The sequence below is a fragment of the Spermophilus citellus genome (genome assembly GCF_964194105.1).
Source record: "Spermophilus citellus genome assembly, chromosome: 2".
NCBI classification, from domain to species: Eukaryota; Metazoa; Chordata; class Mammalia; order Rodentia; family Sciuridae; genus Spermophilus; species Spermophilus citellus.
In genome coordinates, this window is record NC_138183.1 from 242,213,775 (window position 1) to 242,285,863 (window position 72,089).

At 37.9% G+C, this 72,089-nt stretch overlaps 1 protein-coding gene across 1 annotated transcript; it reads left to right on the forward strand.

The window, feature by feature from the left end:
- Positions 1-12,009: 12,009 nt before the first annotated feature.
- LOC308638588 (fatty acid desaturase 2-like protein FADS2B) lies at positions 12,010-43,167 on the forward strand (the record flags this gene model as incomplete). The annotated part of the gene is made up of 12 exons (XM_081276204.1): positions 12,010-12,330; positions 20,601-20,711; positions 23,635-23,832; positions 25,449-25,550; positions 30,955-31,080; positions 34,010-34,070; positions 36,383-36,459; positions 36,655-36,752; positions 37,690-37,786; positions 40,378-40,457; positions 41,692-41,817; positions 43,119-43,167. 12 exons carry the CDS (start codon positions 12,010-12,012, stop codon positions 43,165-43,167), a joined length of 1,446 nt encoding a protein of 481 aa, XP_081132330.1.
- Between the last annotated feature and the right edge of the window lie 28,922 nt (positions 43,168-72,089).

Below are 72,089 nucleotides of genomic sequence, written 5' to 3' on the forward strand. Positions count from 1 at the left end.
CTAGATCCCTGAACATCCCTTTTGCGGTTTTCAGGCTTATAAGGAGCACCCTTGCAATTGTTCGGGGCTGACCAGGGGAACAGCTTTATGTTCTGGTCAGCTGCCAATGATGTGCTTCAATAAAGGCTTGATTCGATTACACATGAGTGGTCTGGAAGTCAGTTTATGAAACCCCGGGACGAAGCTTTAACTATAACACTTCATTCCATATTTCTTCCTCCTTCTTTTCCTTCCTTCCTCCCTCTCACTCATTTTCTAGTTCACTGGTCTTCCCTATATCTTTATAATATCTGATCCCTTCCCCACCTTCTTTCCCATATTTTTCCCTAGCTTCCACATATAAGAGAAAACATTTGATCCTTGATTTTCTGAGTCTGGCTTATTTCACTGAGCATGATTTTTTTTCTGCATTTTCATCTATTAATTACCAAATGCCATTATCACATTATTCTTTATGACTGAGGAAAACTACATTTTCTTAATCCCTTCATCTGTTGACAGGCATCTGAGTCGATTCCATAATTTGGCCATTGTGAATTGTGTGGTTATAAGCACTGAAGTGGCTGTATCGTTATATAAGCTGATTTTAGATACTTTGGATAAATACCCAGGAGTGGGATAGCTAGATCACCTGGTGGTTTAATTCCTAGTTTTTTGAGGAATCTCCATACTGCTTTCCAGACTGGTTGTACTAATTTCCAGCCCCACCAACCATGTAGGAGTGTACCTTTTCCCACACATCCTTAACAGCATTTATTATTATTCACCTACACACATATTTTTAAACAATATGTCTAATTGTAGCCCTGAGAAAACCAGGGTGTTTCTTGAGGTCTGCAACATGGATGGATCTCAGAATAAATATGTTGATTGAAAGAAACCAGACATCCCTCCCCCCAAAAAGCCATGATTTCACATACTTGACATCTAGAAAAATGACAGAAAGCTATTCAACTGTTGCCAGGGGATGAAGACAGGCCAAGAAGAAGGGTAAAAGATTGGATTTTTTTTTAACTCTATACCAATAGTTCTCTAAAACACACTTAATCTTTCTTGATCCAACCTCTTCCAGGTCTCTCAGCTGCTCTCACACATCTTTATTCTAAATTTTCTTTAAAAAAAAAAAGAGGAAAGGAAAAGCCAGACATGGTGGCACACACCTATAATCTCAGCAACTTGGGAGGCTGAGGCAGGAGGATTGTAAATTCAAAGCCAGACTCAGCAGATTAGCAAGGCACCTAGCAACTCAGTATGATCCTGTCTCTAAATAAAAAAAATATATAAAAAATAGGGCTGGGGATGTGTTTCAGTGGCTAAGCATCCCTGGGTTCAATCCCCTGTACAGGAAAAAAAAAAAAAGGAAAATGGAAAAATCCATACCATAATTGGAGCTCATTATAATGCACTGTCCTTATGTGAACATTTAATTTTAAATCCCCTGAAAATGTGTCCTTCTTCTATCAGCCTAAGTGGGTACATTCTCCATTTTTCTAAATCATATTCAATCTAGCTCAGACCCCAAATGTTGACATGAATGTCTCAGACAGGTGTTTTGATGCTCTGCCTTTCCTTGTGAGCTTCAGAACCTTGGAGTACCAGGAAAATTAAATGATGGAACGTGCCTCAGCCTCATTCTGTCATTCTGTGGTTGATCATTCGACTGCGAAACACTCTTTTTAGCCGCTAACATTGATTGATTTCTTCCACCGTGTCAGGTATTATGTTAAACACACCTTTTTGCTTGTCACAGTAACTCTGTAAAAAAAGGTGCTCAATAATCCCATTTCCTCCTCACTAACTGTGTGACATAAGGCTTGTCATTTGTTTCTCTGATCACCAGTTTTCTCTTATAAAGCAAGATGGTAAAACTAAGTGGCTCTTCCTACTCTTCTCCCTCCTCCTAAATTCGTATTTGGGAGAATTGGGATTTTGGATTTTTAGGTCAGGAATGTTTTATTTATTTGTTTGTTTTTTCTGTGTTAATTTCTCTAGTCTTACAACTTTCTTATAGGTTTGAATTTTTTAAAAATAGGGAAGTGATAAAAGTAAATCTAATCACTTGGTTCTTAAATGACTGTAACACATGGATTCTTAAAACTCTCTAGAAATACAAAAGTTCATCTCTCTTTAAAATGAAGAGGTGCAATGACCATTGATTAATAAAGATCTCACCCTGGTCATCCGCAGTGTTTTTTTTTTAATTTAATGAACTCTTATATGCTCCCATTTTATCAGAATTTTATTATCTATCATTCCTACAAAAGGTAAATTGTTTTCATATAACTATAGGATGCATAGTATGTAAATCAACTCTGCTAAAAATAAGGTTAAATATACTCATATTCAAGATAGAAAATAAATATACTCCAATGTTTACTTTAAAACAGATTCCACAACCTCGATACTCTCAAACCATATGAATCAAAAAAGTGGATTTCTACCTTCACACACAAACATCTGCCTCGATTTTGCCTAAAGATCAGATTACCCAGGCCAGGGCAACTGTCCCTTGTACACCAAGAAGTGTGTGTGTGTGTGTGTGTGTGTGTGTGTGTGTGTGTATGCACTCAAGGGAGCATGTACACATTTGTATGCATGAGCTCAAGGGAAAAAAAATCAAGATCTTAATGGGCTGGTGTTGTGGTTCAGTGGTAGAGCGCTTGCCTAGCACTTGTGAGGTACTGGGTTCGATCCTCAGCACCATATAAAAAATAAATAGAATAAAGGTATTGTGTCCAACTACAACTAGAAAAATTTTTAAAAATCTTAAGATGTGTAGTGCTTATTTTCTATTCTTTTAAGAGACATAGAGAAAAGAAAGATATCATTATCCTATCAAAGTTTCCCAGAAAGGACAAAGAAGGAGGACAAGTGTGAGATGGCAAAAGGAAAAGGTTAGGAGAGGTGAAGAAGGAGGGAAGGGGAAGGGAGAAGGAGGAGCTAGCACCTGCTGTGGGGCCTGTTGCAGTGAGTCAGGTTACACTCTTATTTTCCCACAAGCTCCACCTTACGCATCTACATAGGTGGGTAGGGAAGGTAGGTAAATATCTCTAACCTAACTGTGACCCCTGAATTCTGGAGGATAAACGATATCACATAAATATTATCAAATCAAGACTGCAGGCCAAAGGCCTCATAAAACCACAGGATAAACCTACAGCACCTCCCAAAATCAAGGTGAGCCGGAAGTAAAACCGCCATAAAGTTTGCAAGTAAAATCTCGCTAACCAATCACTTGAAGCCATCTGAAGCATAACCCTTAGGACATGCATTTATTTTTCTTTTTTTAATATTTATTTTTTTAGTTGTAGTTGTCAATACCTTTATTTTAATTATTTATTGTTATGTGGTGCTGAGGATTGAAACCAGGGCCTCGCACATGCTAGGCGAGCGCTCTACCGCTGAGCCAAAACCCCAGCCCTGCATTTACTTTTCTCAAATATAAGAGAGTCTTTAAATATTAAGTATGAGAGAATCATCCCTCCTGCTTTTAACCTATCTAGCCTCTAGCATATTTAATCTCTTTGGGCTTGATTTTTTCTTTCCTTTAGGAGAAATAGTGCTAACACTTCTCACACACCACTATTTTGAGAATTAAGTAAAATGAAATAAGTAAATATGAGGGATGCCAGCAAATGCTTGTCAAATACCTCCTCTTTCTCACTGAGAGACCAGCTACAGGTCACTGTCAATCCTGAAATTAGGTATGAACCCCTACTCATTTGTTGGTGTATTATTTTCTAACTTAACAAATACTTGGTGAGGACCTAATCCTATTCTAGATTCTACAAATTGAGTAATGAATGGAAAAAAAAAAACTAAATAAAAACCTTCCTTTTCTTCTAGGGTTTAATCCCTCCCTTTCTTCTGGCTTTCTTTTTTCTTAATTTTTATTGTTGGTTGTTCAAAACATTACATAGTTCTTGACATATTGTTAGACCAGGACACAAGAAAAGACCACTAACTCCAATTAAAATCAAATTAAAGCAAGCTTATTATTTCGACCGGCCAGGCTGCCTTTCCCTCCCAAAACAGCAGGAACAAGACAGCAACCCCACCTTTCCTACAGCCCAGCTTTATAGCCCAGAAAGTTAGACAAAAGGGGGGTTACAGATAGCAGAACTCTGACAAGCATCACACTAATGGTAGTTTACTTTTTTTTTTTTTTTTTTTTTTTGCTGGCCCCAACATCAGAATTTATGAGGACCATTAGAGCCTCAGAGAGGGTCGTTGTCTGGCCAGGGAAGGCCAATATTTATGAGGTGTCACTAAAGTTTCAGAGAGGGCTGCTATCTGGTCAGAGAGCCAGGCATGGGTGAGTTCAAGGCCCGGGCAGGCATTCCAAGCAGGTTCAGAATTTGCAGTAATTTATAGGAAAGCCGAAATTAGCTTTTCATGGCTTTGTGGCAAGATGGCTCCCAATTTTAATAAAAGATCAGGTTGGGTCTATCAATATCATATTTCACACTTTGATTCAAGTGGGTTATGAACTCCCATTTTTACCCTGTATACAGATTGCAGAATCACATCGGTTACACATCCATTGATTTACCTATTGCCATACTAGTGTCTGTTGTATTCTGGCTTCCTTCATCTCTTCTTTGACCGGTTAAGCAGTCTCGGGTGTCCCAGGAAATAGACCTCCATTTGTATTTTCTCTGCCTGAGATAAAGTCGCAGCTGAGACCAGGACAGGAAAGGGTAGTATTGAGTCTCTGAGAAAACCAAGCGGAGATGCCCCATTTGAATCTTGCCCATGGCAGTGCCCAGGCCAGCCAGTCACAGGCTGATAGGGGACCAGCTGAAGCAGTCCTTCCAGAATGTCTGCCTCAAAACAATGAGACTCTTTTGGCCCAAGGCACCAACAGCTAATTGCAGTGTTTTACAAACAAATTTTGTTGAAATGATAAAGCAGTGCTTCAGAACAATTGCCCTGAGAAAAATGGGTGTGCAGTTTGCACAGTGGCTCATACACACAAAGCCAGGGTGTGCCCAAGTTAAAAGAACGCGTTTAGAAAGCAGATTGGCCAGTTATCATGATGACTGTGCTCACACCCGTACATAATGTCAGACCTCAGGAGCTCTGAGCACTTTTTAAACAGACATGTGAGTAGGTAGGGAATCAACAGAAGAACTGAATCCCCTTTTTCTCAAGCCAATTTTCTACATGGTTCTCTGGTTAGGAAGAATGGTTATATTCTTCTGTCTGCAACATAGTACATCCAGTTGAAACAGTTCCCATGGAGAACATGGAATATCTTGCCTTCATTTTAAAATTACAATTATCATAATAATAGGTTTCTTACATTAAAACCATTTTCCACCTTCATTATTTCTTCTAAGTCTCAACAGCCCTTTAGAGATAGGCAGAGTGGGTATTATACTCAATTTGATGGAAAATAAAACTGAGGTTCTCAGAATGTGATATATATATATATATATATATATATATATATATATATATATATATATAATGATATATATGATGATGTACAGCTTTTAAGAAGGAAGTATGGATGAGGCTTGAACAACTCTATTAGTGCTAAGACCAGCCTCAAAGATCTTCTTCTCCATTAGCTATAGTGTTTGAATCTTTAGGACCCAAAAGTGGCATAGACTAGTAACTGAGCCAGCCACAGATCATCCTTTTAAATGGTTTTCATTTTTACCTAAAGGAGGAATACTCTAGTTTTAAGGACATTGCTTCAGGATTATGCATAAGTTTGACTTGTTTTGTTTGGGTGTGACATTACACTGCTGGAGAATGATCACTTATTGATTTAGAAAACAATGAGCCTAGAAAACAGCTCCAAAGTGGTACTGTAAGGATGGCCTTAGCTTAAGTAACTCCATTTTAAATAAACCTACAGTCCCACCAGGCTCCAGCCTACAAAGCCCTCCAATATGTCAATCATAGTCTGATAAAGACAAGTCACTTTCTACAACCCTGATAAGAGTCAGGGTAAAGTCACATGTTATTTGCCTTTGGCCTGATAAGAGTCAGAGGTGTGAGATCAGGACAGAAATCACCAAATCATGTGTCCTGACTCTATAATGTAAGATGTCACTAAGAACCCTGGTAACAGCTGATAGGGGCTTAAAGGGTGAGCAGAAGCCCCGAAAATTTAGTATAAATTATGGTACAAATGAACTGACATTAGGATCAGCTGACACTGATGCATACGCCAGAGAGCCTGATGACATCCCAACTCTTCTCATCATCTGCCTGATCCTCTGCATTGTCCTCACCACTCTCACACTCTACAGCAGCCTCCTGACCCTGGTGAGAAAAGCAACTTCTCCTTATGACCGTCTCCTCAACTCCACACCAGGAGATTCCTCCATGGGTTCCTGATCTGATCACTGTGGTCTGAGTGAGTGTGCATCTGCTGGACTTAAGGCCCTAAGACTTGAGACTCTAGATCTGGTACTTGAGCTCAGCATGTAGAGGGAATGTCTATAATAAGTCTCTCATGATTAAGTGTGTTTGCAGGGCTTAGAGTTAACTTAGAATTGTGTCCTTTGAACTGATGATGTCTATTGCATTAGTGCCCAGCATTTTCTTGATTAAGAACCTATTGAGTGAACTGTATTAATCTGAGTGAATAAACATTGAAAAAGGCAGACATTTTTTATGGACTTTCTATATTTCTCTCCCTTGACTGCATAAGATGCACCTTTTGCCCATCGCAACAGGTATGTGTGAAGTTCAGAAAGTCAGGCCCTGGTGAATGGGAGGATAAAAATCAGCCTGCTTCTACAATCTGTGATTTGTGCCTGATACTTTTTTCTCTGATGTACGTCTGTCACTTTTCCTACCATCTAAATGCTGATCTTCTCATTTCCTCTAGGAAAAGAGTAATATTGTAAGGATTCAGTACCCATCATCAGCAGTTGCTCATGAAATGTTACTGTCTTTGAATGCTATAAAGACTCAGAGATAACACATGCTGCTAAGGACAAGGGAGCAAGGGGAACTCTCACACTGCTAGTGGGAGTATAAAGTAGTACAGCCAATATGGAAAACAGTATGGGGGTCCTCAAAGACTAGAAATACAGCTACCCTATGATCCAACAATCTTACTGACACTGCCAGTTAATGATGATGAGCTCTGCTCCCCCACAAATTGAAGTGTAGCATTAGAGAAGCATGCCGAGGCAAGCATACAAAGCAGGGTTTATTTAAAAGGGGTAACATAGACTTCTCCCTGGAGGGAGAAGGGGGCCATAGCTGGTATCCTGGCATCCCAAGAAGTGAGGGTGTCCTACCTTTTCATATGTCTTAGGCTTCCTTTGTTCTCCTGCTCTCTTCCTTTATCTCTCTTTCTCCTATCTACGTGACGAGGACCGAGAGATGCTCGGTGGGATGGCCAAAATATGGGAAGCAGATGGGCCAAAGGGCCAAGGTGGTGTGACCTGGGCAGGAAGGGGGTGTAATTAACAACTCCCTGTAGGGAGGGACAATCCTGGGTGCAGGTTATCTTAGCAACAGGTTGGAGCAGGGACAGGTTATTTTGATAAGGGTGGCAGAAGAGCTCTGAAGGAATTAGCATTTCAATCCCTCTCCAGATTTCTGGACTCACCCAAATTAGCTTCCTTGATCTGACCTGACTCCATTTACCTATCTAAACTGACAGCCTGCCTAATTCTGGCTTCACTACTACTGGTTAGTAGTGGAAAGGGAAATGAAAACAAGTATGTTAAAGAGACATTTGAACATTCATGTTCACTGTAGCACCATTCCTGATAACCCCAAAGTGGCATTAACCAAAGTACCCATCAACAGAAAAAATGGATTTTAAATGTGCTATCTGTACACAATGGAGGATTATTCAGCCATAAAAAAAGAATATAATCCTGTCACTTGTGGCTTCATAGATGAAACTGGAGGATATTGTGTTGTCTCAAGCACAGATGGAAAATACCACACATCCTCAATTCTATGCAGAAACTAAAACATGCATCTAATTAAAGTAAAGAGTAGCATAGTGGTTACAGGGGCTGGGAGAGTCACGGAGAGGAAGGGTGCAGAGAAGATGGTTAATAGGCACAAGGGTACAGTTAGGTAAGAGGAATAACCTTTTAATGTTTCATTGCACAGTAGGATAACTATAGTTGACATCAATTAGTTGAGTATCTCAAAATAGATACTTGAGACAATTTTTAATGGTGGCGCACACACACACACACACACACAAATAAGTTTGATGAATATACCAATTATCCTGATTTGATCATTCTATATTGTATGCATGTAGTGAAATATTACACCATACCCTATAAATAAGTACAATTATATGAATATTAAAATATTTTTTTAAAAAGAATAATATCAGCAGCTAACATTTATAAAAAACTTTCAGGTATTTTCTGAAGCACTGTACATAAATCAACATATTTACTTGTCACAAAGAAAAATACATGAAGCACCATATTTACTTGTTACAAAGGAAAATCTATGAGGCACAAGTATTATTAGCTTTATCATGTTTTTAAAATGAGACCTCAGAAGAACATAGAGGTTGAGGTGCTTGTCCAAGTTCCTAACATGGGAATTATTGGTCCTTATTTTGAATTCTAGCTATGTAGCTCTCTATAAAAAAACTGAATGCATGGAGATGGGGGTGCATTTTCTTTATTCATTTTGTTTCTTGCCTGCAGCTTTCCATACAAAGAAAAGAAAGTTTTGTCCATCTTTCATCTCTATGTTATCTAGCATGGAAAATAGAAAATACTAAGTTATTGGTAAATCTTGACTAAATTAATGGAAAAGAAGGCCTTCAATGGCAGATCAACTTCCATAATGTCTCCAACCATTGCCAGGCTGAGCAGTGGGCACACCAGTATTCTGAAGGTTGAACTGGTCTGATGCAGAGATTCTGCTTGGAATCTCCTAAATAATTGGCATGGTAGAGTCGGAGTAACTCCCATTCTGATTTCCTGTTGAGTGACAGGTCAAAAAGACTCAATTGTTTTTAAGATAGTAAAAGGGCCTGGAGTCACAGTGCCAGCCCACAGAAGTCCCTGCCCTTAGAAGCTGCTCAATACAGGTTAAAAGAATGGATTTGTAAATAAATGACTGGATGGCTCACCTTGCACTGGAAAAAATATGCCACCTTTTCATAAAACTCTTTGTGGGATTAATATCTCAGAATCTTATCTTTAAAAGAAGTTTTAGGTTAAACATATCTTTTGTAATCTTAACAATCTTGAGCATTACATCTAAAGAAAGGTGTTAACTTTTAAACCTCCATATTGGAGCATTATGAGGAAGACAGGAGGTAGACTTAGCTCTCAGTGTCAGAGACAGACCCCTCCATGTTTTGGGAAGATCTGAACAGTCCACATATACCCAGACACATTCTGACAGACTCACATGCATTCTGAAAAGGAGATTTAACAGGGGCCAAGGATACTGAGGACTTTAGCTAGGAAAACCTCATGACCAGTACTTTCTGAGCATTTTGGACATTTTGCACATGAAGAGGGAGACAAAGCTGCCCTCACTATACTCAAAAATTAGAGAAATAAAGGTCTCTAGCTCCTCCCCACACATACACAGACCTCTCCCACCAGTGTTTCTGCATGGTATGACACAGTAAAACCACATTATCTCAAGTTTACAGGAAATTCTAGAAAACTGCCCCAGCCAAGCCTCTGAGATGCCCCCATCAAAGTGCCAAACATGTTGCTGTTCTCAAACTTCTATGAATTTATACATATAACTTACCTATACTGAATGGATGCATACTGGATTTAGATAATCCCAATTCAGAAATCATGAAAACTACTGAGATTTTCTGAAAATATTATGGAATTTATTTTAATTCATTGCAATCTTGAAAATGGTGCTTATTCATTCACCTTACAGATGGGACACAAAAGTGCAAAGAAGTAATTTCATTCATGTTCTATAGCTAATAATTGATAGAGCTAAAATACAATTCCAGGGTCTGGGATTGTAGCTCAGTAGTAGAACGCTCCCCTACCACGTGCAAGGCGCTGGGTTCGAGCCTCAGCACCACATAAAAATAAATAAAATAAAGTTTTAAAAAACAAAATATAATTCCAGATCCATCTAGCTTCAAAATCTATGATTTATCTTTCTTTCTTTCTTTGGTTCCCTACCATGAAGAGATGAATGCTTAAAGGAAATGTGAGATATATATGTATGTGTGTGTGTGTGTGTATATATATATATATATATATATATATACACATACATACATACATATTTGGACTTTTATTCCATCAAAGCAAAGAACAAAGTTATACCATTTGCAGAAAAAATGGATGGAACTAGAGAGCATCACATTAAGCAAAATATGCCAGACTGAGAAAGTCAAGGGTCATATGTTTTCTCTCATATATGGAATCTAGAAAGAAAAGGAAAAAGAGAGATCCCATGAAAATAGAAGGGAGAAGAATAGAGTAGAGAAAAGAGACCAGGGGAAGGAAAGGGGCAGTAGTTCTGGAGAATTCAACTGATCAAATTATGTTAAGTTCATGTATGAATATATCAAATTAATCCTACCTTTATGTATTATTACTATGCACCAATTAAAAAAACTATTTTCTAAATTATAAACATAACATACTTATTTGAATAAAATTTTGGCAGTACCACAAGAAATACAAAAGAACAAAATCTTCAATAGCACTATAATACAAAGAAAACTAATGACAACATTTGGGAACATTTTCTTCCAATCACATCCCATTGGGTAAAAGTTCATTGACTAGTTTTTCCTTTGTTGTACTGCAAGCATGAATCTGTTCCATTAAAAATTCTGTACAAACTTATTTTTAATATGTGTATAATATTCATTCTATATACATAACTAATATAGTTCTTCTTCCTCATTGATGAACATTAAGGCCACTTCTGATTATTCAGAATTATAAATAATACTGAAATAAGTCCTCTGTCCCTTATTATTAGAATAAATCACTCTGTACCCTGGAATTGCTTCTGTCTTATTTCTAAACCACCAGGTCAAGTCAGTTTTACAAGTACAAAAACCCTTAAGTATGAGAACAAGATGAAACAGCTTGGAATGTGCAATCAGAATACCTGAATTCACTCACTAGTTTAGCCCTCATTCACAGGGTGATTCTAGCATGATACCTGAGACTTCCAGAACCTTGTTTTCTTGTTTGAAAATGGGACACTAACACCACCTCCCTCAAGAGATTGATGTGGGATTAAAAGAGCTAAAACATGTGACAGGGACTTTGTAAACCATCATGTGCTTTAGCAAACATCCCTTGCTATTACCTTCAAATGGGTTGAAAGATTTAGGCAATTTTCAAAGGGAAATGAAAAGGAAGGAAAAAACTGGCTTATGTAAATTGGGTGTTTTAGTGGTTGGGGTTTTTTTGCTATTTTAAATATGTATGTATTATAAAATAAAACTTAAAAAAAAAGTTTTACATTATTTAAAAGTCCTTAGTTGAAATGACAGCTGTCAAAAGAACATTTCCCAAGTCCACCAAACATTGTGTCACCCTGGAGATTTTGAAAGCTTTTGCTCACATGTCGAGTTAACAAACCTAAATAAATGTCTGCATCCACAGGCACGTCAGAGAGCAGGAAAATCCAACCCACCCGGATACAGTGCGGGAGAATCACTGCTTAGAGCTTAGCCCCACCCCCTGGGGCGGGACTCAACATTCTGCCCGTCTGCCATTGGCTAAGGCTCTTTGCCCAGGGACATTTAAGGATGAATGAGGATGCTGCTCAGAGGCCAGCCAGCAGGGAGAAATGTGAAGAGAGAAAGGTAGCCTAGCCTCCCGCAGAGCAGAAAAGATTCAAAACAGACAAGAGTAAGGACCGGCTGGGAAGGGGCGCACTATCAGATTTGTGAAGAGCCAACTAGGCTGTGAAGTTTTCCGTGTAGGCATCATACCTCAGGGGAATGAAAGGGAAGAAAAGCAGTCATTCTGTGGTCCAAGCAGAGGATTAGAGGGTTTAGGAGTATACCCAGATAATCCCAAAGATCTAAAGACCATGAAGTTTGAAGAAAAGCTTGAGGACAAAGGGAGCCTGGCAGGAAGGAGTCGGATGCACCTAGACGGGATGCACCAGGCCAATGGGAAACCAATAGCCAATGGGAAAACGGATGGCTGTGGAAAGCAGGAAGCCAACGGCAAGAGCAACGGGCTCAGGGAAAGTCTCAACAGGTACACCTGGCAAGAGATCCAGAGGCACAATCAGGAGAACGACCAGTGGCTGGTAATCCATCGAAAAGTTTATAATGTTACTGACTGGGCCAAAAGGCATCCTGGTGGGCACCGGGTCCTCAACCACTATGCTGGGGAAGACGCCACGGTAAGAAACTCCAAGACTCCAAAGTCTCTCTCCCTCTCTCCCTCTCTCTGTCTATCTCCCTCCAAGTTGCTGGGTGATTGAGATCTTGGCTCTCTTCCTAAAAGCATTCAATTACGTGTTCAGGCTCTGCCACCGATCATCTCCTCCCAAACCAATTTTTCAGGATTCCTCGCTGACAAGAAATTGGAAGCAAATTAGGAATCAAGGTCTACCTGTCATCTGCTTCCAGTTTGGGATGAACTCATATGTACATACTGGATACTGTACTTGTGTATTCTGGATTTCATTTTGTCCTTAGGGTCGTGTTTTATTTTGTTTTTGTTGCTATTTGGTTGGTTTTTGTTGTTGTTGTTGTTGTTGTTTTTGCTTCATTTTGAAGTGGAATCACTATCTTATAAGAAGTTACAAATAAATGAGTGAAATCTAGAAAAAAATATCTTCACCTAAGTAGATACTTCTAAGACTCCTATAATTGGAGTGTCTAAAAGAAAGAAAGCAGTTCATTTAGTGAGCATCAAAACATTGATATTGAACAATTAATTTAAAAAATTTTAAAAAAAAACTTAATAATGGTGAAAAACATCAGTTACCCAGACTTCTAGGTTTTGCAAAGCTCTACTGCATCCAGGAACTCATTTACTATGACAAAAATGATGCAATATACTTTATGGATGCATTAAAATGCACCAACTCACTTAAACCTCCCCATAAGGAAGGTGAATATTATTCCCATGTTACAGATGGGAAAGTTGATGTTCAAAGAGGTAAAAATGTGTCGCACAGCCAGCAACTGATAGTGCCAAATTTTGGAATGAGATAAGCTTAACCACAAAGTCTTGTATACTTGGTTCTTTAAAAAACAAATTTTCCCTTTATTGATAAGGAGGTCTTCCAAACTCTTAAGTGCATTTAAGAATCCCTTTTAAAATATTCTATAAGGTTGTTTGTTTTCTCTCAACTGGGAATCTTATTTTCCACCATTTTACAGATGAAGAAACAGAAGATTAGAGGGGAAAACCACTAATTCCAGGTCAGAAAACTGATATGACAGAACAGAAATTTAAACCTAGGATTTTTAATTTTATTACAACTGTTGATGTCACTAATTAGCATATAACTTCTCCAACTGGTTTCTAAACACACAACTGGAGATATCATTTTGCTAATCACTAGTCTGTACATGATATGTGCTACCTGGCAACTTTGTAAAATATAGAAGATCTCCATTTTTATACTACCAATCTCTATTTTCTTCAAATCTCAATTTTTCTCCAATTTCTCAACTCTGCTCTGCTCAGGTCTTGTTCTAATAATCAAATATCTACAGTCAGATGGATGTCTTTCTGAACTTATCTTGCCATTCTACTCTTGTCAGATCTGATGACTTTTTAAACAAGGTTCAAACTTCTCCTTAAGAAAATGAGTATAAGCTTGTGACAAAGAAAGGAGTATCATGTCCTTTGGGAAGATACACACTGTATAGACATCTAGAGTAGAGAATTGAAAAAAGTGAGATGGAAAAAAAAAGTGAGAATAACAGGAGAAAGATTAACAAATAAGTAATGAAACAAAGGCCACATACCCTTTAATAGCCCATCCCACTGCCCACAATTCAGAGAAAATATGGACGAAGGTTTGCTAACACAAGTCACAGAATTAACTCAAAGGATGCGTTGGCAAGGACATGGGTTTCCAACCATGTTTAAAGAATGGACACCTTCACTGAGTTTGAAGCAGCCCATGATGCATTTGTAATTTGCTAATGATTTTTATTCCCTTGGAGTCAGCAAATCATGATGCCTCTGCATCCAAGTCCAGCCAAAGAAGAAGAATTGATTAACATAAAGGTAACCACCAGAACCTTAGAGACAAATACCCATAGCCCATTAGGATTTAAATATGCCAAGGAAGAAAATCATATGGTCAGTCAGCCATGTACCTTAGTCTTTAGGAAAATAAATCTAAAAATGTTCAGAGAAAAGATTTTCCAAGGGAAAATGGCTCCAGAATAGTTAATGATGCCAGCAGAGTCCCAACAATTTCAGTTCTCGCCGGCTATTCAGAGGGAAACCGAGTGTTGGAATTAGTTATGTGAACCTGGGAAAGTTACTGAGCCTCAGTTTCATGATCTGCAAAGTAAGAATGGCGCTCTCTATGTGGTTATAGTAAATGAATGTATGTTCAGTGTGTGGCATGATATCAGACATTAGGTAAAAGTTGAGTAAACCATAGCTATGATTATATTGTTATAATACCCAGCATCCATATTCTGAAATGGGATGATTATGTTTGTTTGCCATCAACTTGGTCTGCTGATTATGTTGTGTTCAAATTAACTTGGGAACAGAAAGGTATATGATGGAGAAGCATCAAGACAGAGGTACCTGTGGTCAGAAGTTCACTCTGTTACATATGAGGTGTCTGCAGGTTGTGCCTTGGCTGACAAGCGGGGCCCAATGTGTGCCAGTCTTGGACCTATGGCTGCACTTCCCCAGATGGGGTATCTTTCTCTTATTTATACAGGAGATTTCCCTGGATAATGATACCTAAGTGTATCCTTGGACAAGAGCTACATATGAATAATGGGGCAGCCATAAATTTTATATAAGACAACAATACACACCAACCTCCATGAAAAACGTAAACACAATCTTGTATCATTATCCAAGTGGTCTGTCCCATGGATCATTAATCCATTCATTCATGCAGTCAGTTGTTCTAAAGTCCTTGTTAGGGGTCCAGCCTAATAGTTGAGAGCATAGGTTTGGAAAGAAATCAGGACTTGTTTGCATCTAAACTCCACGATTACTTGGAAGATCCTAAGGAGGTTGCTTAAGACCTTGGAGATTTGGTTTCTTTAATTAGAAAATGGGAATGATAATACATTTATCTTTGTTTGTTCATTTGTTTATTTATTTATTTATTTTCTGTGGTGCTGGGGATTGAACTCAGGGCCTTGTGCATGTGAAGCAAGCACTCTTCCAACTAAGCTGTATCTGCAGCCCTGTCTTATTTATTTTAAAGTCAGTGGAGAAAAAATAAAGTGCTTCTTAGGGTTCTCAGATTAAATACTCAATAAATGGAAATTCCTTTATTTAATAATTACTTCATTCTTCCAAGAGGGATTCTAATATTCTCCAAGGAATGTTGCCAAAAAAAGTCTATGAAACAAAATTGACACATAAGCTCCAATTATTGCACATAAGTTATCTGATTCCAGTTATATGATTTTAAATCAATGCCACAGCGCTAGAGTTTAGGCCCAGTTCTTTTCACTTACATAAGCCTACCCAGGGATATCCAGAAACCTTCTCTAAGTCCAACAAGGAGAATTTATTATAAGTATTACATATAACTGCAACATGGTGAGCTATTTTGCAATCAGTAAAATGAAGATTACAAAGCATTTTGATGACAGGACCTACATATGAATAATGGGACAGCCATAAATTTTATATAAGACAACAGTGCACACCAACCTCCATGAAAAACGTAAACGCAATCTTGTAATGGGTGCGGAGGCAGCTGGTTTGGAACAAAGAGAGTAGGTTTATTATCCTGCATTCTGGTCATCCCACTCCTCATCTCTGGACATCTCACTCTAGAAGGGACACTGAGAAACTCCAGTTCTTTCTTGTGGGAGTTAAAGGTGAACTCAACAAGGAAAGGATGACCGAAGCTTAAAAAATATAAGGAAAAAGTTTGTTTCAATAATCTGGGTGACTCTTAAGTTGAAAAACGTAGAGTTGCGTGCAATTCCAAGGGAGAGAATTCCATGGGGTTTGGTATGAGTGGAGCTCATGGAAACGAGGCTGAGGCATGAGGGAAGTAAAGGTGAGCCCAGGGGAAGCGTGCAGACACAATTCATGTCGTGAGCAAGCACCCAAACAGCAGGGGCATGCCACACCAGCCACTTCCTTTCCTTAGAACAATTTTAGCCAAAAGTATGTGCTCAGTTAATGTCAGTGAACTGTCCTTATGTGATGATGAGAAGAGGAGAAGATGGAGAGAAGATGAAGCTAGAAGAGAGGTAGGGAAGAAAGAAACAGAAGGAGGGAGACAGAGGACCTTGACTGCTGACCTAAGGAGTTCTCGTGTTCCCCTCACTGCTTGGCACCTCCTCCCACTACCAATAGTGGTGCTTGGGCACAGCTTCCCTGCTCACACTTGTCAGAGCAATAAATCAGCCATCACTTCTAAGCTGTTGGTGAAAGGAAAGTGAGAATCTGTGATTTCAACTTTCCTGGGCAGTCCAAATTTTATAATCTGATTCTCATTTGAATCATCCTTGTAGTTAGACATAGAGGTAGGAGGAGAAAGAGAAAAGGAAGTCCAAATTCTAATGGATGGAAATGGGCCATGAGAAGACGCTGTCTTCATAAGATCAACCTTGCAGTTAGAGGATGAGGTAAAAAGGGCCAGTCATTGTAAATTGGTAAGGCCAATTTGGAAAGCAGTATTGAGATACCTGGGAAAGCTGGGAATGGATCCACCATTTGACCCAGCTATCACCCTCCTCGGACTATTCCCTGAGGATCTTAAAAGAGATACTTAAAAGAGATCTTAAAATAGGGATACTGCTACATCAATGATCATAGCGGCACAATTCACAATAGCTAGACTGTGGAACCAACCTAGATGCCCTTCAATAGATGAATGGATAAAAAAAATGTGGCATCTATACAAAATGGAGTACTACGCAACAATTAAAAATGACAAAATCATAGAATTTGCAGGGAAATGGATGGCATTAGAGCAGATTATGCTAAGTGAAGCTAGAGAATCCTTAAGAAACAAATGCCAAATGTCTTCTTTGATATAAAGGGAGCAACTAAGAACAGAACAGGGAGGAAGAGCATGAGGAAAAGATTAACATTAAACAAAGATGAGTGGGGGGAGAGAAAGGGAGAGAGAAGGGAAAACATATGGAAATGGTAGGAGACCCTCAATGTTACACAAAATTACATAGAAGAGGATGTGAGGGGAAAGGGGGGAAACAAGGGAGAGAATTGAACAACAGCAGATGAGGTAGAGAGGGATGATGGGTGGGAAGGGGAGGGGGGATAGTAGGGGATAGGAAAGGTAGCAGAATACAACAGTCACTTATATGCCATTAGGTAAAAATTTGAGTGTGTAACCGATGTGATTCTGCAATTTGTATTTGGGGTAAAAATGGGAGTTCATAACCCAATTGAGTCAAATGTATGAAAGATGATATATCATGAGCTTTGTAATGTTTTGAACAACCAATAAAAAAAATATATAAAAATAAAAAAAGGGCCAGTCAAAATGAAGGAAGACCAGGAGGGAGCCTAGGGAACATGTTCAAGGCCCAGACAAAGCATTGACAGCAGAAGTAGAGAGGAGGGGGTGGGTGGGAACGATATTTAGGAAACTTGATTTATAATATTTGGTGAATAAGTGGCTAAGTAACAGAGTCTCGATCCACCCATGGGTATGTGGTTGGGAAACCTACTGGTGGCCTCCAGAATAGGAATTCCAGGAGAATGTACAGATTGAAAGGTAGGGTGAACTTCTCCTACTGTTCTCCTTGACAAGGGATGATACTGTTTTTCTAGTAAAGTACATCGCTCCCTCCTCCACAAATAATACCAAAAATTTAACATCCTTTCCAACACATCTGTAAAAGCAAATAATATATCACATCTTTCCCATGTTGGTACTATTTTAGGAATAATCACTTTCAAAATGATCTAGACTAAAAATTTATGGGCAACATGAGTAAAAATGAATGACTGAGAAGGGAGTCAAAGGCAAACAGATGAAACCAAGACTTACAGAAGTGTCAGAAAATAGCAATACTGAGGCGAGAGAGAGAGACCTGCAGCCTTAGAGTATAACACTTGGGTTATCCCGATTCCTCATTCTAGAACTGCTGTCTCTATCTATTCACTCGCTCACCCTTTTTCCTGTCCATCAGACATACATTCATCACATGCCACATCCCAGGCACAGTGAGGTTATTAGGTACATATTGATCAGTAGCGGTATATATTCTCAGTCTTCAAAATCACTAAAGAAGAGGCAGGTGCACAGTTTCATTTCCAATGTAGTTGGGAAACCTTCAGGAACAGTGTCATGATGCCCACAGTGATCATGAATAACTTTCCTGATTGACTTTATATGGGTCTTGAAGGATGTGGAGGAGACTTACTGTAGGGAAAATGCAAGATGGAAGTCAAGGAAAAGAGAATCGTATGTGTAAAGCTTTGATCCTATGGAAGAGCATAGAATGCTGTTGAATGGGAAGGCTCCAGTAGAGAAGATGGCGCATGGAAGGTATAGAGGAAGGCAAGAAAAGGGAGGCAGCCTGGAGCCATAGGCAATGCACTTTATGGGACTGAAACCTGCAGTAGAGGAACACCGTTACCATCTTCCCAGCAGATCTAAATTGATTTTAGTATCACCTCAAAACAATCTATCATCATGCCCTTCGGAGAAAGAATTATACATATCAAGACTGGCATGGATCTTTATGGCTTCATGGCTTCAGAGTTGAATAGCCATGAATTCAAATCCTGACTTTGATATTGGCTGGCATTTGGGAGCAAGACGTTTCTCCCCTCTGAGATTTAGCCTCTCTCTCTGTGTAACAGAAGCAAGGGGAGGAACCTCACAGAAGTAAGGCTACAGCAATGAGTGGCCTTCAGAGCCCCTTGTATACAGGATACACTCCACAAACACTGGCACTAACCCCCTTTCCTTTATTTTACTCCCCCTCCTTCCTTCAACAAGAACATACTCGCCCAAGAATGATGGTAACTGAACCTGTTCTTGCGGACTTTCAAGAAAAGGTTTCACAACTTACTCAGCATCTGGATTCTGTTAGAAAATTATTGAATATTCTAAGACTACCTGAACTCCTTGTAGCAGATTGTTGCTTAATGTTCTGGAAAACTGTGGCTCCTCGGTAACTCCTCGCAGTATTGACCTGTGAGCCTTAATGGGGATCAGAAAAAAAAATATTATCTGCACACTGGAAGATGAAATTGCAATAGATTTCACTCTTCTGTTCCTTGACCTTAACCCATCAGGATGTTTTCTGTTCTAAACTTATTCTGAAGCAGCAAGAAGAACATGATTTTTTTTTTCAGTATGGTTCACCATGAGATACATCAACCACTTTCTTAATCACTGAATCACCTGGTTAGGGGGAACTAAGCTTTAGGGTGTAGAATGTGAAAATTTAAAACCATCTTTGAGATAAAGTAACCCATCATTTCCTAAGAGGGTAATAAGAAATGTGCAGAAGCTCAATCGGGCAGTGCAGAGCTTTGGGAAATTGAGGGACTATCATCACCCCCATTTAGGGAAAAGAATAAAAACCAAGTCAGCAGAATTGTTCGTAGTCACACAGCTAGTAAGTGTCAAGGCCATATTTGAGGTACAGGAAGTCCACTTTCTAAGTCAGTGCTGTGCAAGGCTACAAGAGTACTTACATGGCTTCCACTCATTCAGGTTATAACTTTGATATATTTCTTCATTTTTAGTCATTCCTATCCCAAAGCCATAAGAACAAAAGTTCAGCATCTCCCTTCTGTGGAATCCTTAAGAAAAAAAAAAAAAAAGAGAGACTGTACAAATCCTTGAGAGGAAAAAATACCCCTTGCTTAAATAGGCTATAGAGATCCACTGCTTCCCAAAGCCATGTGGTTGCTACTTAATAACAACATTTTAAATAGAGTGACTGGAGTCTTCCAGTGTTAAGCATAATCAAGAGTGTAGATAACCCAGGGCTCAAAGAATGTGCTCCCATGATTTTAAACTCAATTCAGCCCTTCTCTGGAAATAACTAATTCAAGGAGCCTAATTCTTCTGGGCCCCAGACAAGAACCACAAAGGAGCGCTCAACAGGAGATGTGGTGGCATAGCTGACCTTGGCTGCTACCTGCTTCAGATAGTGTAAACAACCATCACCAGAAACCTGATGCTGGACTTGAAAGTTCCATCGTGGCCAATAAACCCCCACAACTGCTTCTTCTGATATTCATTAAATAAACGGTGTTGTCATCAGTGCTTCTGGAGAGCCTGGTTATACTGGTCAGACCTAGAAAAACGATGCACACATTATGCCTTTTGAGAAGGTTCTAAAGTATAATTTGGATCCATCAGTTTGCACCATCAACCCAGACTTAAATTAAATGCATGTAATGGACTCTATGCTCATTTCTAGGTTGGGTGAGGAGGAGGGCTGATCTATGAATAAACCTGTGTCTTTTGAGCTTCTAACTGGTCTCTCTGATTTACAGGATGCCTTCAGGGCCATGCACCTGGAGCTTGACATTGTGAAGCTGTACCTGAAGCCGTTGCTTATTGGAGAGCTTGCTCCAGGAGAGCCCAACCAGGAGAGAAACAAAAACGTGAGTCTCAGGATACAAGTACATGGAAGGATGGAAACAAGCCATAGAGGCCAATTTACTGTTTTCTACGAGAAACCAATTGCTGTGCCTGGGTGAGCCCACAATAGAGTGCAGTAGTTTCCCCTATCTACAGGGGAAACATTCCAAGGCCCCTGGTGGATGCTTAAACTTTGGATAGTTTTTATTATTGAACCCTATGTACCAGTTGTGAAAGGGCCTGACAGTTGATGTGGTAGCCAAGATGGCGACTAAGTGACTAACAGGAGGGAAGTGTATAGAGCATTCCTGTTCTGAGCAGGATGCAGCAGGAAGGTGGAGATATCGTCATGTTTTTCAGAACAGTGCACAATTTAAAGCTGATGGATTCTTTATTTCTGGGATTTTCTATTTAATATTTTTTGACCAAAGAAAATGAAACCATGGATATGGAGGGAGTATTATGGATTCGTGGATTCTTCATATTTCAAAGAAGATTTATCCCCTTGAGGGCTCAGAGCACTTAAACCTCTGTGAAGACAAGAAATGGAACTTTGGGCCCTGCATTCCGTACTCATTCTGTCTCTAAGCGCCACCTCAGGCCAGGCAGCTTACACCCTTTTTCCAGTGACTGTTTGCAATTATGTGTTTGGTGTCCGTGACTACATCCCTTGCTAAACTAAGTTCCATGAGAGCAAAGAAAATGTCTGTATCACTTATCCCTGTGTCTTTCAGACTCATCTGCACAGGATCAGACATGTAGTAGAAACTCCATAAATAGCTGTTAAATGAAAGATATAAAAATATACTAAAACTATTGCCCTTTTGACATTCAGGGAAATTAGCATTCATGGAGAATAAATTTCTTCCTGAAAGTTCCTCAGCTATTTCACCAAAGAACTGGTACTCTAAATCACTATTCTCTGACCCCAAATATCTTAAGTATACCCAAGGATGGATGCCATGCTTCCCTCAATACTTTGACTATACCAGTTGCACTGTACTGTCTTCTAAGGGACAAGGTCTCTATAAGACTAAAACTTCATTTGTTTAATTCTTATTTTTTTTTTATTTGCCCAGAGTCAAATACTACCGTGAAACAGAGGGAGTAAGGACTTTATTCCCTCCTTAGGAAACAAGGAGACAGACTCCCCCAAGGAGCAGGACTGATCTCAGAATGCAGGACGGGTTATGAACAAATCTGAGACTAACACTTAAGCTCACTCTGTAAGCTCATGGCTCATTTTAGGAGATTGGTCTCTGAGGGTGGACAGCCCGAACTCATCCTCCACCCCTCTCTGTGGTTCAATGTCTCTCTCTCTCTCTGTAAAACAGCAACAATCATAGCACCAATCACATAAGAGTTATTAGGAAAATGATTGAAAGATGTAATATCATTCAAAGCACTTAGAACCATGTTTGGGACACAGTAAGTGCTCAATAAATTTTAGATATTTTCAGTGTCTCAAGCTCAATGATGGTGTTAATGATTCGCAAACTTCCAGGTATGTGCCCATCATTTGGGGTGGGTGGCCCTAGGTTAAAAAGGAAAGATGACGCAAAATTAAATCATTATTCCAAACAAAACCATGTAACGAAAATAAAACTCCACCAATTTCTGAGAGCCAGAAGATAGCCGTTATCTAAAGCAGTGTTAGTCTCCGTAGGCGAAGGGCCACCATAAATTTCCTTGAGTACATCAATGTGGCTCTCTACAGGAAGTTGGAGCCTGAGCATGAAACTGGGTGTGGGCTGAAGTCCAGCATCTGTCATGGACTTGCTGGTGATTCCAAGCCAGTCATTCTTCTGGATTTTGACAGCCCTCTATTCTGTACAATCAATGGGTGGAAAATATGACCAGGCTGAGAGTAATCCCAGAGATGATGACAGATTACCATTAGACAATTATTACAATCATCTACGGATGCCAGAATCCCCGGGTTGGTGGAAGCTTGGGAGATGACCTGACCTGGACTTTTGGCAGGCAGTGTGCCCTTCAAATGTTGTAAACCAGTGCATTTTGAAATGAGAATTTTGACTTCTAGAATTACTTTCACAGCCCCTTTCATTTCTAATTTCTTTCTTTCTTTCTTTTTTAACATCTGTACAGCTGTGCTATTTTTTCCTCATACCCTCACTTTCTCAACTGTCCTAGTTTCAACCCCCCTGGAGTCAATAAGTTAAATGATAGTTCTTCCCAACCCTTGCATCCTCCTCTGTACCATGTGTCAAACTTGCAAACCCATGTACACGACGAGCACACACACGCACCTGCATGGTACACTGGTACAGGACCACGTTAACCAGCAGATACACTGTGCCAAAGGTAACCCTATGTTGGGTATCCAGTGAGAGGCTCTCAGCGAATTTATCCTTGGAGCTCATTTAAGCTAACTAGACTGTTCTATGCTCACCTCTTCTATGAAAGAGTCCTTTGAGCACATTAAAAAATTAATGACTGGGAAAGCATTTTGGAAACTTAACTACAGGAATACAGATAGTTAGAGAAGTAGCTACAGTAATACAGATCCACATAGACAGCCCAGATCCCCAAAACAACAAAAACAGATTTCAGTCAACACCTGAGATAATACTGTGTTTCACAAACAGCTACCAGGCATACACACCTCTCAATGCGCTCTCCTTCGCCATCCCAGTCCCCACATAACTACTTTGACTGAGCTCCCTAACTATTGGACAGTTCACATGTCACTCTTCATTCTTATCTCCAGAAAGAAATAGCAATCATCACCTTTTTTTCAGAGATTTCATTTGTCTGTGCTCTGGCTTTTGTTTAATTTCTGGGCATGTAATTTTATCCCTGTATATAAAATTCTATTCATAAAGTAATTTTATTACTAAATTAATAGAACCAATTATTACTTGTGCCTCTGTGTTCCCTTTCCCCTGAAGGAATTAATTCCTCCCTTCAATATTTATTTCACAGTCCCAGCTGGTGGAAGATTTCCAAGAACTGCGCAGGACATTGGAAGCTTCGAACATGTTCAGGGCCAACCTGTGGTTCTTCTCTCTCCACCTCATCCAGATCTTGATTTTGGAAGTCCTGGCGTGGCTGACACTGTGTCATTTTGGCAATGGCTGGACTGTCACATTGTTCATCTCCTTTCTTCTCACAGTGTCTCAGGTAAGCCGGTGTCCTGAGCCTAGGTGGTGGCCTTAGAAAAGGTTGGGTTTCTTCCTCCCTCTTTAGATTAGTGTCAGCAGCAGCCTACACTCCTAGGCAAGTTCCTCCTTAAGGTTAGACTTGTCTGCAAGTTACTAAATGACTTTGGGCCCCAGTTCCTACGTATGTAAAATGAGGATAATAATAAATTTGGAATTATTCTAAGATGGACTAAACAAGCTAATGTGTAAAACTACCCAGCACAGCATCCAGCATATAGTAAAGCTTTGGTTAAGGACGATTGCTACTGTTCATCTGTTCTTTTCCCCAAATTTTATCAACTAAAGTTGTCTATGGTCATATAACACTCATCACATCTTTCTCTTTCATTTATTAATCTGCCACCATTTATTACTGCATGAGACCATGAATTGTTTAAGAGCAGAAATCTTTTTAAGTAACAATGAAAACTTGAGTTCCTTTGTAAATAACTGGTGCTCAGCAGGGCACATGTGTGTGTACCTATCCATGCATTATAGCTGTCCATAATGGTGGCATTTGCTGTTATGTATTTGTACAAGCATACAATGTCACAGTATAATTTCTTCCATATCACTCCCCTGTACATCTCCACTCTCTCCCCTCCACTCACCCCCTGGTCCTCTATTCTACTGATCGCCTTTGATTTTCATGAGATTCACCTCCCCTTTCCTTTCCTTTTTCTTCTCTAGCTTCCACATATGAGAGGAAAAAAAAATTATCCTTGACCTTCTGAGTTTGGCTTATTAACATAATGTTCTCATTATTAACATAATGTTCTCAAGTTGCATCATGTATAGCTGGGCATTTGTTAGATCCTTGTTGAATAAGGGATGAATTTCTGAACAGGGCCTCCTATGAGCACAAGACTGTATGGATATGGAGAGAAATTCACAGGCTTCCTGTCCCTGAGAAAGGCGTCATCCAAAATGGGCAATAAATCATCTGCTGAACATAGTGCAGGGCAGAGAGGAATGAATGCCAGCAGGAGGAACAAGCATGCGCTATTGGAACAGAAAGGGACATTTAGTTCTCATTGGAATAACAGGGATGGTTTTGTAGAGAATCAACAGTAACGTATTTATAGATTTCAAAATTTTTCTGTCCATTTTTTTTTTGAAAGGACAACTTGCTTTATTATTTGGAAAGCAACTTTTGGAAACAAGAAAGGAAATAAATGTTTGTTTTGAGCTTAGCCTAAATACTATTTAAATTATACAACAGCTCCCTGAGTTAGGTATTATTATCACCTTGTATCAGATAAGTAACTGAGGGTGAGAGCTTCGGAGTAACTTGCCTGGAGTCATACAACTGGTGAGTCATAAAGAACAAAAGTTTGTCTGATGCAAAGGTCCATGGTCTTTCCACACCTCACTGGAAGACTTGGACTGTGATAGCAAGAGCCTTCCAAGCTGACAGAACCATTTGCACAAAAGGATGGGGGTGTTGAATGTGAGATGTGTGAGACACAGAAACTCACTTGAATGGAGGTCAGACAAGGGCCCCCCACCACCCATTCTCAGGCTCACAAAGGTACGAATGGGCTCTTCAGATTCCTCTGGACTTCCCAACTTCTCTAACAACTCTGTCTCTCCTAGGCTCAGAGTTCATTTCTGCAGCATGACATAGGACACCTTTCCATGTTTAAGAAGTCCAAGTGGAACCACCTGATGCACAAGTTTGTGATGTGTCATCTTAAGGTAAAGGGTGTCAGGAAAGATGCTGGGGGAGCCTTGAGCATCATTTCCTAAAGCAGCGGTTTCCAGGCTGACCATGCTCATGTCAGCAAAGCCCCATAAATGAGTGTAAATGTACTAACAATGTAGATTATACACACTGATTTGAAATATAATGTAATAAAATATGTGCTACACTTGATTTTTAAATGTCAGGAAGAAAATGCTGATATTTATTTAAGAAGTTCTTACATTTTTCATTAACCTGAAAGGCTATTCATCTAAAAACCCGGCACCCCATTGCCTTAAGGAACCACCACCCACAAGAAAGTCTGTGTCTTTAAAAATGAAGAGATGTGCTGTAAAATCATAAATGGGAATACTCTTAGAAAGGAAGTGAAATTTTGTTTTGCTGGGAACTAGGAGAATTCAGCAGGCCTGATTCACCTTGAAAGGCACTGAACAAACAAAGGAAATAACACAGGAGACATATAAAAATGAAGAGAAAGAATAGTCAGGAAAGGTCAGACAGCTTGTTCCAGAGGAGGGGTACAGAACCCAGGCTTCTGGAAAAAGCAAGTCGTGGTTATGGCAACCAGTCCTATCCCCCCAACGTAAGCTCCAAGAAACAGCTTCCCTGAGTTCCTGGCACACTGTAAGCTTTCAATGAGCATTTTTGAATGAATGAACAAGTGAGTGCAGGAGAAAATAAATCAAAGCAAGAGGACTGGTAAGAGTGGCCTCCAGCCCCAGCCCTGATGCTGTTCATTATGTGACCTTGGTTAAATCTTGTTCCCTCTCTGGCCCTCGGTGTTCCCATCTGTAATAGTAGGAGTTAAGCAAGATCTCCTCTTTTCTATAACTTTCTAGGATTGGGTGACGGTGTACTCTGGCCCAAAAGACAGGCCAAAGCCTCTGAATCTTTCACTAAATCAAAATTGTGATTTTAAGACAGTTCCTCTTAGGAAAATTCCAGAAGCACTGACTCTGAGCCTGTGTTCCTTCCTAACACAGGATAATAAAAAACCTGGCTGTCTAGTTCCCCAGCCTGGAGCAGCCTGGAAGTGGCCAGCTAATAAGAGGGTGAAGAAGCTGCTGGAGCCAGCTCACAGGGAGCAGGAGCAGGAACTGGGAGAGTAAATCATAAGGGAGGGCAGATGGGAACGCACATCAGATGTGAGTCGGCCAGGTACCAGGTTCAGAACCATCCCCTTCAGGCTGTTGTCTCACGTAATTCTCTCGAGGTGGGGCTTGTAGCACCCTTATTTTCAGTTGAGGTGGATCTTCAAAAGGTTAACTATTTAAGTGAACGTCCACAGCCTGGGATGTGAGAACACTTGTGGCACAATATTAAATAGTAGAGGTTCCACCGCTGTGCTTCTTAATCCTGGCTATTCAGGGGCACCCAGAAGAGGTCTTCTTTAAAACAAACAAACAAACAAATAAACACCAATGCCTAGGCACCATCATAGATGTTCTGATTAAGTTTGTCTGTGGTGGGGTCTGGACATCATTTATATTTTTGAAAGCTTCTTTGTTGAATCCAACCTGCAGCCAAGACTGACATCTTCTCTAACAACAGAACTGCCTTCCATGGGAAATTAGCTAGTGAGTTGGTTGGTCATCTTGGAAAGATTATGTTCTGCATTTGAATTTCAGTTCCTCAACTGTAAAATGAGGATAGATGGTAGATTTGATGGTTAGAGATATTGTTAAGATCACATGTAATACTCTTGTGTCACGACTATCATACTGTCTGCAAATGCTTAGTAATATTTACCTGTTACTAATATTAGGAACAATCTTTTCATAATCCAAATGAGGACTCAGAATCATTAATAAAAATTTTTAATGTAATGGTATTAAGAGGATAGGAAAGTAAACCATAAATCATAGCAATCTTGATCTGCCAGGTACTTGGAGTTACCTACTCTTTCTTATCATCTATTGACTTTCCTAATGAGCAGAGTGATGTGTAAATAAATTATTTGTATTCTCGATCCATATTACAGAGTTGGATTTTTAGATTCATGTTTTATATTTCTGTCCAGAAAAAAAATTGTCATTTTATATGACAAGTTTCACTTAATCAGAAGATTTCTGTAGGTATACTATTTTGCCCCTGTCTACCAGTGTTAGATATGTTTCTGAATTCACTCAGAAATACTTACAACAGAATAAAAGCAGAAGTTTTCTCTTATGTCTTCATGAGATTGAAGCCATGAGCCCTTTCATTTCCTCTCCTCTACCTGGTGCTGAGTCAGAGACTCATCTGCCCCAGAGGTAATTGGCAGTTGATTTGGTGCTGGTATTTGGAATATTTCCCATCAGCCCCACCCTGGCTGGCACTATTAAAAAAATCAATGCTTTCCCATTGGTTCAAATTTGTACACAGATCTTTCTATATTATTTCCTCAGAAATAATTTTGCACTAGTTGAAATGAATATAACCTTGATGGCTTGCAAGCAGAACTAGAAATAGGAAATGGCTCAGAAAGAGAATCAGGAGTACTCTGCCATTTCACAGGGAAAGCCAGTGATTCACCAACAAAATGAATATAGGTTTCAACTATGTGCCAAGGAGAAAATTACCTGTAGGGAGGAAGGGTAGGCGGGAGGCAGAGGACAAAGAAAATTATAAGCAACAACATCCTTGCCTTTTACATGCATCACAGTTTCAAATATCAAAACTACACTTAATATCAGTTCTTCTGCCCTGGAAAAAGCACAGATATTGAGATTCTTAGAGATTTCCACTCATTGGCTGTGCAAACATATATTTTATGGATTTTGTAGTATATCATAATAAAAGAGCTCTTCTGAAAATAAACCATGAAATATATACACTTATTTTGGATTTTTGTGCAATGCAGATTGAGCACTCCAAACTGGAAAATCCAGAATTCTCCAAAATTCAAAAATTTTTGAGCACCAATTTGATGCCACAATGGAAATTTTCACACCATAAAAGCTTGTTTCATGCAAAAAAAAATAATTATTTAAAATATTTTGTGCATGCTATGTGTATAGGTACATATGAAGCGTAAATGAATTAATGTTTAGATTTGGGTCTTACCTCCAAGATATCTTTTTATGAATATGAAAATATTTTAAAATATTTTAAAAATTGAAATTCAGAACACTGCTGGCCCTAAACACTTTGAAAAGAGGTACTCAAGCTGTAAACTCCAAATGGACTCCCCATAGTATATTTTTCAAGCCCCTATATGTACAAGTTGAGAATAATAAGAATCAAATATTTTTATAGGAATAATGGGACAGAATATTTGAAATTAAGTCCTTCCTAGAATAGTTGGCTTACACTGTTTCCCATGACTACTTCCCAAACACTTGGTGCCTGGGGAAAGGGAGTGTCAAGCATGCTCCTTCTATAATCTTCCGGGTAACCTCCCACTTGCCTATGAGGTGCTCTTCCTTATCTCCAGAGAGCATTTTCCAGACAGAGGGGCCCAAGAGGAACCAGTTGTGTGGATCACACCCAACCTTATCCTGGCTTCTGTCCTAAGTTCTACATTCCTGTGCTGTTGAGATCCACTCTCAATCTACTGCCAATCAAAACCTGCCTCCCATATTACCAATTTCCACAGCCAGACATCAGCTAAAAGAGTACAGACAGCCAATGGAAGAGGCCAAAATGTTGGCTGTGGGAGGACTTAATTAAAAAGAGAGACGTTCTTATCACACTGCTCTTGTTGTTTACTGTTCCCATTAGGTGATGTTTTTCTTGGTCTGGGAACCCCATTTTATCCTGTTTATCTTGATATTGCAAATGTCTGGCTTAGTATTCGGCACAGGCATACTTCAAAGTAAATAGCAAGTGAGTGAATAAATGAGCAAATGTACAATTAATTGCAAGAGCAACGGGTCATAGGCAATTTGATGACAGAAGTTCAGAAGGCCGTGGACCCCAAGAGGGGAAATAGAAGGTGGTGAGTCTAATTTGGAACACATTAGACTCTTGAGACACTACAGGATATCTAAGAGGACATATTTGGTAAATGATTTTTCATTTGGACATGGGACATAGGAGAAATACCTGGACTAAAGGGAGATATCCTCTATAAGGATGTTAGGGAGTATTAGAGAAGACAAGAGAACTGCATTCCTATTGGTGAGGGTGGGTGGGGGATTGCTAACTCTATGGCCTATGGAAAGACAGTGCTAATGTTTACAGGCTTCCAAACATGCCTGTCCCCTGTACCACAGATGTATGGTACCTAGACCAGCATTCTCCAACAGAAATACAAGTAAGCCACATTAATAGGTATCATTTAAATTTTTCTAATGATCACATTTAAAAGATGACATTATTACTGTTCAGGTATTTACAATGTTATCATTTTAAAATATAACCAAAATAAAAATTAATGATGCATCCTATATTCCTCTTTTCTAAACTGAGTCTCTAAAATCCAGAATGTATTTTACATTTGCAACTCATCTTAATTCAACTGGCCACACATAGCTGATGACTACAATCTTGGGCAGGACAGATCTAGAACATGTATCAACTAGTTATTAAGGAAAGGCAAATCTGCAGTAAAGAAACTACTTCTTATTATTCTGCAAATGATTAGCATAAATGAAGGGAAATTGCCTGTGTCGGTGTGCCAGCACTTGCAGGCAGCACCTCCTATCTCCCTGAGCCACCTGCTGAGGTAGATGTCATTATTCTGTATTTACTGGAGATGCATTTGGGCCTCAAACAGGAAGAGTGATTTGCCCAAACCACACAGCAGCGTTTTATACATCTAGCATATGAAACTAGCTTGATACACCTCCAAATCTTTGCTATTAAAACTTCCTAACTTTCAGCGAGAGAGAGAGGAAATCACAAACAACTCAATCAGAGGTGATTCAGGCTTGGCACTAGCTAAAATATTTTTATTCTCATTTATTTTTATATAAGAGCATTGAAGCCGGGACATGCAATGATCTGAGCCAAGCTCCCCAAGGACATCACTTCAGATCCACGATTCTTTGAAATATTCATTGAAGTAGGATTCCTGGGGCCACTTTTTCCCCAGAAGTAATTAGTCTTGGAGCTGAGGTTTCTTTATACGCAAAATAGAAATAATACTCCCTGTTCCATCGTCTACCAAAATTTCTTTAAATGAAGATCAAATAAGAGAAGGATGGAAAAGTATTTGTTATTATTATTATTATTATTATTGTCCTTATTGGGAGTTATTTTACCCTGAAGTTGTGTTCCTGGATCAGAGGATGATTGCCTAATAAGCTATGAGAACTTTTATCCAGTGATTCATCCTGTGACCCAGCAGTGGATAAAAGCTCAAGAAAATCAAACACCTTATTTTGACCTTGAAGATTCATGCAGAAAACTGTCATGGTGAAGGGTATTTCAGGAGATAATTATTTTAGCTAATGAGCCTTCTCTTCTCCTTAGGGCCTGTCAGCAAACTGGTGGAACTACCGACACTTCCAACATCATGTAAAACCGAACATCTACCCCAAAGATCCAGATATTGACATGGGCCCGCTTTTTCTGCTTGGAGATTCACAGCCCATCAAGGTTTGTTTAACTATTTTTCCGGGCACCAGAGAAATGTTCCTGGAAGTGGTTCCTAGAAAGGCTTTGGTGCTAGTCACGGAAAGATTGAGCTGAAAGTTTGGGCCTCACATGCCATCAAAGAGCATCTTCTTTTAGGTCCAGGACATAGATTTCAAATAACTAAATCTGGGTTAATGACTTTGTGACCCGAAAGGTTATCCAGTCTAACCTCCCACAGCAGGAAATATGATAACCTGCATCACCTAGCTTGAGCAATTCCAATGACACACAGGTCCCTACCCAGTGCTTATCACTACCTCTGAGGCAGCATAAGTCATGTTAGAAAGTAGATGACTGAGGCTGGCTTGACTCTTTGAAGTTTAGGGACGATACAGAGAGGTCAGAACATTCAATAAGCAACAGACCATAAGCATCTAAACATCCAGTTATCTCAATGAATCTAGCCCAGTTAGAAGAAAATGGGCTGTTAGTCTTAGTTCATGTTCATTTTGGTGCATTTAGACATGAAACACACAGCTGAAATGCCTTGTAAGATACTGAGATTCCACCTCTGATTTGGACTCCTTAAGCAAAAACAAAGGGATAAGTTATCTCTAGAATTTCTCCATTATTGATATTTTCAAAACTTCAACTTAAAACTGTCACACAAAAGGCTATTTAAATTACCAGATGTTGTTGGAGAGAGTCTTCCCTAAACAGAAGAGATAGAAGGACCATCACCATGGGTATCTCTTCTCAAGGGGAACAATGGATACTGAGAGTTGGATACTTAGAGATTGCTATCTCCTGCTAGGAAAAAAAAATAGGATTGTTAAAAAATAAGAATAGAGCTCTGTCAATTGTTGCCTGGACCTATCTAGTACATAAAGGAAAATTTTTGTGCAACTTTTTGAAAATAGGTATTTCCAGATTTGGTAGACTCACCCTTTGCCCCAGCTGAAATGGATATATTATGTTTGTATTTTAAAAACTTATTTGGCAGTTATCACAAATCAGTTGTTTTGGACAATGGCTGCATAAACAAGTTAGCCTTTCCTGAGGTTTATGAGCTTGCACTAGAAAAATGATGTGTTGATTGACCTAACATTCCCCACAGAGCAAGAAGGTTTGTCTCACTGATGCTCATAAAGCAGCCTGAACCTCTCCAAAAGAGCTTCAGTAGAGCCACATGCAGTGCACATAGGCCTTTTCACAGGTGACCAAGATGATCTCTCCAACTTCTCCATCTGCCTTTGGAACTCATCCCTAGGTACTTAGAGTCAGTTCTATACACTATGATTTTTAAACCACCATGCAAAACATCACTTAAAATTATTCAAACTCTGAAGTTCAGTGGTTTCACATCAAAACCACTGAGTCCTGAGCTTTTCCTCTCTACAACTCTCTTCAAACATCAATTTCTTAACAAGTATTGATTGAGTCTTCTATGCCTTGTGCTCATGTCCTGCAAGATGTGGGATGCTCCTTCAGGGTAGTGCCTACTCACCTAAGCTGCCAGTTCCCAAACATTTCCACCTAGTGCCTATTCCTTGTCTCTCACTACTTAGATATTCTAAGGTTTGAGAGTAACTTCAAATTGCCATTATTATATCTCATACTCCTTTGGATTTGTGAAAGTTTTAGGAGGTGGAAGGACCAAATACAGGAAGACATCTACATATCGAGGAAGATTCCCAATGAGGAAACAAGAGTCCAAAGCCCTTGTTGTAACCGAATGGACCTACAAAAAATGTAGAATGGGTCTGAGTGATCATTCATTCATTTATTCACTCCTTTATTGAGTGTTCATAAGTACTAAAGGTTCAACCATTACTTCTATCCTTCTCTCAAAGTATTTCATTTTGTGTCCTGAATACAGGCCAAACTAACCAAGGGGAATTCTAGAATATGAACCCAATTCTCAGCAGTGAGTGCATTTTAATATTATGTGATATATATAATGAATAATGATTTCTGTTTTAGTCAGCTGTTTCACTGCTGTGACTTAAAGAACAACTTTAGAGGAGGAAAAGTTTATTTGGGGGCTCACAGTTTTGGAGGTCTTAGACCATAGAAGGCCAACTCCATTCCTTGGGGCTCAAGGTAAGGTAGAACATCATGGCAGACAAGTATGGTAGAAGGAAGCATCTCAGATGACAAACAGGAAGCACAGAGAGACTCCACTCTCCAGATACAACAAGCCATGCCTTAATTCCCACACTCTATCACTTTAGTTACCACTCAGTTCATCCCTATCAGGGGATTAGTTAATTGATTGGGTTAAGACTCTCACAACCCAATCATTTCTCCTCTGAACCTTCTTGCATTGTCTCACACATGAGATATTGGTGGACACCTGACATTCAAACCATAAAAATATATAAAATGTCTAATAAATATTATGTGTATACACTACCATAGTAAATCACAGTGTGAGATCCACAATGAGAATACAAAAGAGGAAGAAGGGATACATAAGAAGAGCCATGTCTATATCTTTGACCACATGATCATTTAATGAATGTCCATTTGATGAAATAATGGGGATGGATCCTGAGCTTAAGCAGAATACTAAACACTGCAGTCAAAGAAGAGCTAGAAAAACTCATCAGAAATGTCCTTTTTCAGTAGAATGCTACTCTACCTAAGGAGAAAATTTTCCCAACTAATTTTCATGAGAATTTTTAAAAAATAGTGATCACAATCTCCATAGTAAAATAGAATAATCCATCTATGTAAGAATTTCCCAATTAAAGAAAAAAAGATGTCACAATATTGACTCCTATGCCAATTCTGGTTCTTCTCAGGTTTGACAGAAAATGAACACTATGGCTCTTTCCACAGAAATTTCACACACACACACACACACACACACACACACACATACGTCCTTGAGTGTGATAACCAGAAATTTTGTCTCTTATTTTAGTTTTATTCTCTCTCCATTCAGTATGGCAAGAAGAAAATCAAGTACATCAACTATGAAAAGCAGCACCTGTACTTCTACTGGGGTGAGTCTCCACTTCCCTACAGTAAGCACTTGTCAAGCCACAAGACAGGATGAGAATCCTGTGACAGAGACCAGCCCCTCTTATTGTTCCTGAGAAGAGCAAAATTCTTATTTCAGACGCATGGGCATGAATTTCTGAAAAGAAAAATCAAAAAGCAAACAAGCAGTTTTAAGTGACATCTGATCACTTGGGTATTGGGCAGGGAGGGAGGGAGATCCCTCAAGAGGCAGGTTGGGGAGGCAGAATGCCAATCAAGGAGTCCTACATGCATGCAGGACTCTCATCTTAAAAGAAAAGAATACTGGGATTTGTGTAGGGATGAAAGAGAGGTGGGGAAATAATATCCAAACATTTACAGTGAGATGCCAGAAAAAGTAGAACTTGGGATAATAGTCACCAACAGAGCTCCTGTGTGGGAGAAAGCTCTCTATCCCCATGGTCTACGTGGAGCTGTAGAATACATGATGCTCACGTGCACACGCCACACACACACACACACACACACACACACACACACACACACACACACCAGCATGTGGGCATGTTGGCAAGGCCTAAAAGCAAACTCGTTTAACCGACCAATTACGAAAAGCACATCATGAGCAAAGACTTTGCTCCAAGCCAAATCAAACTCATGTTTTCTCACAAAGGATATTTTCAAGGAGCCCCCAAATCTGCTCATCACAAAGTGATTGTACATTTTGGAAATAAATCCAAATCAGGGAGGAACCAAACATTGCCTGTAGACCAGTGATGTGAAACAGTGACAGGTTTTTCTCCCCAGGGCATGTCTGAAAATCTCTAGGGACACTTTCCTTATCCCAGTAGAGGGGAGGGATGGTCCCGGCAGGCAGTAGGTAGAGACAGGGATGTTGATAATGTTCTGTGATGCAGAGGACAGCCTCACATAACAAATAATTAGCCCGCCCCAAATCAAACAGTGCTGAGGTTGAGAAACCCTATTGCATGTGATCTGACTTGTCCATGTTCAGGTCACTAGTAACCATCGGCATCATGCCCAAGGAGGGTGGCTGCTGTGTGAATTGTTTGAACTGTGGGGCCACCCATCACTGCTATCAGTTCCATAACTGGAATTCAGTGTCTCAACCTACACTCATTGTCTGACCTTCTCAACTGGATGTGAAGTTGTGCAGTAAAAATTTACTTTTGGAACTTTTCTCACAAATGTGCCTTGAACTCCTCTCTAGGTAGTTTTGCAATTATGTCCTTATGTTTATGAGGAATGAGAGAATGGCATGGATTAACTGTAGAATGTCCATCGCACAAACCACACTAACCCCCCTGACCCCACCCAGAGATGTTTTTACCATTTCCTTCCTTTCATATGCCAGCTTAGCATCTTGGGTACAAGTGAGTCGTACTCAAACTGTCACAGAGAAGCAAAGCTGGACATTTGTCAAAGGCTGAAAGATGAGTTTTATTCAGGCTGCTGCAATAGGGGAGAGAAACTTCAGTATAAACTGCAGAAACAGAAGGTGGAAGAGAGGCTTTTTAAATGTCTGGGCATGTAAGGGAGAGCTGAAATATTTTAAGAGATGGAGTTGGAGTGGGGGAGTTGGTCAATGTGATTAGGCTAGACCATCTGTGTCCGCTAACTGGCTTTTACTGATGTTACTTTCCAGCCCTCCCACAAAGACTAGGACACAGGGGCCCTATGCTTTTTGATGATAACATTTCAAAGAAATGGCTCCCAGGTCTCTGGTTGTAGAAAATAAATCTCAAAGGAACAGAGAAAGGATTTATAATTGTAACTTTTCTAAAGCCAATTCCTCTAAGAAAAAGGGAGGTCAAGAGCTGATCCACAGTCAAGTTTTGGCTGGAAAAAAGTAGTAAATTCTTTTGGCAGCATTGTCTTTGTCAGATAGGAACTTTGAGAGGATTGAGATCATCCCAGTCCTGGACTCCTTCCTTATTCTTCCCCATACCAACACATTTTGACAGGACTCAATCCCATGGATCTGGAGGAACTAAAGAATTACCAGGATATGGGAAACCCTTCAAAGCTAACATCGGATTTTCAGAGAAGCTGTCATCAAAAAATGATCCAAATCGTCAATGCTTTCCAAGCTGCTTTGAGGGCACTTGAACCTGGAGCTGATGACCAAATTCCTAGCTCAGCCTGGTAGAATTGGAAAGCATAGTGGAGCCCTAGCTGGGGTCATGGATCTCCACCTTGTATTCTTTCTCAAGGCCAATGTCCTGGGATTGGCATGGTAAAGAGATGGACACCAACTTGCCCTGGGGTCACATTCTGCTCATTTATTGGCCATCTTTTCATTGTTGTTTTTCAGTTGGGCTCCCCCTCCTCATGCCTGTGTATTTCAATCTGCAATCCATGCAAGTGATGTACCTCCGAAGGTATTGGGTGGTGAGTAACTTGGCTCAGTGTCTAAAACTAGTCCAGGTAGAAGAGAGGAATGGAAAATGCTCAGGGCTCACCAGATGAAGCTTTCTTAAATAACGGGACATAAGATTTGACCAATACATGGGGTAGAGGGACTCAGCCGGATGAAGAAATGAAATTATGTTTAGTGCATCTAACTTTAAGTGCTTTTCTCTACAGGACATTGCCTGCGTCAGCAGCTTTTATATCCGCCATTTCATCACATTTGGCCCTTTCTATGGAATTTTTGGAACTGTGTTGCTCATTTATTTGGTCAAGTAAGAATATTCTCTTATATCTATAACCCAAATGATCCTCTGACTTTTCTTCCCACAGCTACTTGTGATTGGCAGGAGACAGTGCCTACCTGCCCTGTTCCCTGGAACAGAGGTGTTTTTAAGTAAATGTGAAAAAGCAATAGTTAAATAGTTGAATGAGACAAGCTCCTTGCAGGAACAGTTTTCCCAATCTCCATTTTTTTTTGTCCAGTTTATTCCCAAGTAAAACATTTCAGTTTATCTATTTAGACATCATATCCCCAGACAAAATAAAGATAGGTCAGGAACTTTTTAAAGTTTTTTTGTGACTAGAGATTTTCTCAAATCTAAAAATGTCTTCTAATCATCCTTCTGCCTACATAGCCCTCCCCAACTCCCCAATTTATTCCTTCCTCATTCTGTTGCATTACTATTCTAAATCCTAAATAATTATAAGGACAGTAACAGCTACTGTGTGTCAGACCCTTTGTCCAAGTCCTTCCATGTATTGTCTTACTTGATGTAATCCTTGTGCTGTCCTACAATGTAGATGGTATCATCTTTGTTTTTCTGCTAAAGGAAGTGAAGCTTGGAGAGATTAAATCAACTTGCCTAAGGTCATAGAACAAGGAAGGGCCAAGGTCAGTGACAAGACAAAACTCAAACCCAGCTCTGATGACAAAGCCCGGTATTTTTATCCTTTCACCAGAGCTACAGAAATCTTTGCACTGCTCCCAGAAATTAGGAGACAGGGTAGGTCTTGGGGCTGACTGGCTGAGTGTCAATTCTAGATATAGAGTATTCAAAGAGGAAAATGAATGACCACCATTTCATGGGAATTTCGGACTCCTTCATTTCTCCCAATGCTTGGCTAGATGCACCAGGGGTTACGTAAGCTCAGTGATTGCAACTGAAACACCCTAAAGAGTCATCACTCCCTCCTTTTATTCCCCGAAAGGTTTCTTGAAAGTCCCTGGATTGCATATGTTACCCAGATGAGCCACATACCAATGAAAATGAGCACAGAGGAGAATCGAGACTGGCTCAGTACTCAGGTAATGATGGAGTTTATGAGGAAGAAGCCCTACAGCCAGGCTCACTTAGAATCTGATTTTCTCAAAAGACAATAGCTCATCTTCATAAAATGCTTTCTAGGGCCCCTGGGAATCGTGAGATGCTTTACTTATAAGTATACAAGCTAGGCATAATGATTATTATCATTTTATAAGATGATAAACTCTTAGATCACACAACTAATAAGTGATAGAAGTGGTTTGATTATTGAGTCTTTCATCCAAACCCAAGGTCTATCTATTACAGCCCAGCAGCCATATCTAGCCTACTCCTAGTTTTAGAAATAAAGTTTCATTAGAACACAGTCATGTTCATTTATTTACATATTCATTTACATATTTCATGCTACTATCACAGAATTGAGGAGTACCTTTGGGAGAAGTAAAATACTTACTTTCTGGCACTTTATAGAAAATATTTGCTGGCCCCTACTCTAATCTCCCACATGACACAGGATTTCCAGTGAGTCTGAAATTCATAAAATTACAGAATGAATTTTATTTTGGAAAACCTTTGGAAGTCTCCTCCATTACATACGTAAGACATTGTGGACAGGGGTCATGGCATATTCTCCAAATAACAGAGTTATGATCGACACAGAACCTCCCTGCCTGGCACAGTCCCTTTCAACTGGCCATGCTATGATAACGGGGGACCCATGTCATTATCTCACTTCTTCTACAAGCTCAGACACAAGCTCAGGAGATCATTTGCAAGGTAAAATGGAGTGATTCTCAAGCTTTCTGATCACAGAACCAATTTTTGTCTTTTGGTTTTGTGTGTAGTCTTATTGATTTAATCATTAGTTAGATGACTAAATTTGAAATACTTAGTATATCTTCCTATTTACATTTAGCAAATTGTTTATCAATGCCCTTAATCTATTGTGTTTCGTTGGTGGTGTTGTATGTTTGTTTTAATACTGGGGATTGAACCCAGGGGTGCTTAATCACTGAGCCACATCCCTACCCCTTTTCTATTTTTATATTGAGACAGGGTCTCCCTATGTTACTTAGGGCCTCACTAAATTATAAAGGCTGGCCTCTAATGTGTGATCCTCCTGCCTCAACCTTCTGAGTTCTGAGATTATAGGCATGTGCCAAACTATTGTTGTATCTGGATATTTATATATTCCTTACTGTGTTCTATGATTCTTCATAGAGTAGGGATATTAATACATTGTCTGTAATATATGTTATAAACATTTTCCTTGTTGGTTCTTTGGTACCTTAATTTTATTATGAAGGGGATTTCTTAATATTTTTCTGTACCCACTTGCAATGTACCAGAAAATATCTATGATGGTGAACCACTTAGTTTCCTATTTTGCCTTATCATAATTCTGGCATGAAACTATATTAATAAATTTAATTAAAATAATATATTACCATACCATGTTTATAACTAGGACATGAATTTAGCAAAACCTTCCCACCAAGTTTTTAGATTGCCCTCCATCCCAGTTACAATGAAGACAAATAAGAAAAACACTTCATACTTTTAAAAATTGTTGTAAATCACAAAACAAGAGTTTTTGTGTATACAGATTGAAATCTAGTGTATCTAAAGTTAAAAGTGTGAAATTTTAAAATATTTATTTGTTATTAAATTTAAACTAATGCATGTTAACATCAGAATGACAATGTCATCCTACATTTAGTAGCCTATGGAAAATTCCACAGTATAACTATGAAAGAATGAGAATTTAAAAAGACAACTAATGTCTTATAAGCATTATAGAAATAATTTCAACCTTGCAGACCCCATTAAAATGTCTTGGTTACCTGGAGATCCTCTGAGCCCACATTTCGATTAACACAAAGCAACTACAGATTAACATTCAAAATGTCAACAATCCCAGCTAAAATTAAACCTTAAATAGGCACCAAATAAAATGAATTTATATGGATTCCTAATCTCAGCATCCTGAAGAAACCTATCAGGTCTCTATCCGGATCATGTTTTTTAATGCATAAAATAAAATACAGGCGATTATGAAGAAAACTGCTAATATTACAAAGCACTTCTGTGCAGAGGCCTGGGTTAGGGCCCTTGAATGCCTTATTCCTCATTTAGAAGTGTTTTAAGACCTCTCTGTGTAAATGGTGACCTACCCCCAACAAATCTCCATCATAATCTTGCAGTCCCACCTCCATCTGCCAAAGTCTTATTCACAACACCTTAACCTGCTTCATCTAAAGATCAATAGTGATTGCCTGCTCAAGTCCTACCTACTCTTTCATATCTATTGCCTCATTTGTACTTCATGGTAAAATATTTCATTGCCTTTTTTTGCAGTTAAGGTATTTTTTTTAATTTTTTATTAGTTGCTCAAAACATTACAATGAACTTGACATATCATACATTTGATTTAAATGGGGTACGTAATCTTAATCTAAAATGGTCAATTCCTTGAATTTTGGAACTATGTGTCTCTTATAGCCCCCATATTTTCTTATGCAATATATTCAATAGCACTTTGTGGTGGTTGACTGAATGACAGAATAAATAAACATTTTCTTAATTGGACACTTGGACTTATTTGTATCTAATGTAATCTTTTTCTTTACAGGTCTTGGCCACCTGTAATATTGAACAGTCTTTTTTCAATGACTGGTTCACAGGACATCTGAACTTCCAAATCGAACACCAGTGAGTACTAGCAATAATTCATGAATATGCAAGGGTATTCACTTTTATAACACCCCAAAATGCAGTCCAGAGTCCTTCAACTGAAAGTCTCAGCAGGAAAAAAAATTAACTAGTATTTTCTGAAGGCTGCCAGTTTCTGTTAGCTTCAATGGTAAGAGAAGGAGAGAAGAAAGGAAGGAAGACGATATAACAATCATGAGAAAATGGAATGGAGTCTCAGGTGTCAGTAATTTAGTTTTCACATACATTCATTCTTAGAAATTGGTGATTGTGTGTGTGTGTGTTTATGTGTGTGTGTGTGTGTGTGTGTGTGTGTGTGTGTACACGTTTCGTTTGCTGGTAAAACCAAAAAACAAAATAAATCATACCACTTGAGTAAACAAGTTGTATTGAAATGTAATCACAATTTAATTTAAATATCTATCTATGTTGAACCAAATTTACAATAACCAACAATGAATTCTAGTCCCTTATGTGATTTCCAAATGGTATATGGCAATACTTTACCAAAGAGTTAGTTAGGTGGACAAACACTAAAGAAAGATAAAATGATAATACCTGGAGGGTTGATCTCCCCAGAATAGTCAGGGAAGACATTTTCCGTATCTTCTTTATATAAGCCAGATGCAGAGAAGAAAAGAGATCTTATACCTGTTCATGTGATTTTATCATCCTTTCTTTTACAGTAGTCTTTAAAAATCTTAGCAAAACAAGAAAGGGTTATTGTTCATATTTCCTCAAAGAGGAGGTTAAAATCCAAGAAAGTTACTGACTGAAGAGTGAAAACCTTGGATAAGACCCAGATTTCCTAACTTCTTATTTCTGTCTTAAAACCCTTCCCCATGTACTATGACTAGACCTTAGTGAATACTCACCTATTCATGGGGTAGAAATTAGATGGATAGAGAGAGACAGACATAGAGACAGGGGGTGAGAGAGTTCTTCAGCTCTCCTAAGTAGTTCAAAATGATAGCCCCAAAATAACCATATTTGATGGAGCTAATATTCCTTCTGTTAGCATTTCCCAAACATTGCCACCCACATGGCTCTGGCTCACAGAGGTGTTAAGAGATGAGAGCGTCTTGGCAAGAGTGCTTGAACTTCCCAGAAGTATTGAGCAAGGTCAAGGTTGGGTCTACATTGCTAATAGAATTGTATTTGGTAATACAGGAAAGAAAAATCCTTTGGTTTTCTCTACACGCTTAAGCTTCATGTCTCCTGTCTCTTTCCCTAGTCTGTTCCCCACAATGCCACGCCATAACTATCACAAAGTGGCACCTCTGGTGAGGTCACTGTGCACCAAGCATGGATTGCAGTATGTGAATAAGCCCATGTTGAAGGCATTTGGAGATATCATCAGGTAATAACATCACTTCTCTTGGCTCATACCTCTCATTTCCCCCTCACTGCCAGTCCCCAGACTGTTCACTAGCTCATGAATCACTATCTACCCAACATCCATTTACTAAGGAACACCTGTGAGTCCAGCACTAATACCAGAGTCTGCATGGAACAAAAACTACAGCAATAATATGTCTCACCATCCTACTCTATTTCAGGCTTCTTGAAACCAAGGCTTCATATCATTTGTCTTTGCATCTTCCCTAGAGCTTTGTGCATGCTTTCAAATTTGGGTGGTAGGAGGGACTCTGAGATCTTTTGGTCCACTACTGCCAACTCAGATGCCTGCCAGCTCTACTGGGACACTATGTGCAAAACAGATGAGTGACATGCCCTGAGTAGTGAAACTAGAGGAACTAAACATTCATGCTAATCCTGAGCCCTTTACAGAGTTTCCTACAATGCTGGGCAAATCAACAGCCAATGGTCAGTGTTTAGTAACTTTTTCTTTTAAAATTGGGTGGTGGGGGGAAGTACTTTGAAGAAGGCCAACAATGCCAGGCCTGTTCCTCATTAAAAAACTAGGTCTCATCTGATCCCTATCTACTGCCCCAGCTCAGACTTTCTACAATTCCTTCTTCCCTCTCTGACCCCCACATATCTGGTAAATTGTTGCCAAATTCCCTGCCTCTGGCCCTCTAGTCCCTTTGTCACTTTTAATTTCCACCTGGAATGTTCTTTCAAATAATCACCTCCTCTCATAAGGCCCTGTCAATCCCCACTCATGCTCCAAGGCTCATCACTATTTCCTTTTCCTCATGTTGGTCTTCACAGATCTTCAAGACTAAACCCACCAGGTGCTTTTATAGCACCTAATTCTCCTCATTGACGATCTTTATCCCAACCATGATCAAGAAACTTATTGGATGATAAATTATTTAATGCATGTCTCCTAAGCTGGACCAGGAACTACATGTAGACAGTACTCACTCCTCACCATTGCTATAGACCCAGAGTCTAGAAAAGTATGTTCCTCGTTAAAAACCAGGATAGATAGAGACATTGGTATATAAGTGTATGGGAACACAGAATAAAATGAAAACAAAATTCAAATCTTTCCCATAAAGGAAAAGTGGAATCACCTGCTAAAAATAACTCAGTAGTTTGTTTACCTCTTCCCTAGTCAACAGAGAATGACATTTATCAGATATAGCTGCAAATAACATTACCCTGAACCACACAGAGGAACTCAATGTTGCATGGAGAAGCTCCTTTTCATTACAGTCTTACCTCCTGATTTTTTTCCCTCCTTCCACACAGGGCCTTGAAGAAATCTGCAGCCCTCTGGATGGATGCTTACTATGAATGATGCAGAACCCTTCTTTTGATTGTGTCTCTGAAGTGGGTTGGTGAATGTGCAAGAGTTCTTCCCTGCTTATCTGGGAACTGACTAGCACCATTGGGATACCTGGGTGTGCCAGGAACGTGAATCCCAAGGATGTACCTTGACTCCTTCCCTGAAGGTCTTCTCTGGAAACAGGAAGCAGAAGAAACAAGATGACTTTGGCCACAGGAGCAAATTTTTTTAATTAGGATCTTGAAATTAGTCCTACCAATAGACCTTACTCAGATCATCTCAGTCAAGGGATGTAAATACAGGAATAGGTAAAAGTTTCACAAATGAACTGGCCAAAGGAGAGACATCTGATGAAGTACTTTAGAAAAAGGTGCAATTGCTCTTAGAAGGAAACCACTTATTTAAGAAGTCTGTTGAAGCACAGATTTTTGCTTGTTTCTTTTCAAGTATGTGAACTCCTTTTTCTTTAAAAATTGATCAAAATCAACATTAAAATATCTTTCAGTATTCACTTTAGACTTTCAATCTTGCATCCATCTATGTGTATACATACATCGTGTTTCCATATGGAGAAATTAGAATTTCCATAGGATCCCTTACAGGAACTTTCAATCTCCAGCCTAATAGCAACTGACAAACAGCTCTTTGTTTAAAGGTGTCTTATAATTGGCTGAAAAAATAGACTGTCCCTTAAGTGCAAAATGGGGTTGCATCCTCCCTCATCACCAGAGCAGAACTACTGTGCACTCTTAGTGGGTCACCCAGATGAAAGAAAGAGCTATGTCAAAGCATTTTGGTTTGGCACCAAATTAAATGTATCTTAAGAGAGTTTTCCCTGAGAGAGAGTTTCAGTGCTAGAGAAACGAGTGGACACACTCAGTTCACAACGGTGTCTGGAGTCTGTGCTTTTGTTCAGCTATCCACAAGGATATGACCTTAGCTGCAGGGAGGGAAAGTATGATCACACAACTTCCTTCCCCTGCTCAAAAAAAAAAAATCTGCATTATTGGTTTATCTGTTGTCTGAAATTCTACTGGTAAGCATTCACCCCTCCAAACCATGTAAATAAGGTTTTGGTTGTTTGTTTCTTAATTAAATCCCTAGTGACAATAACATAAAAAAATCCTGCACAGCTCCTAGGGATGAAGACATACATAGCTAAGAAAATAAGAAATGGCCACCTGGGAGCAACAAACGTTGAAAGGGTCATAATATCAAATAGGGAAGTTGGGCAGGGGATGAAAAGAATAAAAGGCTCTCTTGACCTCATGATTCTTCCTAACGGTCCTATCAGATCTACGAATAATTTCTCTTGCCTGAACTCAGGGTTGCAGGAGGAGGTGGGGTCCATGGCTGGCTTTCTCTCTCTTACCTGGTCCAGTTCCCAGAGATTCTCAAGCACTGCCTGTTCTCCTGGTACTGGAAACAGCAATCAGACCTCTCCTAGGAAAAACTTGATTACCTCAGAAGAATTTTCCACTCAGTGTCAAAATTAGTCCACTTTCTTGTACTCAGAGTTAGTCACCATGCAATTCTAGAAAAATCTGGGAGATATAGATAGATTAGTTCAAAAACCAAAAAAAAAAAAAATCAGTTCAAAAAAAAAAGGTGCTCAGTTAGCTAGTCCTTGGCTTCTTTGATTACAATTTTTTTTCACCTTACTCTTTATTGGTTTGTTCAGATTTTCTATTTCTTCTTGATTCTCACTTGGTAGATGGCATATTTCTAGGAAGTTATCCATTTCTTATAGGTTGTCCAATTTGTTGGTACAAAATAGTCGTGATCGCTTATGATCCTTTGGATTTCTATGGTTTAAAAAAGATACAAACAAAACAGTGTCCTAAGGATTCACAAACACAGAGCAAGCCATGCTTGAAAAGGGAACCCAGAGAATTATAAACACAACATCGAGTGTTTATAATTAATAAGAAAAATAAGACGGTAGGTAAGAAAGAAGGTAAGTGGCAGCTTGACCAGCTAAGATGGAGTGAAGGTAGTGGGGGTGATAGAGTGGTTCAGACACTGGACTCAGAAGCAGACTGTGACCCAAGGGAATGAGAAGACTTGAAAGAAGCCAGTGGGACTGAAACAGAGGGAGCAAGGGCTAGAATGCTCTACAAGGTTTGACAGGATGCATAGGGCCACTTAGAGTTTGTCTTCACTCCAAGAACCATGAGCATCCATTGAGTTTCAGTTGGGGCTTAAATATAATTCTCAGAAGTTATTTAGAGACTCTGGATCCTGACTGATTAATTGAGCTTCGTTAATCCCATTGAACAGAGAAGCTTATGGTAAGAAAGGCAAACATAAAATGGCCTGAGAAAACATTCACCTAAATTCTACCTTAGTGCTCGGTGGTCTGGGAAGTTTGAAGGCAACCAGCTTTGGTTCTCAACCTCTGTTGGGCGTATTGAAAGAGCAATAAAAATACAGTTAGTACTTCACTAAGTGCACATGACTGTCATCACAGATGAGAGAGAAAAATTAGTAGAGATTGTGAATTCAGAAAAAATGATGATTTTTATTGATTAGTCACCTACTATGCAAATTAAAATTTACTCCATAACTACACACCTTTTGGTGTTCTCTTAATGCAAGATTTTTCTGATTACAAAAATATGTTAATGTAATTCCTTCCAATTAGACACACATAAATTTTATCAAATATATGAGAAGCGCTTCTATATTCTTATTTAATTCAGCATCATGTCGTCAAGGTTAATTCATGTTATACATATTGCAGGATTTCCTGCTTTCCTGAGGTTGAATACTATTCTATGTACATACTATATTTTTATCCATTCATCTACTGATGAACGTTGTTTCCATGTCTTGCTTATTATGAATACTGCTACAATGAAGATGGAAATGCTTAATGACTCCTTTAAGATGTTAATTTCAGTGACAAAACTGGATGACCACATGTACTAGATGGAATCTAGATCACTACCTCTCACCCTCTACAAAAACTCAACTCAAAATGGATCAAAGACAATGTAAACCTGAAACTACGAAAGTACTAGAGGAAAATTTAGGAGAAATATTTCCACATATTAGCTCCACCCTTCATCAACATGATTTCATCTAATCCTCATAACAGCCTCGAGGTGCAGGTGCTAAAATTAACTTCACTATGTGGATGAAAATCCTAAAGGAGGCTGAAAATTTTCCCAGATTTCACAGGTAGGAACTGGTGGAGGAGGATTTCATTCCTAGGAATACCTGACTCCCTAGTCAATGCCCAATAATTCCCATGCCAGGAAATCCAAAGTAAAGGGAAATCAAGTGGCATTACAAGACATCAGCAATTGGCATTTTGGGGAATATGTCTTATAGTTTCTCAGGAGCCGATGGAATGGACATGATGGCAGTGAACCCTCCACACCAGGGTGTTACACCTTAACAGGTGCCTGGGGAAAGGAACACAGGAGAAGCATGCAATAGACATAAGAAAGCGTCCTTAGTGACCAACATCTACTCACTAATCCTTAAAGAGTACCCTTCATGTGGAGAGACTCAAACTTAGATTTAATCTTTCAGAAGAGACAGACACTGTATTAAATATGGAAGGACAGAATGGATAATGGATTTAAGATTGTGCAATTGCATAGCATGAATTCAAACTAGGGAAAATTCCTATTCCCCAGATTGTATTTGCATAACTTTCACCAATACCCTGTTCCCTCTAAAGTTTCTTCCTTCTTGACAAAATTAAGCAATAATAATTAGGCAATGATAATTTGCCTATGTTTTCAGTTGGGCACGAAGTAAAGGAAATTGAATTAGAAGTCAGAAACCTAGATTCTAATTTCAACTCATTATCTCTGTACCTTTCAATGAACTTGGGTCAGGTCACTTGCATACTTCATATCTCAGTCTCCACAAATATAAAATAGGTGTAGTGCATAATGTTACTGGCCTATATGAAATCATAGAACAACCAAATGAAGTAAAGCAGAATGATTTAATTAGTGGGGAACACCCATTCTTTTGATGATGATGATGATAATGATGATGATGATGATAGTGATGATGATGATGAGTAGGATTTTTCCCATTCCAGACCCACTAAAATTAAAAAAAAAAATCATGGAGTCACATCGATCCACAGGATGGAAATATACTGCATCATTTCAAGAATGACAAGGGCTTCTTTCCCTAGGTGAGAGGTTTATGAGTCACAAAAAAAGCAAATAATTTCTCCTGTTGCAATAAGTAACACCTATGAGTCACCTTCCACTCCTGAATGCACTAAATAATCTGGCATCAGCAGCCAGATCCCAAGCTGGAGGGGTAGTAGGCAGCCAAGTTTAGGTAGTAGTTACCTAAGCTTCTGGTTAACCATGTGAGCCTTGTTGTAGGAATTCTTACCAAATATAATTATATGATTTGTTGCTTAATCAGTATATAACAAAGGACTTCCTTGACTATTTCCTTGCTAATCATCCACTCTCCTGGGACAATCCTAGAACAACATAAAGTATAGGAACTTGAACTTAAATGCTACTGAAAGAAAGAATGCACCCACATGTGTTTTCTTTTCCAACATTGTTTACAAAAATTTGCAAACAGATGGAAATTTTGAAAGAATTTTAGAGTGAACATCCATTAGCTGTCACTTGATTCCAAAATCAATATTTTAGTAAAGTTGCTTCATCCGGTATCTACTTACATATTCAACTTTAGGGTTTGGATGTGATGTGTCCCCCAAAAGCTCATGTATGAGACAATGCAATAACATTCAGAAGTGAAATGATTGGGTTATGAGAGCCTTATGATTGGGTTATGATGGGGATTAACTGAGTGGTAACCGAAGGTGGGTAGGATGTGGCTGGAAGAGGTGGATCATTGGGGGCATGCCTTTGGGGTATATATTTGTTATTTGGGGAGTAGAGAGATGTCTCTCTTTGCTTCCTGATCATTATGTGAGCTTCTTCTCTCCTCCACACCATTTCCACCATGATGTTGTGTCTCACCTCAAACCCCAAGGAACAGAGCCAGCTGTCTAAGGACTGAGATTTCTGAAACTGGGAGCCCCCAAATAAACTTTTCCTACTCTAAAATTGTTCCTGTCAGGTCTTTAAGTCACAGAAATTAAAAAGCTGTCCAAAACGCCATCTTTCAAACTATCCATTAATCTATTAGATTTTGCTATCTACTAAAAGTAAATTTTTAGAGGTTTAATTTTAAAAATAAACCTCAAATTATACAGATAATGAAGTACATTTCTCATCTTTAATAGACTTTGTGAAATTGTGTAGCTGCTTTACCTCAAGGAAATATAATTTGGTTACCTTTTCTGAAAAATCAGTTACAAGAACAAACATATCTAACTATTCATCTCTCTATGAACATGTATACATATGCACACACACAAACACACATATATATGCCTTTTGTACTTTTTTATTTATGCATGTCTTTCATTTTATTTATTTATTTTTAATATTTTTGTAGTTGTAGATGGACAGAATGCCTTTATTTTATTTATTTTTATGTGGTGCTAAGGATCAAACCCAGTGCCTCCCACATGCAAGACAAGTGCTCTGCCACTGAGCTACAGCCCCAGCCCCATGTCTTTCATTTTATATTCATCATTCTCTTTCATTTTGGAAATGTTTTTTGAGGACCTACCATGTGTCAGGCATTGGACCAGGTGATATGAACTAGAGAGGCAGAAAACTCTAGTAGCTTTTACTCTAGTGGAGAAGGATGTCTGATGACAAACAAATGGAAGAAAATCTAAGATTATTGTATATCAATGAATAAACAAGGTGATATGAAAATGATGATTAGCAGGGAAGTTTAGGAAGTCAGCAAAAGGTAAATCTGAAGAAAACATTGAAGGAGCCTGTCATGATTTCCTGATGAAAAGAAGCATCAGAGGCAAGTGCAAAGTCCCTGAGTTAGGAACCAGAGTGGGAGGCCTGTGTGACTGTGGGATGGTGTGCAAGGTCATTTCCTCCAGTCACTGAAACTTCATGTATTCATGAGAGCAATGCATCTTGGCTACTCAACAGCATTCACAATGATTTTCTGTTACTTGTACTTGCATAGTTTTCTCTGGGAAGAATTCCAGAGGAATTCCAACCAGGTGAATTCTCTCTTTTATAAGCTCTTGTGTCCTGTGCTCCTGACTGATGTAATTGATCTCTGCCTGCCCCACCCACCTGACTGAAAACTTCAGGAGAGTTGTGACAAGCCCCTGCTACTTGACATTACCAGCCTCAGCCCATTGTGTAGCATACAGTGTTCCATCCGTGTTTTAACGGTTAGTTAGAGCGGTGGTAGATCAGCCAGAAAGTAAAATTGAGCTCATATTGAAAAAAATTCTAAAATGCTAGGCTGTGCTTGGCTTAGAAGAACACATGGTTCCACATGGAAGAACACGAAGGGACCTCCCATGAGATCTCCGTGGGCGGTGTCATCAGAATCAAGTGAAAAAGGCCTTTGAGCCGGGAAGTGTCATGATTGGAATCGGGCTCTAGAGAGACCCATCTTGAAGCCACAAGATACTGATACAAATATAAACTGAAAAAGAATAAATAGGGGCATTTTGTGGACCCTGGATCCATAGAAGATGGTAAGGAATTAAACACTTGGGGAAATGTAAAGAGAATTGGAAGATTAGATTGTTAGTTTTCTATTAACCAAGGAAGCAAAAGTAGGAGATGAAAAAAAAAAACCAAAGAGTTTCTTCTCAATACATTCAGTTAATGGTATGAAAAGAAAACCTAAGTGAAGATAACTAGGAAGTAATTGGAGAAAAAGTTCTCTGGACCTTGGAAGGGGAGTAAGGACAAAATCTACCAACTTGGATGCAATGTCCAAAGAACTCACCAAGAAAAAGAGGAAAGAAGAAGATTTGATATGAAAAAGAAACTTAAGGATATTTTTCTGTGTCTGGAGCCATAACTCAGTGGTAGAGCACTTTAACCAAGTAACCCAGAGGCCCTTGGTTTAATGCCCAGCACTGAAAAAAGAAGAAGGAGGAGGAGGAGGAGAAGGGGAAGAAGAAGAAAAAAAAGAGGAGGAGGAAGAAGTAGGAGGAGGAAAAGAAGAAATTTTTGCTTCAGGGAGGAGGAGGATAGAAAAAGGGTCCACAAAGATAAAGAAAATGAACTGGGATCTAGCAAGAAATATAAGAATCGGATGCAGAAAATGAGAGAGGTGATAAATAAAGAAAATGCTGAGAGATAAACCATTTAAAGTCATATTTGACTAACACAATTCATTTTGGGAAATTTGAATAGGGTTTCTATCAAGATATCTAGGCCGAGAAATGTGTACTGCACATGTTGCCATTATTCTGTAAAAATCATTCATTTGTTCATGTTTGGAAGTTTGTTGTCATTTTTGAAAGCACAGATGAGAATACTATATTTGCAGAGCATCAAACCTTCTTCTAAAATGGCACAAACATAATATTGTAGAGTTTATATGAAACACCAGGGTAAATGGAAGAGGATACTCACCCCCACCCTGATAATCAGTCTGGGGTCTGCACTGCCCAGTTGACCCAGCTCACCTCAAAGATGAGAGGAGTGGTACAGCAGCATATCAGATGTCCCTGCATACTGGCTACAAACCTGTGGTCTGCACACCACTGCAAGGGCACACGTGTCTGGATTTCAATGATATGTCTATGAATATTCAGGAGTTTACATATGTATCAGTAATTAAAATATTGAATCAGTACCATGTTGGCTGGTAAATAGCCACTACCCAGAGTTCCATAATTCCTGCTCCCCTGATAACATGACCTTCTGCCAGGATACCCTCCACCTCAATCTTCCCAAGAATTAGGGTGGGTGTAATTTTCCATACCTTTTAGGCCCTATTCAAAGTACTAGAAAACAGCTTGTTTACAAAAGACAAATATCCCATCTAAAATCTAATTTAAGCTCCAGGTCTTGGATGATTAGAGCTTGACTGTTTCAACATAACCTACAAAACCTCCTAATTAAAGGCAAAAAAACAAAACTGCAGAATGTCAAAACACAGTGAGAAAAACAATAAATAATCTTTTTTCCCCTCTCTCATGATAAAGCACTCCAAAAATTCCTGGTAATTGCTTCATAGAATTCAACTCTGTGTTCAGTAAGACCAAAAATATGCCTGTGTATACAGAATTTTTTAAAACCTGCAATTTGGATCCTCTGCCCAGTCAATTGAGAAGTATTTTACAGAAGAGATCTGGGTTCCTTCTTTTTGTGACAAACCCAAACATTTGACTCAAGCCAAGGAAATCTTTGTTCTGACATCTGCTTTCATGGTGAAGAACCAAGCAGGGAGGAAGAGAGAAGAAGGCTAGGCTGCCATACACCACCTGGAAAGTTAGTAGCCATGGGGGTTCAGTGACCATAACCCTGTAGGTGGCTTCTTCTCTTAGTAGTTACAGTTAGTTGATGCTCCTGAATCATTGTGTGACCACATATTTGCTGCTTCTTCTCCAGAGATCACCTCCTTTATCCATAGATGATGAAAGACATACAAAGGATTATTTTAAACTTCAAAACATGGAAGTGTTGGTACGATGGCTGCATCTCCCTGGACAGTCCAGACATTTGTATGTGGAGATCCTTTTTATTTTTTAGCTATATCCTATAAAAGGAAGTCCTCTAGTGTTCATTCCAATTTAGGCACAAACTCCTGTGCCCTCCCCCACTGCTATAGTCTGAAAGGTATTGAAATTTTAACCCCGAATGCAACAGTGTTTAGAGGTGTGGCCTCTGGGGAGGTGTTTAGGTCACAAGAGCTCCATCCTTGTGAATGGATTAACACAATGATAAATAGGGTTTAAGGGAGTGAGTTTTCCTCTCTTCTGCTCCCACCAGTGTTCCTCCCCAGTGAAAGACACAGTGCTCAAGTACTACCTTAAAAAACAGACTGGGGCCTTGCCAGAGGTCAAACCTGGATCTTGAACTTTCCAGCCTCCAACATTGGGAGAAATAAACTCCCATTCTTCATAAATTACCCAATTTCATGTGTCCTGTTATTACAAACAAAACAGATAAAGGCGTCAACCATGATTACCTATCATTTCCTAACCATTAACTTATTTTATTCCCTTATAATATTTAACACCGTCTTAAATTATTTAATGGTCCTCTTATCTCAGCAGAATATGAATTCCAACACGGAAACCTTGAAGAATGTTTGACAAATGAATTAAAATATCAGTATATGCTTGTCATTAAGAAGGGGAAATAAAAACAAAAACAAAATGAAGATGCATCAAAAATAATGATGGCAAAAAGTAAAGTCCTTAACAGCACTGAAAAAAAATGCAATGTCATTTTACAGAATGAGTAAGCACTGGAGGCAATGCTTTCTCATGCTCTAAGTTAAATGAGGAACTTATATAGGAAAACACCTAAGTTTTCATCTAGGTGTAATAGTCTAATAGGTCTCATAAACAGATGGGTTATCTTGCACCAATATGTCTGGGATGCCTTCAATAGGCCTTCAACTTTTTATTAATAGCTTTAATAGTATTTCACACGTCTTCCCTACCAGAATGTAAACTTCTTGAGACTCAAGCACTGTCTTATATATTTATTTGTTCATTTTTGTGTTATTGGCAATCAAACCCAAGGCTTCGCACATGCTAGCCAAGTGCTCTACCTACTGAGCCACACCTTCAGCTCTCTCTTGCTCAATGCCAAATCCTCAGTGTGGTGAGGGGTTGGGATTAAGTCAGGTGCTCCATAAACAGCTGCTGAATGACTGAATTATAGAGACTCTTCCACCTTTTGTAACAAAATTTGTTGGCCATGTAGAAATCATGAGGCATCCATCATTTTGGATAGCAGAAAACTCATCAAAGTGTATAAATGGCCCTGTGTCATCTTTCTCGGTTTGTGGAACTGCTTAAACATTCATGAAATTATTATTAGCTCAAGAAATCCCATCAAAAAATGTTTCAGGAATTGAGAGCCAAATCCTAATGGCAGATCACACAAAGAAGGTGAGCAAATGTGTCAGAGCCCGGTCCCTGGGAAAATCTCCCTTGCTATATATAATAGGATGAAATGGTAATGAACAAGTGGATATATCAGGGAAAAGGATGGATTTGTCTCACTTGCATTGACTCAATGAAAAATATAGATTATCTGAAATGATGGCTCCTAGAGACCAGCTACCCCTCCTCTCTCAAAGCCATTGGACTTACTGCAGAGCACCCACTCACACCTGTGGGAGGCTGACAAGAGCTGAGCCACTCAACCTGATGAATCCATTTGTCTTCCCCAGGTTGTTTAAGCAGAGGGTTCAAGGGGATAAAGCTTTGCCTTTGCAACAGGCTGCCTGAGTCACCATGCTGCAGAGGTGTGTTCCGTGGGAATGTTCATTCCACTGAGGAATTCTTTAAAGGGCCAGCAGAACCCAGGCTTTGACTCCATCAGCAGCTTTTCACCATTTTCAGATTTTGAGGAAGTCCCTTTCAAAGTTTTCTGTAAAATATTTCATGTTTCTACTATAGTGACGCTTGGGTTTCTTGGTGGTGGTGATAGTTGTGTGTTGGGGGGTGGGGGTTGTTATGTCCTATCTGATTTTCCTGAACTTTATTTCAACCTACTCCTTCCTTCTCCATCACAATTAAATGGCACCACTAGCCACACAATTGGTTGGAACAAGAATCTAAGAGTCCATTTTTATTTTTTTTCACTTCCTAAATTCAATCCAAAGTAATTATTATAAATTATTCTTTTTCAAAGCAGTTAAATTAAATTCCATTCTATTTCATGTATTACACACTAGCTGAAGCTGCTGTTAAATCTCATCAAGGGTTTCCCTTGTTTACATTCTGTTTGCTATAGCCACTAAAACATGAATTCCATGAAAGTTGTATCCATATATTCCTGTTTGCCTGTCTCTTCACAATGCCTAAAGTGGTCCCTGGTACACAGTTGGCATATCTGCTGTATTAATATTGGACACTGTTGAAACAACAGAACATCTAACATCAAATCACTGAATTTATGTTTTTCTCAGGGACACTGCATATAAAAACTTTTAGTGCAGTGCCTTGAAATGGAAAGCTCTTATAAACATTCTTATTGATGTGTGATTGTAGCAGTTATCACCTGAAATTCTTAAAAATAGAGTTAAAATATTTCATAACAAAGAAAAATAAGTATCTGAGGTGATGGATATGTTAAATACCCTGATTTAATTTTTCTAGATGTATACATGTATCATAACATTTCTTTTTTATCAATTTTGTTTTTTATTGATTCTTTTTAGTTATACATGACAGTAGAATCCATTTTGATAAAATAATACAAGCATGAAATATATGTTATTCTAATTAAGACTCCATTCTTGTGAGTGTACATGATGGTGGGATTCATTAGGTATTTCCATATATACACATAAGTTAATATTTTAGATTCATTCTACTGTCTTTTACCATTCTTATCCCCTCTTCCTTCCCTTCATTCCCCTTTGTCTAACCCACTGAATTCCCTTTTTCTCCCCTTTCCTTTTTTGTGGTTTAGCTTCCATATGAAAACTAAACATTTCACCTTTGATTTGGGGGATTGGCTTATTTTACTCAGTAGGATAGTCTCCAGAACCGTTCATTTACTGGCAAATGTCATAAAGTCATTCTTCTTTATGGTTCAGTCATATTCCATAGTGTGTATACCAATTTTCTTTATTTATTCATCTATTGAAGAGTACCTAGATTGGCTCCATAGCTTAGAAATTGTGAATTAAGCACAATAAACATTGATGTGGCTATATCACTGTTGTGTGCTGATTTTAAGTCCTTGGGATATATGTCGAGGATTGGGATAACTGGATCAAATGGTGGTTTGATTCCTGTTTTGTGAGGAATCTCCATATTACTTTCCAGAGTGGTTGTACCAATTTGCAGTCCCACCAACAATGTATGAAACATTCCCCTTTCCCCACATCCTTGCCAATATATGTTGCTACTTACATTCTTGATAGTTGCCATTCTGACTGGAGTGACATGAAATCTCAATGTAGTTTTGATTTTCATTTCTCTAATTGCTAGAGAGATTGAACATTTTTTCATATATTTGTTGATCATTTGTATTTCTTCTTTTGAGAAGGGTCTGTTCAGTTCTTTTGCCCATTTGTTAATTGAGGTTTTTTATGTCATCGTAACCAAAAAAAATTTACATATATAATAATTTGTCAATTTTTAAAACAATAAAATATGTATAGGAGAAAAAAGAGGGACTGTGAAGAATAATTGACCAAGATATATTGGGGTAGTGGATGGCAATGAAACAACATAATCAATGCTGATTACCACTAACAAATTTAGCTTGGATTGTCCTAATAATACAAGCAGTTTGTCAATAAAAGAGCAACTACAATGATGTCTTCTGTTTGGTAGGTGTTTTGGCAATGGATTTAAATGCATTGAACTACTCAGCAAGCATGGACTGAATAACCGAATGCATGATGAAGTCCTTAAATGCATGAAATTCTGTAGCTGGAGAATACAATAAATAAAATGAAGGCTACAATGAGTGCCAAGTGTAGGCTTCAGCAAGCAGAATGAAGAAGCCATGAACTCAAAGACAAGTCATTTGAAATTACATCGTCAGAAGGGAAAGCAAAAAAAAAAAAAAGAAAGAAAGAAAAAGAAAAGGAATCAAGAAAGTTTATGGGGGTTGGGAAATATTGCATGGATTATGTAAGGTTCAGGAGAAGAGACAGAAATAAAGGAAAAAAGATTATTTGGAAAAATAAAGACTGAAGACTTCCCAAGTCTGGGGAGAGATTCATGCATCCAGGTAAATAAAGTTCCGAATTCTCAAATTTGGATATTCAACCCAAATAGGGCTTCACCATGATATTATAAACAAACCGTCAGAAATCAAAGAAAAGGAAATTTTTGACAGCAGAAAGACAAAAGAGGTCTATCATATATAAGAGAATTTTCCTAAGACTTTTAGCAGTTTCTCAGCAGAAACTTTACAGGGCAGAAGACAGTGGGCTGATATATGCAAAGTGATAAAAAAAAATTGTCATGTAAGAATATATTACCTGACAAACCTGCTCTTCAGAAATGAAGGAGAGATAAAGACTTTCCCAGATCAAAAATAGCTTAGAGTTTATCACCACTAGACTTGTCTTACAAGAAATGTTAAAGAGATTTATTCAAGCAGAAAAAAAGAGGATAACTAATATGAAAACGTGTAGTTATAAAACTGGTAGAGTAAGTACATAATACTACAATGGTAGTGGATAAATCACTTTCAATGCCAGTATAAAGATTGAAAGTGACTATAACTACAGTAACTTAATGGATACACAATGTATGAAGATTTAAATTGTGGTAGAACTTTTAAAGTGCAGTTTTTCAGGAAATTAAAGTTATTATCAGCCAATATTATTATAACATAGGGCTTTCTATAAGCTTCAAGAAATGACAAAGCAAAAACCTGCAGTAGACACACAGAAGGTAAAGAAAGAATAAGTCAAAGCACATGACTATAGGAAATGATCAAGTAACAAAGAAAAACAGAAAAAGAACAAGGAAACAGAAAACAGTTACAAAATAATTGAACAAAGTTGCAATAGTAAAGCCTTTTGCATCAATGAGTACTTTAAATATAAATGAATTAACTTCTCCAATCAAAGATATTGCCCTAATTAACAAAAAAGGCCCAACAACAGACTCCCTACAAAAACACATTTCAGCTTTCAGGACACATGTAAACTGACACCTCTTTCAGGCACAAGCAGGTGCTCTGCAGTAAATCCAGTGGCTTTGAGAGAGCAGGAGTAGCTGGTCTCTAGGAGACTTCATTTCATAACAAGGCATGGACTACAAATGAAAACCTATAAAGAACAAGTGGCTATATTTATCTGATGAAACAGATTTTAGGTCGAATGCTGCAACAAGGCAAAGAGGTATTTTTAAATAGGAATAAAGATGTCAATGCATCAAAATGCTATAACAAGTTAAATATATATGCACCCAACAATGGAGCACTGAAACATATAAAGCAAATTTTAATAAATCTTAGGGCCTATAATCATTAATCAGCACAGAAATGCAAATTGAATCACTATGAGATATTACCTCATACCTGTTATAATGAATACTATGAAAAATAAATGATGCTATATTTGTTTGTGAGGATGAAGACAAAAAGGAATCTTGGCATAAGGATTAGAATGGCTTAATGGTTACTAGTGGTCTTGGCACAGTCATTATGGAAAACAATATGGAGTTTCCTCAAAAATGTAAAAAGAGAGCTGCAATATGATCCAGCAAATCTCATTCCTAGGCATGTGGAGAGTGGTGATTTGAATCATGGTCTGAGTTTCTTTGTGGCTGCATTTGCACTGGCAACTACCTGTGCAAAGTTGCAGGTCAAGATGGCCCAGTTGCTATGGTGACACCAGCCAGAGGAGGCTCCCTGCAAAGACATGCAGCAGTTTTCAGTAAGGATCTTGAGTTCAAGCACCAAATCTCCAGAACGAGAATTCTGAACATAACAAGATAACTCTAATGTCTCACCAGTCCTGCATCCTTCAGATTGCCTGATTTGCTGAAACTTTCCCACAAATAGCCTTTTGATAAAATCTATATAATAAATGTGCTGAGCTAGCTCCGGGTCAGTCAAACTCCATCAGAATTTGGCTGCCCTCCTGGCCCCACCTTTTTCTTTCTGTGTACGTCGGTTTGCCTTTTCTTCATCCTCCATTGCCCTTCATCCAGTATCTTTCCCTTAATTAATGGCAATGGCTGAGCAGAGATGAGAGGGCTGCAGCAGTTGGCACCTAAACTGGGACATGAGAGGCCCCAGCATGAGTATATATCTAAAAGAATTGGATTGAATATCTGAAAGAGAAATCTGCATCCCCATGCTCATTGAAGCACTATTCATAATAGCTGACACAACCTAAGTTTCTATGAATCAATAAAGAAAATGTCATATGTGTGTTTGTGCATATGTATATGTGTGTAAATGTATGTATAGTATTGGCATAAAGACATACAGTCCAATGGAATAGGATAGAAATGAATTCATGTAAACACAGTCAAAAATGTTTTGACTGGTGTTCAAAAATACTGCAAAAAGAACACAATGGGGAAAAGATAATCTCTTAAACAAATAATGTTGGGAAAACAACAAATAATGTTATTAAATAATGTCTCTTAAACAAATGTTGGAATGTCTACATGCCAAAAAAAGGAAATTTATAGCTTTATCCTATATCATCCACATAAAACAAATCCAAGTGGATTGCAGACTTAAACATAAGACCTGAATCCAAAAGTATTCAAGAAAATAATTCAGAAAAAGATGAAAAAAAGTTATTGACATTTATCTTAACAAAAATTTCATGGGTATAACACCCCAAACATCTGTAACAAAAGCAAAAAATACACAAATGGAATTACATCAGACTAAAAAACTTCTGCACAGCCAAAGAAATAATCAACAAAATAGAAAGCCAATGTACAGAATCAGGGAAAATAGTTGCAAACAAATCATACATGTGATAAGAGATCGATACCAAAATTCATAAAACACACTTAAAACCCAATAGCAAAAATACAAATATCCCAGTATTAAAAATGGCAGAGGACTTAAATAGACAACACCTTCAAAAAACACACACAAGGGGCTGGGGATGTGGCTCGAGCGATAGCGTGCTCGCCTGGCATGCGTGCGGCCCGGGTTCGATCCTCAGCACCACATACAAACAAAGATGTTGTGTCCGCCGAGAACTAAAAAACAAATATTAAAAATTCTCTCTCTCTCTCTCTCTCTCTCTCTCTCCTCTCTCACTCTCTCTTTAAAAACACACACACACACACACACAAATGACCAACAGGTATAAAAAATGATGTTCTGCATCACCAGTCATTAGGGAAATGCAGTCAAAATCACAATGAGATGCTTATCACACCAGTGAGGATGGCTACTATCCCTAAGTTAGTTAGTTAGATAATAATAGCTATATAATAATAGATATTATCTATAATAGATAGATAATAATAGATAGATATCAAGTGTGGGTGAAGATATTAAAAAGTGGGAAAACCCCAACACTGCCTATGATAATATAATGTTGTGCAGCCACTGTGTAATAGAGCAAAGTGTTTCTCACAAAATAAAAAGAGAACTACAATATGATCCAGAAACCCCAATTCAAATAAATTGAAAACAGCTTCCCAAAGAGATATATTCTTTCCTATATTTATTACAGTTATAATCATTATAAACATGTTATGGCAACAACCCAAATGTCTATCAACATATAGATGGACTTTATTTTATTTTTGCTTTTTACTAGAGCTTTAAAATTATACATAGTAGTTGGGTTCATCCTGACAAACTCCCACTTTTACCTGACCCTTTTACCTTCCATTCTCCCCCCGCTACCATTCTCCTTCCTCTACTCTGCTGGACTTTCCCTTATCTATTTATTTATATTTCATTGGTTCTATTTACTTATACTTAAAGGTGAAATTCCCTGTGGTATATTTATATGTGAATGTAACATGATTTTTAAGAATTCCTTCCACATTGCCTCCCCTTACCCATTCCTCCAATCTGCCTCTCAATCTTTTTCCTTTGCACTACTGATCCTCTCTATACACAGATGGACTTTAAAATTTAGTATCCAAAATAATCAGATACTATTCAAAGTTCAAACATATTGCCAATTGTTATGGAATTTTGTAACTAAAACAATTCTTTAACTTTTCATCAAGATTCCTATTTTTCTCCTTTTTTTATTCTGTCTGTTCAATTGTGAACTCAATGGTTCATGGACACTTATACATATTCATATCTGTTTCTTGTTCATAGGATTTTTGAAGGTAGTTATTTTTAATGGATCAGTATTTTGAGAACTAAAATGTTTGGTTAGAATATAAAAGTATTGATTATGTTTATTTATTTATTTATTTATTTGGCACCAGAGATTGAACTCAGGGTGTTTAATGACTGAGCCACATCTCCAGACCTTTTTAAAGTATTTTATCTAGAGACATAGTCTCAGTGAGTTGTTAACTGCCTCTCTAAGTTGCTACAGCTGGCTTTGAACTTGTAATCCTCCTACCTCAGGATCCCAAACTGCTGGGATTATAGGCATGCACCACTGCACCTGATTACTCTTTTATTTTTATTTTTTATTTTTCACATTTTTATTTTATGCATTTTTCTCTCATTTAACTGTTTTCCTTGATACATTTTCTTTCTTTTACTATTCTAACAGACAATCTTTATTGATCTCTCTTTCACTTTACCCTTATTTTTTTTACTTCTATTTTCTCTTCTCCTCCCTCACAATCATCAAATCTTATGTCATTTCTTTTCTATCTGGTTAATCAGCTGAAATTGTAAACCCTTATGTAAATTACTGTATTTACTGAAGGTAATAAATGATCATATCATTTCTGTTTATTGTGACAATTAACTTAGTAAATGCCAAAGCAAGAAGTATTTTTGTTTAATGCTGTAATTTATTTACATTGGTTGTTATTGTGTCTCCCCATAAACTCTGATGTACTGGAAACTTTCAGGAGGACCACAAGTCTACCGGGTATAAACTCTACTGCTTCACATCCACATTGTTAGATGGGTAGACACAGACAACATGAAAAAGCAAGAGAGCAAACCACCCCAAACAAACCAAAATAATTCAGTAATAGAATCCAGCAACACAGCAGTGAAAGAAATGACAGAGAATGAGTTTAGAATGTTCGTAGTTAAATTGACCTGAAAGGTAAAATATGATGTAAGGAGTGGCTTCAGGGAGAAAATATAGGAACAAAAGATCACTTCAATAAAGAGAGATTCTGAAAAACATCAAGCAGAAATACTTGAAGGAATAAAAAATTAAAAATTCATTCAAAAGCATCATCAGCTACTAGACCACTTGGAAAACAGAGTTTCAAGCAATGAAGACAAAATATATAATCTAGAAAATAATGTTGACCATGGAGAAAAGATATTAATAAGCCATGAACAGAACTTCCAAGAAATATGGGACAACATAAAAAGACCAAACTTAATATTTATCAGGATAGATGAAAGCTTGGAGATACAAACAAAAAAAATGTGCAATCTTTTCAATTAAATAATATCAGAAAATTTCCAAAACCTAAATAATGAAATATAAAGTCAAATGCAGGAGACATACAGGACCCCCTCAATACACAAAATTATAACAGAACAACACCAATGCACATTATTATGAAAAATGCCTTAAAATACAGAATAAGGATAGAATTTTAAATGCTTTCAGAGAAAAATTACACATCACATTTAGAGGAAAGTCAATCCAAATCTCAGCTGATTTCTCAACCCAGACCTTCAAAGCTAGGAGGTGTTGTAATATTACATACCAGACTCTGAAAGAAAATGGATACCAACCAAAAATACTATACCCAACAAAATTAAGACTCATATTTGAAGATGAAATAAAAAACCTTCCAAGATAGACAAAAGTTAAAAGAATTCACAACTAGAAACCTGCTGTATAAAACATATTCAGTAAAATATTTCACAAAGGAGAAATGAAAAATAAAAATAAAAAACAGCAAAGGGAGAAACTACACTAGAAGAATAGTCAATCAAAGGAGAAACCAACTCAGAGTAAAAACCAGAAATAAATCAAAATGACAGGGAATAAAAATCGTATCTCAATAACACTGAATGTAAATAGCCTAAACTCATCAATCAAAAGACATAGACTGGCAGATTAGATTAAAAAACAAGATCCAACAATATGCCGTCTCCAAGAAATTCACCTCATAAACAAAAACATCCACAGACTGAAGATAAAAGCATAGAAAAAAATATATATTCACACAGATTTTGTAAACAAACAGGGGTGTCTATCCTCATATCAGATAAAGTGGACTTCAAGCCAAAGCTAATCAAAAGGGACAAAAAAAGCCATTACTTACTGCTTAAGGGAATTATACATCAACAAGACACAACAATCATAAGCATTTACGTCCCAAACAATGGAGCATCTACCTATAACAAACAAACCCTTCTCAATTTCATGAATCAAACAGACCACAACATAACAACACTGAGTGACTTTAACTTGCCTCTCTGACTTCTGAATAGGTCCTTCAAACAAAAACTCAATAAAGAAACTATTGAACTAAAAAGTACAATTAACAATTTAGATTTATCAGCGTTAAATATATAGAATATTTCATCCATCAATGACTGAATACACTTTCTTCCAAGTGTCACATGGATCATTCTCTAAAATAGAACATAGTTTAGGGCACAAAACACCTTTCAGCAAATACAAAAAAAAAATAGACATGATAACTTGCATTTTTTCAAATCATAATGGAGTTAATTAGAAATCAATGAAAAACTATAAAACAAAAGCTACTCTAAATCTAAAGGCTAAATAATATGCTATTGAATGACCAATGATAGCTGAAGAAATCAGAGATGAAATTAAAAATTCTGAGATATAAATGAAAATAGTGACACAACATATCAAAATCTCTGGGACATTATGATGGCAGTTCTAAGAGGAAAGTTCATTGTGTATTGTATTGAGTACAATCTTTAAAATAATAGAAAGTTACCAAATAAATAACCTAAGATTACATCTTAAAGCCATAGAAATAGAAGAACAAATCAACACCAAAAGCAGTAGAAGACGGGAAATAATTAAAATCAGAGCCAAAATCAATGAAATTGAAACAAAAAAAAAAAATTCAAAAAACCAAATGTTGATTCTTTAAAAAAATGAATAAAATTTATAAACCCTTAGCTAATTTTACAAAAAAAGAAGCAGCTCAAATTTATAATATTTGTAATGCAAAGGAAAATATCAGGACAGATACTAAAGAAATACAGATGGTAATCAGAAACTATTTTGAAAATCTATACTCCAACAAAATAAAAAGTCATGAAGACTTGACAAATTTCTAGAGACTTCTGACCTATCCAAATTGAATCAGAAAAACATAGACAATTTACACTTAATAATTTCAAGCAATGAAATTGAAGATGAAATCAAAGGCCTACCAATAAAGAAAAGCCCAGGAGCAGATGGACTCTCCAACACATACTACCAGACCTTCAAAGAAAAACTTACACCAATACTCCTGAAATTACTCCATGAAATAGAAAAGGAGGGAAGCCTTGCAAACTCGTTTTATGAAGCTAGTTATCACCCTGATACCAAAACCAGACAAAGACACATTCAGGAAAAAAACTTCGGAACAATATCCCTGATGAACACATACGAATAATTCTTAGTAAAATACTGGCAAACAGCATACAAAAATAAATTAAAAGGATAATGTACCATTATCAAGTGGGGTTCATCCATATAGAAATCAATAAATGTAATTCATCACATCAACAGATTTAAAGACAAGAATCATGTGATTATTTCAATAAATGCAGAAAAGCATTTGACAAAATATAGCATAAGCATACATGCATGCTCAAAACAGTAGAAAAATTAGAGATAGTAAGAACATACCTCAACACTGTAAAAGCTACATATGATAAATCCAAGGCCAACATCATTCTAAATGGAAAAAAATTGAAAGTATTACCTCTAAAAACTGGAACAAGACAGGCATGCCCTCTTTTACCACTTCTATTCAACATAATACTAGAAACTCTAGCCAGAGTAATTAGGCAAAAGAAAGAAATTAAAGGGATTTGGATAGGAAAATAAGAGCTGAAAATATCCCTATCTACTGATGATATGATTCAAAAAACAAAAAAAAAATCACCAAAAAGCTTCTAGACCTCATAAATGAATTAAACAATGTAGCAGGGTATAAAATTAATAACCATAAATCAATTGCATTTCTAAACACTAATGATGCATCAACTGAAATAAAAATTAGAATAACTATCCCATTCACAATAGCCTCAAAAAATATTTGAGACTCAATATAACAAAAGAAAGAAGTGAAAGACCTCTACAATGAAAATTACAGTGAAACTCCACATTCTATACAACCACAAGAATGGGATCCTAATTAGAATAAATTATACTCCAAGTATGTATAATATGTCAAAATACATTCTACTGTCATGTATACCTAAAAAGAACAAATAAATTTTTGAAAAGAAAGAAAGGATACAGATAGACAGCAGAATACATCAGACACTAGAATGGCAATATGTAAATCAATGGAAGTGTAACTGATGTGATACAGCAATCTGTATACGGGGTAAAAATGGGAGTTCATAACCCACTTGAATCAAACTGTGAAATATGATATATTAAGAACTATGTAATGTTTTGAACGACCAACAATAAAAAAAATAAAATTTAATTTAAAAAAAAAGAAAGGATACATCTGACTACAATGTTGAATCTACTGTTAGCTCTGTGTAGATTAAATGATTCAAGCATCAGTACTCCTTACATAACATGAAAATTAGTGATGAGTCTTCAAATGCTGATGTGAAGTCAGCTGAAGAAGTTTTGCAAGCTCTAGGTAAACTGACTGTGTGACAAAATTACTTACCAGAGTAAATCTTCAATATGGATGAAAACTCCCTATTTTTGCACAAATGCCTAAAAGGATTTTAACCCACAAGGAAGTCAAGTTCATGCCAAGTTTCAAGACCTTTAAGGATAGAATAACAATTTTGCTTGGCAGTAATGTGAGGCTACGAATTGATACCTTTTTTAATCTGAAGCAATGAGAACTCCAGGTCCATCAACGTATCAATAAGCACATGCTTCCAATGTGCTACAGGAGCAAAAACTTTATGGAAGAACCAGCTCTTCCTACAAGATGCTGTCTTGCATTTCTATACAAGTGAAATGGAGATGTACAGCCTGGAGAATAACAATTTATTCAAGATTTTGCTTATGTTGATATTACTTCTGAAAAATCCTTTTCTGTTGATCTTCATCCCAATATCCAGGTGGTATTTCTCTCTCCAAACTTCACCTCTTTGATCCAACCAATAAATCCAGTTATTATAGAAGCTTTTAAAGCCTACTACTTGAAATGACCTTTACCCAGGTGATTGCTGCAACAAAGGAAGACTTTAATACAATTCTGCAAGGATTACAACAGCTGTGAATGCATTGAGGTCCTTGCTGGGATGATGTCACCAAGAAATGTATGAATGGCATCTGGAAGAAGATACTTAAAAGATTTACCTATGAATTCAAAGGATCTGCCAACAATGAGGATGTTGCAAAAATCAACAAGGCTGATTGACTGGCAAACAACTTTAATCTGGGTGTGGATGAGGATGACACTGAGCTCCTAGAGATGGCTTCTGAGGCATTGGCTAATGAGGAGTGGAACAAGAACTAGGATGCATAGTTGAAGAAGAGGTGAGAGGAAAAAGAAACTGCAGGAGAGGAAAAAGAACCCTAAATGAAAACTCACAATGAAGAATTAGAAGATGCTTTTATAGAATTCAAAAGCCTCCTTAATAAGTATGAGAACATGGACTACAACACCAAAATGTTCTTATTCATAGGATGTTCATAGTGCATTTTCTGTTTACAAGCAAGTCTATGATGAAAAAAGAAAGAAAGAAACCAAGCAAACTATCATAGACATATTTCTGAAAAGAGTGAATCAAGAAAAACCTCAGACATGTCACTCAAGAGGTATTCCAGAAGAGGCCTTGTCATCCCAGGAGAAGACAGAGCATGTGTGTTATTGCCCTAATGACCTTCCAGTTGGACCTGATGTGGAGATCCTGACTCTGTGTAGGCCTAAGGTAATGTGTGTGTTGGTGTCTACATTTTTAACCAAAAAAAAAGTTTAAAAATACAAAAAATTAATAGAAAAAGATTTGTAGAATAAAGTTTATGGAATAATTTTGGACAGCTGTAACATGTATTTGTGTTTTAAGCTCAGTGTTATTACAAAACAATTGAAAAGAGGGAGATACCTCCTGAAATTTGTAAAGTGAAAATAAGCAGGAAGTTAAGGTTAACTCATTTTTAAAGAAATAAAAATCCTTTTTTTATAAACTGCATGTAGCTCAAGGATATGACAAAGTTTGCAACCGTGCATAGCAACACCTTTGGTTTTCACATTCACTAGCCACTCATTCATTCACAGACTCACTTGGAGCCACTTCCTGGCCTGGAAAAAATCCATGCATTGTAAATGTCCTCTACAGATATGACATTTTTAATCTTTTAGACTGTATTTTAATGGGCCTTTTCTATATTTCAATGTGCTTACAGACCTCAGGTCTTATACTGGCCTACCATCCCCCACAGCACTCAGTACAGTAATATGCCTCGCAGGTCTGTAGCCCAGGGGCAGTAGGCTACACCATATGCCAGATATGTGACAGGTCATACAATCTCAGGATGTGTAAGCACACTTTGTGATGTCTGCACAACAGTGAAATCACTCCAAGACACACTTCTCAGAATGCACCTTCATCATTAAGTGATTCATGACTGTGGTTGCATAGCTCTGTCATAGAGAACAATGCCTAAAGTCTGTAGTACTGTATTGTGTACTTACAATTTGGTTAAGAGGGTAAATCTCCTATTGTGTTCTTGCCACAAAAAAACAGGGGGCACATAAGGAGACATTGGAATTTGATGGACATGTCTATTACCTTGATCATGATGATGACTTAATAAATGTAGCACATGCCCAAAACATCAGGCAGGTACAGTAAATATGCAGCTTTTTGTATGTTAATTACAACTCAATACAGAAATGTAGGGGAAAATAAGAACTTCTTTAAAAGCAGAAACTTTTAAATATTTATAACTGAAGATAATTTGATATTAACTCAAACTAGATTGCAATATATTTAAGATATTTTCTGTGAGTACCATAGTAACCATTAAGAAAATAACCTTTAAAATATAGAAAAGGAAATGAGAAAGGAATAGATGGTGAAGTACAAAAATATTTTTTAAAGGCAGTAAAGGATGAAATTAGGAGCATGAAAAAACAAATATCAAAATTGCAGAAGTAAATCCTTCTCTATCAGTAGTGAGTTTAAATGGAAATAGATTGGAATCTCCTATCACAAGATCAGCAGAATGAATTTGTTAAAAATCCAACTTTATCGATCTAGAAGAGACTAGTTTTAAAGACACAATATGTTAAAGGTAAAATGATGGGAAAAGATATGCCATGCTAGCAGTAACCAAAACAGAAAAGAGGTGAAAGTTTGGTATTAAAAGAATACACTATAGGGCTGGGGGTATAATTCAGTGGCATTTCCAAGGCCCTGGGTTCAATCCCCAGTACTTAACGAAAAGAAGAAGGAGGAGAAGGAGGAGAAGAAGGGGAAGGGGGAAAAGAAGGAGAAAGGGGAGGAGGAGAAGAGGAAGGAGGTGGAGGAGGAGGAAGAAGAGGAGGAGGAGAAGAGAAGGAGGAGAAGGAGGAGGGAAGGAGAACCAAGAGGAAGAGGATGAAGAAGGAGAGGAGGAGGAAGTAATATATGGTTATAATAAGAAACAAAGAACATTATGCATTGATAAAAGGATCAGTCATTAAGAAGATACAACAACTTATAAACACACACCACCTAATAGCAGAGCCTCAAAATATATGAAACATTCATTCATAGAAGTGCATTCATAGAACTGGATCCACAATGAGATATTACTGCCCACTTGCTAGGATGGGATAATTAAAAGGACAAGTAATGAAAAATATTGGCTAGGATGTGCAGAAATGAGAAACCTCCTACATTTCTGATGGGAATGTATAAAGGTGAAGCCACTTTGCAAAACAGGTATTTTCTTAAATAGTAAAAACATAATTATCAAATGACCCAGCTATTCTTGACCTCAATGTAAATTAGCTGGTAAATGAATAAATAAAATGTGCTATATCTAAAGAATGAAATATTGTTTAGCCTCAAATGATTCATAAGACAGTATCCATGGAAACATTACACTAGGTGAAAGAAATCAAACAGAAAAGACCATATGTTGTTTTATTCATTTCCATGAACTCTCCGTAAGAGCTAAACTCATAGAGATGTAAATCAGTCATTGTTAGGAGCTGGAGTGAGGCAGGAATTAGAAAAAATGAAATTAATGTGAGGTCTAATTTTGGGGTGATGGAATGTTCTGCAATTTGACACTGGTAATGGCTGCAAAACTTGGCAAATATACCCAAACATTTTATGTACACTCCAAAAACATCAGACTTACTGTGTGATAAAAGAGTGCAGTCATGGGACAGACATGGTTTATGCAATAAATAATATAGAAGTAATGACTGGATATTGAGTGGGAAAGTAAAACTGGAGCCTCTCATAATACACAAATATAAATTCAAAACAATTCAATAATTTAAACTTAAAATTTAATTCTTAAAGAGAGTAAGAGAAAAAATGGTGTATATTTTTAAATGTCTATAAATGTGCCACAAAGCACACAAAAATGTCATGAAAAGTCACAATGTTCTGCATGGCAAATACACAATAACAAAGTAAAATAATATTGAGAAATAAATATTTGTAACTCATAGAAGGAAGGGTACTGGACTCAAAATATCAATTAAAAATAAACATTAAGAGGGGAGCATATGTAAGTAGGTAATTTACAAAAAAAAAGAAATATTAATGGTTTTGACACATATGAAAAAATGTGCAACATGGATCATGGGAAAAAACCTAAAATATATAATTTTTACCTATCTTAATGACAAATAAGAATGAGGGTTTTTTTTTAAACTGATGTGTTATAATCACACTAGATGTGCTAGATGTGATGGAAGTCAAATTAGCAGTACCTACCAAAATTTTACAGTATTCCTACCTTTTGATTCACAGATACACCTAAATATCTTTTAATTCTAGAGATACTTACCCACTTATGCACACTGATATTCATTATAACATTGTTTATATTTATTAGTAACAGGTTGGAAATAACCTAACAGATTCAGGAACACAGCTATTTGATAAAACATAATACAAATCTTCAAAAAATGAGGCTTCTTTTTCTGTACTGGTATAAACAGATAGCACAGAAATATTAAATGAAATGCAAGCTTCAAAACAATGGTGCCGCAGTCCGGCTGGGCAAAGTAACCAGGAGGTGACAAGCCACCTGGAGGTTGAAGCAGGAACTGCTTTATTGTAGGGAAACTCAGCGGGAACTGAGCAGGAACTCAAGGTAGCGGGCACCCAAGGTAGCAGGAGCCGCTTTATTGCGGTACAGCAGAGGTATATATACCTAACTGATTACACACAACTTGACTCAATTGCATCATCTAGATCCAGCCAATAAGGAATCCTCATCATCGTAATGGCTCGGTGGCGTTGCCTCACAAACCACTCCTCCTGGCAAACTGCCAGGTGCCATCTTGACTTGATCGCAGCCTTCAACACAATGGGAAGAATAAACTGTCATTTGGAAGGATGGTAGAATAAAGAATATTGGTATCAATAGGTTTTCAAGCACAAAGCAAAGCTTCTATTTGGAAAAATAGCAAAATAAAAGCTTAAGGCAGTGGCCGTCTCTAAGGAAGTAAACCAGATATGGAGAATCGAGGGATGGAGGGGGATGTGATTTTACCCACGAACTTTCATACTTCCAAGTTATAACCAAATTGATGGTTTGTTGTTCATCAAAAAAAATAATAATAATAATTAAAATTAGGAATTCAGGAAAGGAGAGAGGGAGTGAAGGAAAAAAAGACTCATCAATAGCATGGCAGCTGTCAAAATGAAACAAGTAGAAGGAGATGGGGAAGGAGAGAAAGGGATAGCAAAGGGGAGGAACTCTGGAATGAAATGGAACAAACCATGTTATGTGCATTGTGAATATATCATAATGAACTCTATTTTATGTTTAACTACAATATACCAATTTAAAAACTAAATTAAGAGAAGGAAGACCAATAGAGTAGAGAAAGGGAATTGGGGAAGGGAGAGAGAGGGTTTAGTACTGGGGATTGAAATGGAGCAAATTATGTTATATGCATTTATGAATACATCAAAATGAACCCCATAATCATATATAACTATAATGCACTAATAAAAATAATTCTGCTATTAAAAACAAGTAGTCTCTAATGGCAATTACTTGGAAGTAATTGCATCCCCTTTGGAAAGCTTAACATTTTTTCAACAGAGAATAACAAATGAACATATTTATGCAATTCCATCTCAGCCTCTGGAACCTCCGCTATCAAGGGAGTGAGTGAGTATTGATCCCCAAGGTTACAGCTATAAGCTCCCTGGTGGTGAGGAACCACAGAGACCTCCTTGGGCAATCAGCCTGCACCAGTTGCAGAAAGAGAATCTGGAGGCAACTCTGGGTAAGTACCACTGGGCAATTTCCATTTTTAGCATCAGCTGTGTAGTGTTGTAGTGTGTGCAGGAAGCAGCAAAGCACCAGGGTCAGCGGCAGAGTTCCTGCAGGTCTCACCCCAAGACCAGGACTCATCTCATCACAGGTGATGTGATGGAAACGCAGGGAGGGGTTTGAATCTGGCTGAGGGCTGCCAGGGAAAGCATGTATATGAACAAATATTTGAATCAACCAATCAATTGAACCATCATTTAATATCGTATGCTTTTAATGGAATATTTACATGTCATATCATGGCCATTCAGGGAGCACTAGTTTAATGCCTGGCCTTGTGCTGGGAATTACAAGAATTTATTCAGTTGAACCTCATATCACTTCAAAGTAGGCTCTAAACTTCCCTTTCTTATTTATTTATCTATGTTTATGTTTTTACTTTGAACTACTTAAGATTTATAGGAAATTGCAGAGACAGGGCTGAGTTACAATGAACCCACTTTTCTTTCCATAGTTACACCTTACATAATTACGCTATAACACCACAACCACGATTTTTACATGGGTTTATTATCTGTGCATACATGTGTATGTGTGTATATGTGTGTGATTTTCTCTCTGCATGGATCAGTACAACCCCCATAATGACTGAGATGTACAATATTCTGTCACAGGCTCAGATTCCATACAAATTCTCTCACAGGACCCCTTATACCACCTTCCTCTACCTACAACCTGGGCATCACTAACATTTTCTCCATCTTTACAATTTTGTCATTTGATAGGCCATAAAATAGAATCATAAAGCATGTGGTTATTGAAAATTATCTTCCTCAGCTTGGAGATGTCGTTGCCAATTTTTCCATAGAAAAGGAATGTAGAAATTGACAGTGGGGAAATGTAACAGTGGTCCACTTCATTCCTTGAATACAGACAGCCCTGGCTGCTCTACCATTGAAACTTATTTTTTAAATGGACATGTCTCTTTCTCTTCCTTTCTCCCTGCTCCTCCCTAATCTTTCCCTCTGCCTAATCTCAGGAGAAATGGTTTTAAATTTCTTCCCCACTTTAAGCATATTTATCTGTCCTTTGAGTACACACCCATCATAAGAAGGAAGTAATCTAGACTTGGGGGATGGCACCAGAAGATCTCAAAAATGACTGTCTCCCAAATTAACAAGTGAATTAATTACAACTCCAACAGCCCCTTGTTCCAGCTGATGGGCTGAATCACAGCCTCTGGGACAGGACTCTCCTGTACTTCTTTGCTAGAAAAGCAGTAAAATTTCTTTAAACCTTCTTTTTCCTTTTTCTCAAAAAAGGGGAAAAATTAGCTTTCTTTTTACTCAGTATGCAGTCATGGAGACCCTCTATGTTGTTGTAAATATCAAGGATTTGGTCCTTCTCATTTCAAGGTGCTATTTCACACTATGACTCTACCATGATTTGCTTAACTAATAACCTGTTTTCAAGCCCTTGGCCTTTGGATTATTTATAGCTTGGTGCTGTTACAAGTGAAGCTGTTAGGAAAATTTATTTACATGTTTTTCTGGGTCATAAGTCTTGTGGCAAACATAATTTTCAAAGAGTACAAAAGCTGTGCCATTTGATAGGTGTATGCTGATATTTTAAAGTGTATGTTGATATTTTTAAGATACTATCAAACTATATTCCAGAGTCATTGTATTGTTTGACCTTCC